At 42.3% G+C, this 72,089-nt stretch overlaps 1 protein-coding gene and 1 long non-coding RNA gene across 2 annotated transcripts in view; both read right to left on the bottom strand.

The window, feature by feature from the left end:
- npr3 (natriuretic peptide receptor 3) overlaps positions 1-21,004 on the bottom strand; it is a 211,077-nt gene extending 190,073 nt beyond the window's left edge. Inside the window, exon 1 of the mRNA XM_034169735.1 lies at positions 19,988-21,004. Within this exon, the coding sequence (XP_034025626.1) occupies positions 19,988-20,630 (643 nt within the window). The 5' untranslated portion in view covers positions 20,631-21,004. The remainder of the gene's footprint in view (positions 1-19,987) is intronic.
- Positions 21,005-28,508: 7,504 nt separating this feature from the next.
- Positions 28,509-53,258, bottom strand: LOC117510125. The gene is made up of 3 exons (XR_004560625.1): positions 53,247-53,258; positions 39,500-39,503; positions 28,509-28,617 (listed from the first exon to the last, which is right to left on the bottom strand). It is a non-coding gene; the product is annotated as an uncharacterized LOC117510125 (long non-coding RNA).
- Positions 53,259-72,089: the final 18,831 nt, after the last annotated feature.

Genomic DNA, 72,089 nt, shown 5'->3' on the forward strand with positions numbered 1-72,089 from the left:
CATTCCAATTTCCATTGGAAAATGTTCCAATACTTTTGAGGCCAATTGAGAAACACTCATGGGGCATGTGTATTGTGTCAAAATTAACCAAAATTAAGATGTTATTTAAAAAAAAGTCCTTCATAGAGCAAAATTAAGAGGTTATTAAAAAGTCCTTCCAGTCCTTATTGGACTTAATCAACTAAACATATTCTTCTAGATCGTATTTCTTTAAATAACTAAGCTAACTGTCTTTACTTATCAGTATAAGACTCAACTTCTAGATGTGTTGTGCTGTTGAACAAAACCAATGTGAAACAATCATTAAAAAAGGTGTTATTAATGTAATTCACCAGCTTTCAGTCATCGCTCTCATAACACAACAGAACCATGGTGAAGCACAGAGCTTATATACAGAACAGATGAGACATAAAGTAGCTGTAGTTCATTCAGCCCGAGCATCTTACATCTCATATAAGCCAACAGAGCATGAACCGGCTGATGTCTGCTAGTTTTATTCATCTAAAATCACCAGAGAAACATGTATATACAGTATAAGGCAACCTGAATTAAAGGAGAAATGCCACTTTTAACAACCTGGACCTCATTTCTGGCATAAAATATGGCCGATTACTCACAGATATAACTTGTTCACGTTCAAATCTGGCTCAAAGATTTTTCTTCTTCTACTAAGGTGGATTGGAACTTTTTGTGGTACACAGCACCAACTACTGTACAGGAGGGATGTAGCAGTCAATATGTGTCACCGAATTTCAAAATGCAGCTGGCTCTTTTTAACCAGACACACGGTGCTGTGACATATCAATCTGGGATGGCACCTGGGGTGTCCAGTCAGATTTCAGGGGAGTCAAGTGCCACCCTGGCCTCCCCTCTAGCTCCACACATGCCAGGAAGTATTAAACATTTGAAATTTATTGTTACACTGTGGACTCAAAATTTGCCACTTCCTATTACAGTCTCAACTTGCCACTGAATTCCCGTGAGATCCCACGAGATCTCATCTATTGTCAATCCAGGAAGTGTCGATCCAGGAAGTGTTCAACATTTGACATTTCCTGTTTCACTGTGGACTCAAAATTTGGCACTTCCTATTTCTGACACAGTTCCATGAGCGAGCTTCACGTTGCTTTGCTCCTATAAATATGATCAATCTCTTATGGGTCTTCCACACAGCATATTTTAACACCTCGCCTTATGTAGGATGCGTTGGAGGCTTACAACGCATTGGATGCAGCGGGGGGGATTGCCACGTCACTATCTGGCTTTTCTAAAGCCCAACAAAGCAGGCCAATCCCGAGCTTTCATTCACATCTGCCAGAACCACAATATGAAGAGAAAAAAAAAGCAGAACAAGTCACCCATCACCCTGCTGGGAGAAGCATTTTTTTTTTTTCAGCGACTGGCGACAGCGTCCAGGCCACATTCCTGGGCAGAGCAAGACACAAGCAACCAGGGTGATGGAGCAGACCCACTCAATCTGAAATTCCTCACTTTTGGATATATACAAACACCCAGTTTGAACAACATGCTTCTGCAAATTTGTCTGAGGTGAGAATAATTAAAAATAAAATGTGACATTACTGCACTGCTGAAGGGGTTTACGATTGGTTAACATTAGCCTTTAACTGCACTTAGTTGAGCTAAATGAACATTCTATGTTGTGTGGGCCGCTGAAGAGTAGGTACTGCTGGCCCACCACCACAACATGGCACCCTGCTTGAAGTGCGGGCTTCAAGCACGAGAGGGCGTCGGAGCAACCAGGAGTGACAGCTGTCACTCATCATCTGTACCAGCTGTCACTCATCCATTACTCAACACCATCACCATAAAGGCCGGACTCCAACTCCACCTCCCCGCCGAGAAATCAGCTACCCTAAAGGTAATTTCTCTGCTGTCTCTATAATAAACAAGAGTCTGATCTCATTTACAGCCGTTTTCCTGCAACGTGTCCTTATCTGCTGCATTGGCGTTTGGTGTGGACTGCAACGGTTTCGCCTCACACCCCAACCAGATAAGTGGTTTTCCAGGAGCTGTACGAGTGTGTTATTGGAGGTGGAGGTTCTCCCTCCTTACAGGACACAGACTGAAGAATTACTGAGTGTGCGAACTCACACTCACCTGCATTGTTTCTGTTCTCTCTGCCAGCAGTACCAGGTCTGACAGCTGGAGATGGTGGCCACCTGGGAACCCAGGACTTGGCGGCTCCGGTGTTCTTCAGATCCGTTGGTGGTGGAAGCCGTGTGGGATCCGGCTCGTTTCTGGACGGACGTCTCCTATCCTCGAGCCTGCCCACACGTCACTCAACGTATAATTGACTGTTTTTCCAAACCTGTTTTGTCAGTATTCCGTTGTGCACGTCATAACATTAAATTGTTACTGTTTTGGCTTATCCATTGCCCGTTCATTTACGCCCCCTGTTGTGGGTCCGTGTTCCTACACTTTCACAACAGGATTTCTCGGCCAGCGTCATGGATCCCGAGGGGCGTCAACCATCGTTTGAACAGCCAATGGAAGAGCGAGGTGAACAGGCGTCAGCAGGAGGCGTGTTAGGTGAGCTGCAGCAAATCTTAACCGCCTTTACTGCTCGGTTGGACTTAGTTACCGAGCAGAATGTTATTCTCAATCGGTGGATGGAGGCTCTCACTGCCCAGGTGGAAGCGCATGCTCAGGGCGCTGCTGCAGCACCTCCTCCTGCTGACCGAGTGCCAGAAACAGACATTCTGCTGGTCGTTCAACGAACCCCCCCCCACCGTCCCCTGAAGCATACATAAGCCCTCCGGAGCCGTACGGAGGCTGTGTAAAGACGTGCGCGGACTTCTTGATGCAGTGCTCGCTCGTCTTTTCACAGCGTCCCGTCATGTACGCGTCAGGCTCCTAACGACATATACTGGGTTTGTGAGGGAGTTCAAACAGGTTTTTGATCACCCCAATAGAGGCAAGACTGCTTCGAACGTGCTGCTGTCAATGAGACAGGGGCGTCGGAGTGCAGCGGAGTATGCAGTCGACTTCCGCATCGCGGCTGTGAGGTCCGGCTGGAATAACGTTGCGCTCCGTGCCGCCTTCGTAAACGGACTGTCTCCGGTCCTGAAGGAGCACCTGCTGGCTAAGGACGAACCGCGGGACTTGGATGGGCTTGTTGATCTGGTTATATGATTAGATAACCGATTAGAGGAACATCGTCGGGAGCAGGGCGGGGGGCGTGGCCAGGCACGAGCCGTCCCTCTCTCTTCCGGGTCCGAAAGGGTGCCGCCGTCCCCACGCTCCACAGCCAGAGACTCCCGTGTGGCAACAGCTCCTCATGCTGACGAAGCTATGGACACGAACAGGGCCAAAGTCAAATCAAATAACAGACAACGGAGGTTGGCCCGCGGGGAGTGTTTTTTCTGTGGCTCGAGTGAGCATCTACAGAGGAACTGCCCCAAGTGGTTAAATGACAATGCCCGCCCTTAGAAACTGGGCTAAGGTGGGCCATAACACGCACGCGGGGAAACCCCATAAATCAGCACGCATCCCAGTTACGATCCTGAGTGGGGATCTGACCCTTCACGCCCCAGCACTGGTAGACACTGGGTCGGAAGAGAATCTGCTGGACAGCAGATGGGCAAGGGAGGTCAGGCTCCCTCTAGTGGCTCTACCTTCACCTTTGAAGGTGCGGGCATTAGATGGCACCCTTCTTCCACTAATCACACACCAGACACAGCCCGTGACGTTGGTTGTGTCTGGTAATCACAGGGAGGAAATTGTGTTTTTTGTAACACCGTCCACCTCCCGTGTGATTTTGGGTTATCCTTGGATGATAAAGCACAATCCCCAGATTGATTGGCCGTCTGGGGTTGTGGCTCAGTGGAGCGAAAACTGCCACCGGGAATGTTTAGGATCCTCGGTTCCGCCTGGTGTGACAGCTAATGAGGAGGTCAAAGTCCCACCCCCCAATCTGACGGCGGTGCCAGAGGAGTACCATGATCTTGCTGACGTCTTCAGCAAAGATCTGGCACTCACTCTTCCCCCGCACCGACGGTACGATTGCGCCATTGACTTGATCCCGGGCGTTGAGTACCCGTCCAGTAGGCTGTACAACCTCTCATGTCCGGAACGCGAATCAATGGAGACCTACATCCAGGACTCGTTAGCCACCGGGTTGATCCAGAACTCCACCTCCTCGATGGGTGCAGGTGTCTTTTTTGTGGGTAAGAATGATGGCGGACTCCGTCCATGCATCGATTACAGAGGGCTGAACGGCATAACGGTTCGCAATCGATACCCGTTGCCCCTGTTGGATTCGGTGTTCACGCCCCTGCATGGAGCCCAAATATTCACCAAACTCGATCTTAGGAATGCATACCACCTGGTTCGGATCCGGAAGGGAGACGAATGGAAGACGGCATTTAACACCCCGTTAGATCACTTTGAGTACCTGGTCATGCCGTTCGGCCTCACCAATGCGCCCGCGACATTCCAGGCCTTGGTTAATGACGTCTTGTGGGACTTCCTGCATCGTTTTATCTTCGTAGATCTAGACGATATACTCATCTTCTCCCCGGATCCTGAGACCCATGTCCAGCATGTACGTCAGGTCCTGCAGTGGTTGTTGGAGAACCGGCTGTTTGTGAAGGGCGAGAAGTGCGAGTTCCACCGCACTTCTTTGTCCTTCTTGGGGTTCATAATCTCCTCCAACTCCGTCGCCCCTGATGCGGCCAAGGTTGTGGCGGTGAGAGACTGGCCCCAACCAACAAACCAAAGGAAACTGCAACAGTTCCTTGGTTTTGCAAATTTTTACCGGAGGTTCATCAAGGGCTACAGTCAGGTAGTTAGCCCCCTGACAGCCCTGACCTCCACTAAAGTCCCCTTCACCTGGTCGGATCGGTGCGAAGCCGCATTTAGGGAGTTGAAATGCCGGTTCTCGACTGCACCAGTTCTGATGCAGCCCGATCCAAAACGCCAGTTTATAGTCGAAGTGGATGCCTCTGACTCAGGCATAGGAGGTGTGCTATCCCAGAGGGGGGAGTCCGACAAGGTTTTCCACCCATGTGCCTACTTTTCCCGCAGGTTGACCCCGGCTGAAAGGAACTATGACTTCGGCAATCGGGAACTTCTTGCGGTGAAGGAGGCTTTGGAGGAGTGGAGACACCTATTGGAGGGAGCTTCGGTACCATTTACGGTTTTCACGGACCATCGGAACCTGGAGTACATTCGGACCGCCAAGCGTCTGAACCCCAGGCAAGCCAGCTGGTCACTGTTCTTCAGGCGTTTTGACTTTCAGATCACATATCACCCCGGGACGAAGAACCAACGATCTGACACCCTGTCCCGTGTGCACGAGGAGGAAGTCAGGACCGAGCTGTCAGACCCGACGGAAACCATCATCCCCGAGTCCACTGTCGTGGCCACCCTCACCTGGGACGTGGAGAAGACCGTCCGGGAGGCCCTGACATGGAACCCAGACCCGGGAACCGGTCCGAAGAACAAGTTGTACATCCCACCAGAGGCCAGGGCTGCAGTGCTAGACTTCTGTCACGGTTCCAAGCTCTCCTGCCATCCAGGGGTGCGAAGAACCGTGCCAGTGGTCCGGCAGCGCTTCTGGTGGGCGTCTCTGGAAGCCGACATTCGGGAATACGTCCAGGCCTGCACCACCTGCGCCAGGGGCAAAGCTGACCATCATAAGGCCCCAGGCCTCCTCCAGCCTTTGCCCGTGCCTCATCGCCCCTGGTCTCACATCGGCCTGGACTTCGTCACGGGCCTCCCGCCGTCCCAGGGCATGACCACCATCTTCACGATAGTGGACCGGTTCTCCAAGGCGGCCCACTTCGTGGCCCTCCCGAAGCTCCCGACGGCCCAGGACACTGCAGACCTCCTTGTGCACCACGTCGTGCGTCTGCATGGGATTCCATCGGACATTGTCTCGGATCGTGGTCCTCAGTTCTCCTCTCAAGTCTGGAGGAGTTTCTGCAGGGAAGTGGGGGCCACCATGAGTCTCTCGTCCGGGTACCATCCTCAGACGAACGGACAGGCAGAGCGGGCGAACCAGGATTTGGAGCAGGCCGTCCGCTGCGTGACCTCCGCGCACCCGACGGCCTGGAGCAACCATCTGGCCTGGATCGAGTATGCTCACAATAGTCAAGTATCATCTGCTACCGGCCTCTCCCCGTTTGAGGTGTGTTTGGGGTACCAGCCCCCATTGTTCCCGTTGGTGGAGGGAGAGGTCGGGGTGCCCTCGGTCCAGGCCCATCTGAGGAGGTGCCGTCGGGTGTGGCGTACCGCCTGCTCTGCCCTGCTCAAAGCCCGGATGAGGGCCAAGGCCCATGCAGACCGCCGGCATTCCCAGGTCCCTGCATACCAGCCCGGGCAGGAGGTTTGGATATCCACAAAGGACATGCCCCTACAGGTGGAATCCCAGAAGCTAAAGGACAGGTTCATAGGACCTTTTACCATACTCAAAGTCCTCAGTCCGGCCGCAGTGAAGCTGAAGCTGCCAGCTTCACTGCGGATACACCACATTTTTCATGTGTCAAGACTCAAGCCCTGCCATACCTCACCACTGTGTGCCCCTGGACCCGCGCCGCCTCCTGCCCGGATCATCAACGAGGAGCCCGCGTGGACAGTACGCCGGCTCCTGGACGTCCGTCGAAAGGGCCGGGGGTTCCAGTATCTGGTGGACTGGGAGGGTTATGGACCCGAAGAGTGCTCCTGGGTGAAGAGGAGCTTCATCCTGGACCCGGCCCTCCTGGCCGACTTCTACACCCGTCACCCGGACAAGCCTGGTCGGGCGCCAGGAGGCGCCCGTTGAGGGGGGGGGGTCCTGTTGTGTGGGCCGCTGAAGAGGAGGTACTGCTGGCCCACCACCACAAGATGGCGCCCTGCTTGAAGTGCGGGCTTCAAGCACGAGAGGGCGTCGGAGCGACCGGGAGTGACAGCTGTCACTCATCATCTGTATCAGCTGTCACTCATCCATTACTCAACACCATCACCATAAAGGCCGGACTCCAACTCCACCTCCCCGCCGAGACATCAGCTACCCTAAAGGTAATTTCTCTGCTGTCTCTATAATAAACAAGAGTCTGATCTCATTTACAGCCGTTTTCCTGCGACGTGTCCTTATCTGCTGCATTGGTGTTTGGTGTGGACTGCGACGGTTTCGCCTCACACCCCAACCAGATAAGTGGTTTTCCAGGAGCTGTACGAGTGTGTTATTGGAGGTGGAGGTTCTCCCTCCTTACAGGACACAGACTGAAGAATTACTGAGTGTGCGAACTCACACTCACCTGCATTGTTTCTGTTCTCTCTGCCAGCAGTACCAGGTCTGACAGCTGGCCACCTGGGGACCCAGGACTTGGTGGTTCTTCAGATCCATTGGTGGTGGAAGCCGTGTGGGATCCGGCTCCTTTCTGGACGGACGTCTCCTATCCTCGAGCCTGCCCACACGTCACTCAACGTATAATTGACTGTTTTTCCAAACCTGTTTTGTCTGTATTCCGTTGTGCACGTCATAACATTAAATTGTTACTGTTTTGGCTTATCCATTGCCCGTTCATTTACGCCCCCTGTTGTGGGTCCGTGTTCCTACACTTTCACAACAATTCTAATTTGTAAATGCTTCAACGTATTTTTATTTCTACCAAATAAAGCTACCGTTTTTTAAATTGCTGCTTCTGTTGTAAAAAGACTCACCTTTAAATAACTTAGATTTTTATAGTTTATTTTATTTCTTTATTTTTTTCTTATATTTTATATGAAATATATTTCTTTACGGTACTTGTACATCAAGTACTTTACGGTACATCATGAACATTTCAACATTTGCTGTGCAGAGAATCTAAATGCAGACGCACTTCAAAACGTTCAGTTTCAACAGTGAAAGTTGGATTGGGTTAAATTTTGGCCGCAGCAGCCTGACGATGTGCGGCAATGTGTTCCCAGCGGAGCATTGCACCAGCTTGGTGTTTGGCGTGCGGCGATACAACCTCTGACACATTCGACATTGGATGTGTGATATCATGCTCATGCTGACACATCACAGAGATGCGCTGATGCAGCCATCTGGATGGGGTCTAACAGCCATGATAACATGATAATACAGATACATCCTCTGACACATGAGGTGGACAGACAATGGATGTGTGATATTAAGCTCATTCTGGATGTTACACCATGATCACAGGCGTGACCCTACCGTGAAAACGTGCCACCATCTTCTCTGTGAACATAGATAGATCTCTACAGGGAGAATAACTTTAGGACTTCACATTAGGCCACGGAGAAAGTGATTTGACACCCTGTTGGGCTTACAACTAATGCAGGCATGGAAACCATTAGCATAGTAGGAAAATTAGCAGAGAAAACCCATTAAGATGATAGTGCAGTTTATGTTGCAGGGTACATTGGATGACCTTAAAGTTGGGGATGCCGCACCGGCTGTTCCTGCAACGTCAAATATTTTGTGTCTGCTACCTACAACCCGCGTGGAATGTGTTAAACCTAAATCTGATTTTAGGCATCTTGTATCCTACTCTGGAACCACCCCCAAATCCCAACAGTCTAATTATCAACCCCATTGAGGTCCTCAGGTTGGGTCTCATTAACATAAAGTCACTGTCCTCAAAATCACTGTTGATAAATGATCTAATTATGGATCACCACATAGATATGATTGGTTTATGTGAAGCCTGGCTTAAACCTACTGCTGTCCTCTCCTTAAATGAAGCCTGCCCACCGGTGTACATATTTCAAGACTCAAGATTCAAGATTCTTTTATTTGTCCCCAAGGGGAAATTTGTCTTGGACACACAGGCAGCCACAAAAATACACTAACCAAGTACAGGCATGACAAGACAGACCCAGAAAATACAATACAATCACAATGACTCATTAATGACCTGCTCCTTGGTTTGAGATCAGGAGGTTCACTGATATAAGGAGAAATGAGTTTTTATACCTGTTTAGGTATCTCTTTTTGTTTTTAGATGGAACTCGATAGTGCCGTCCAGATGGAAGCAGCTCATATTGAGAGTAAAGAACATGGGAGGCGTCAGAGGTTATTTTCCTCGCCTGTTTAATAACAGCCTCCTCGAATATCTGCTGTAATGATGGATACTCTCATCACTTTATGTGCTGTGCGCACCAGCCGCATCAGTTCTGATTTAGTTTTGACTGACAGATTACCAAACCACGCAGACATTCCATACCTAATAACATTTTCAACAACAGCCTGATAAAAAATAAGCATAATTTTCTGTTCAACACCAAACACTCTCAGTCTGCGCAGAAAGTACAATCTTTGTTGAACCCGGCTGCAGACTGAGGTCACATGGACGTCCCACAGGAGGCTGGAGTTAATGTAAACACCCACGTATTTCTAAGAAGGAACCTGGGCGACCTCAGCGCTGTCAATACAGAGTGGGGTGTGATCTCCCACATGTCCTGGGTCAAAAACAAGCTCCTCAGTCTTCTTGACATTGACAATGAGATGATGGACTTTACACAACTGCACAAAGTTCTCCACCTCCAATGTGTACACTGATGTGTCCGTGTTTGTGTCCACAAGTCCTAAGATGGCTGTGTCGTCAGAGAATTTGATGATGGAAGTGTTGGTGTGTCTGCTGGTGCAGTCGTTGGTATAAAGGGTGAACAAAACTGGCGAGCTGAGGCAGCCCTGCGGTGCTCCAGTATTGATGGATTTTAAATCTGATAGTGTATGGTTCACTCTGACCTGCTGAGTCCTGTTGGTTAGAAAAGAGATGGGATGGGTATCCATAAGATTTTATCGATATCGATACCATTATCGATTCCCTTATCGATACCTCTTGTGAATTTTTTGTGTACTAAAAGGTGACTTTACAGGTTTTCTATGTCAGCGGCTCAAAGAGCTTTTTCTTATCATGCACCTGCTCTGTGGAATGGTCTTCCTGCGACCATGAGGCAGTCAGAGTCTGTGGACATTTTTAAGTCAAGACTTAAAACCTATTTTATTCTCTTTCTTAAACCTCTGGGGTCCGAGGGCATTTTTTGGACAGTTCACTCGCCTGGCATAAATGTTTTATTATTGCTGTTAACAGCTCTCCCTGCATCCCACAATCAAGTTTTATGTCTCTTTTTTCAGGACAACCTGTGCTTTCAGAATATATGTGTTTTTGTTGTGTTTTATAAGTGTAATAAAGGTTTACAATCAAAAATAGGCAAGGAAAAAATAAAGCGAAAAATAATTTTCCACACACATTCATTCAAAACACACAGCAAACTATAATAAACAACTGTTTTGACACTTTATAAAGGTAATTTGAGGTCTTGTGTAAACGACTGTACAACAAAAAGGTTCAAACAATAAACACAAATGCACATTTTGAACAATATATCCAAAATGGTCTATGTGTTTTGTTGTCCATTGATATGGTAAACAGTGCTTTACGCAGAGAAAGCAACAGAGTTATCCAGTAACATTCACATGCAAACTAGTGGAGCAATTCTGATAGTTACACACTCTTTGTTTGAGCATGTGAGATTGTCATCAGAGGCTCTCTGTGTGCTCCTGCTTTCACTGACCACTGTGCCTAATGGTGGAGGGCGCACTGAGTATGTACTAATAGTATGTACTCATTGGATCACCCAGGGGGCTATTCAAACCGGCCAACTAGTAACATATCACTCCTGAAAATGATCTTTGGCTTTTCATGTGAGGTAAATCTGCCCTACGATGGATTCTGGAAAACCATGTGATGGTGAACCAATTCCGATTGGACACTCACATTGCGCACGTCATCACATAGCTTCTATGAGGAGTACAAAGATGGCCGATGGCTGGTTCGAAAGTCCGCGGAATTAACTTTTCGGCAAAAAAAAAATAATAATAATAAGTTTCTGTCTCATATCATTAAAAAGTTATTTATAATTTAGTAAGCTTGGTCTTAGCCGTCGTATACGACGGCATCGGCCCCAGAGAGGGTTAAGAAATTTTATCTTTTATTCTTTTACTTCTGTTTTTAATTATGTATTTGAATTTTTTTATTATTATTTATTTATTAAATTTTTTATGTTGAACTGTTCTATGTGAGGCACCTTGGGGTGGTTTTTGTTGTGATTTGGTGCTTTATTAACTGATTAAATTAATCATTAAATTAACTGTTTTATTAGACGGTATTGCTTAAATTTTCATTGTTACGCAGATGATACCCAGCTTTATCTATCCATGAAGCCAGAGGACACACACCAATTAGCTAAACTGCAGGATTGTCTTACAGACATAAAGACATGGATGACCTCTAATTTCCTGCTTTTAAACTCAGATAAAACTGAAGTTATTGTACTTGGCCCCACAAATCTTAGAAACATGGTGTCTAACCAGATCCTTACTCTGGATGGCATTACCCTGACCTCTAGTAATACTGTGAGAAATCTTGGAGTCATTTTTGATCAGGATATGTCATTCAAAGCGCATATTAAACAAATATGTAGGACTGCTTTTTTGCATTTACGCAATATCTCTAAAATCAGAAAGGTCTTGTCTCAGAGTGATGCTGAAAAACTAATTCATGCATTTATTTCCTATAGGCTGGACTATTGTAATTCATTATTATCAGGTTGTCCTAAAAGTTCCCTAAAAAGCCTTCAGTTAATTCAAAATGCTGCAGCTAGAGTACTGACGGGGACTAGAAGGAGAGAGCATATCTCACCCATATTGGCCTCTCTTCATTGGCTTCCTGTTAATTCTAGAATAGAATTTAAAATTATTCTTCTTACTTATAAGGTTTTGAATAATCAGGTCCCATCTTATCTTAGGGACCTCGTAGTACCATATCACCCCAATAGAGCACTTCGCTCTCAGACTGCAGGCTTACTTGTAGTTCCTAGGGTTTGTAAGAGTAGAATGGGAGGCAGAGCCTTCAGCTTTCAGGCTCCTCTCCTGTGGAACCAGCTCCCAATTCAGATCAGGGAGACAGACACCCTCTCTACTTTTAAGATTAGGCTTAAAACTTTCCTTTTTGCTAAAGCTTATAGTTAGGGCTGGATCAGGTGACCCTGAACCATCCCTTAGTTATGCTGCTATAGACGTAGACTGCTGGGGGGTTCCCATGATGCACTGTTTCTTTCTCTTTTTGCTCTGTATGCACCACTCTGCATTTAATCATTAGTGATCGATCTCTGCTCCCCTCCACAGCATGTCTTTTTCCTGGTTCTCTCCCTCAGCCCCAACCAGTCCCAGCAGAAGACTGCCCCTCCCTGAGCCTGGTTCTGCTGGAGGTTTCTTCCTGTTAAAAGGGAGTTTTTCCTTCCCACTGTAGCCAAGTGCTTGCTCACAGGGGGTCGTTTTGACCGTTGGGGTTTTACATAATTATTGTATGGCCTTGCCTTACAATATAAAGCGCCTTGGGGCAACTGTTTGTTGTGATTTGGCGCTATATAAAAAAATTGATTGATTGATTGATTGATTGATTAAACTGAAATTGAATTGAAATTGAACAACATTTTGTTGAGTCTTAAAGTAAATAAATAGGAAATTGGTCACTGGATCCTTAAACTCTGGACATAATAAACTCTACATGATGGATCCTTGATCTTTGGACATAAATAGAAATAAAATATGTAGTTTTTGTCAAAAGCTTTTCCTTTCAGACATTTTTGGCATGAATGTCTTTCCATACATCAGAGCTGAGCTCAGCTGGCTGTGCTGCATGTCAGGATGAAATTCATAAAGAATGCAGCACATCTCATTTTGGGAGGAAAAAACATTTTAGTCGATTGTAGTTTATTGTCTGTATTACAGCATTTGTAAAGAGGTGTAATTTTATTTTTGGCAATTCATTTTGAAGTTATTAATTCCGAGCGGACTCTGTCTCAGCAGCGTTTTGGAGCTGTGCCAACAGAAGGGAGGACGATTCTCGTTTCTTGACTGCAATAAGACATGAGTCCCAGTTAGTGACTTTAATCCACACAAAAGTGACTCACGATATTTTAATGGCTTTGAGAGGGGTTATGAAAGTGCCGCTTCTGAATCAAAGAACCAACAAGCTAGTAAATCGAAGCATTGCTTCAATGGTTCACGCTTCAAAGTGGAGTCGCGCTGCCGAAACGGTTGATTACATACCGCTGCAGGGTCTGTAATCAGTGTAGAGGAATGATCATTTTCCCAACAAACACCCTCAAAAACAACAGCTGCTCTGAAGGACCAGAAAGGGAATTGTTAAGCATAAAGGCTATTGGTATCGGTGGATCGAATCATTTCTTAACGATACTCGAAAAGAACCGGTTCTCGATACCCATCCCTAGAAAAGAGTGTATCAAAAGAGAGCATTTAGTCACGCAAGGTGGGGGTGTTGCTCTAATTTATAAATCTGGGTTTAGTTTACTAGCTGTTGGGGGTCACAAATATAATTCGTTTGAACATCTGACTCTCCTCTATGCCCAGGATCCTATGTATAGCCAAAGGTCAGAAGGATCAGAAAAAAAATCGACCGTACTATTTTGTCACTGTATACAGGCTCCCGGGCCCATACGCTACATTCTTAGATGAATTTGGTGAGATTCTCTCTAACTTGGCAACCTGTGCGGATAACGTTCTGACTGTTAGTGACTTCAACATTCATAGAAATAAGCCTTCTGACCCCCTCTGCAAATCAGTTATGGGCATTGTGGATGTATTTGGATTCCAGCAATGCATCCAGGGTTCGACACACATTAGTGGAAATACCCTGGATTTAGTCCTCATGCGCTGTATCGCTGTCACAAATACTGACACCATGCCTCTTGCGTCAGTGGTCTCTGATCACACACTTATTATGTTTACTGTCTTGTTGCTGTGTTTACTGGAACAAGAACCTTACTTATCATTATGGGGACACATCAACTCTTCAATTACAACTGAACTTGGAGGCAGGCTCCCTGATATCTTAGCGTCACTTTTGAAAAATGACCGACAACCTTGTGGACAGTTTAAACTCAGCTCTCAAAGGGGGATTGTTTAGGGGGGACTGTTCGGTCTGTGACACAGAGTCAGAGACGTCCTGACGTGAGTTCGTCAAACTGTGCAGCGATGGTTCCTGAACTTTGGCTGTTTTCATACTTTGCATTGCGGTTCTTCTGAGGTTCTCATCAGATCCTTCAGCAGTTTTGCTTTTATTGTTTCACATGTTTGTTTTATTTGTTGTGTGCATTTTTTTTTTTTTTTTTTTTTGGTCTTTTATTCCTGATATATTGCTGCCATCACAGACCATTAAAGGCTGTATTGGTGGAACCTGTCAGAGTTGGGGTTAGCGGGTACAGGAACCCGCGAGCCTCCTGCTCTCACAGTGAGACCGTTCATGGTAGATGGAGGTTTTTGGGGAGGTGATGGTCCAGTGGTTAAGTGTTTGGCTTGAGACCAGAGGATCCTCGGTTCAAATCCCATCCTGACCGGAAAATCACTAAAGGCCCTTGGGCAAGGTCCTTAATCCCCTAGTTGCTCCTGGTGTGTAGTGAGCACCTTGTATGGCAGCAGCCTGACATCGAGGTGAATGTGAGGCATTATTGTAAAGCACTTTGAGCATCTGATACAGATGGAAAAGCGCTATATAAATGCAGTCCATTTACCATTTTACGATTCACACTCAACATGATTGCGCCACCTATATTAAAATCTTAGACTTCAACATTTTTTAGAAGAAGAACTCAGCTCTTATTTCCTGTTAATTATGTAATTTTTTTAATGTTAATTTACTGTGTTAATGTATTTATACATTGTTTAGGTTCTTATTAACATATACACCTATTATTATTATTATTATTATTATTATTTTATTTCTACTTCCATTTTGTCAATAATGAGCCACGTAGCATGCTTTTTTTAATGTACGAGTCCAGTTATTCAACAAACATGGGAGAATAGAGGCTATTAGAAGCAGAATATGTGGCTAACGAGACTCATCTCTGAGTGTGGTGCTAATTTTAAGAAGTTAAAAATTTAGCAAAAACAGCGTGGGGAAGTTTGTGTACAGGGTACTACGAGGACAAACGAGGATGTTAGAGGCATGTTTGTGATGAGTACGAGGGTGTTAGAAGTGTTGTGTGGGCCGCTGAAGAGGAGGTACTGCTGGCCCACCACCAGAGGGCGCCCTGCCTGAAGTGCGGACTTCAGGCACGAGAGGGCACCGGAGCAACCGGGAGTGACAGCTGTCACTCATCAACAGCACCAGCTGTCACTCATCATCACCATATCACCATAAAAGCCGGGCAGCAACTCCACCTCGCTGCCGAGATATCATCTACCGCTTAGGTAATATTCTCTGCTGTGTCTGAACTGTGACTTACGTTTGATCTGTTTGCAGCCGTTTTCCTGTGGTGCACTTTCAGCTGGGTTGGCTATCAGTGAGAGAATCGACGTCCTCGCCTCTCACTCCAACCAGATAAGTGGTTAACAGGAGCTGCTATTGTGTTCCTACTTCGGAGGTGGAGGTGCTCCCTCCCGGAGGAACTGGATCTGTGTGTGAGGATTTACTGGGTGTGTATCCACACACCCACCATTAACTGTCTCTGCTTCCTGCCAGCAGTACCAGGTCTGACAGCTGGAGACGGTGGCCACCTGGGGACTCAGGACTTGGCGGCTCCGGTGTTCTTCAGATCCGTTGGCAGTGGAAGCCGTGTGGGACCCGGCTCTTCTCTGGACAGACGTCTTCTATCCTCGAGCCTGCCCACACGTCACTTTTCGTATAATTGACTGTCATTCTCAAACTGCATTTGTCTGTATTCCGTTGTGCACAATTCGCAACATTAAATTGTTATATTTTGGCTTATCCGTTGTCCGTTCATTTACGCCCCCTGTCGTGGGTCCGTGTCACTACACTTTCCCAACAAGAAGCCCATTATCTGAGTATGTGGTGGCTACGAGGACAGGACAGGCTATTTTGGACATGCTATTTTGGCTCCGCCATCTTGTGCACTTCACCGTGACAATCCCACCCACTTTGTGTGCTGGACGCTGTATATAAAATAATTATTTTTTAACAGATTAATCATTTTCTGTCAGAGTTTGGCTGTTGAAAACACCTCACAGAAGACCGTTTTTTCCTCTCTCTCTCTCTCTCTCTCTCACACATGCACTGCATGAGGTGGAGAACGTATTTCAACAGTCTAAAAATGTAATTATTTGTAATGTTTATACTGCAATGGCTTAGTAAAACAGTTGCATGTTCATTCCTTCTTATGAGCAGCTGTAAAAGTATGTTTATGATAGATTTAACATCTTGTTATAATTGATCAGATGAGGTGTGCTGCGTGTGCTGTTGCGCTGTAGCAATCACTCGCACGCACTTACAGTGTTTTTTAATTGTTTGCACAATGTTCATATATGTGGCTCATTATTCGAATAATCACTGAAATTTCTGACAGATCCATACTTGGCTCATAATTCATGGCTTTATTATTCAGTGGGACCGGGGCTTTAAACTAACATAAACCATAATAACAACATTTAAAACCTCAAATCCCAGAACTCCCACAGTGCATTGCAGTACAGTGTCCATTGTTTACTGGTTAGCTAAAGCTGCTAATTTCTCCAAAAATATTTGTCCTATCAACTTTCTGTTTTTGCAGCATTCATCCTTGACCTAAAATATGTAAGCATACCAAACAGCAAATGTCAGCTCTCCCCAGTTTTTGCATGATCGAAGCCAAACACACGCACACAACCTGGTCTCACGGCAAGTCATGATTCATCAGCACGAAATATACATTAATCTATTGGTTCGTGATATTGTGACGAAAAGCGCCTTATTTTCATCACAGCAGCACAAATTCATTCTAATTCATTCCGTGATGGCTGCATGAAATTAAAAGTGAAGCGGGGGGGTTGGGGTGATTATGGTTAGGGTGGGGGAAAAGAGTAAGATTAGGCTATGGTTAAGGTTCAGGTCGGGGGTAGGAGTAGGGTAGTTTAAAAAATGCTGTCACGAAAATTTGACTCATTTCGTCACGGGAGCATGAAAGTATGTGAGACTGGGCTGCACGCACACAGAGGCCATTTGGCTATTATAATATAGATATATGGGGACAGGATTACCAGTACATGCACTGAATGTCTTATACCAGTGCTTCAACAGTGAACCGGTATACAGCCCTGTGCTATTCTATTCTATTCAACACTGAACTAGATCCTTGTCATTTGATTGGTGGTTTCTATGTCACGTGATATTGATCATTTGTCCCATTTGCAATTTTGTTCCATTTACAGGGTGTGAATATGTTTGTCTGTCTATACTGTATGTGGTCCTGCCATAGACTACCATTCTGTTCAGAGAGTACCCTGCCTCAAGTCCTACAACTGGTGGGATAGGCTCCAGGCCCCCTGTGATCCTTAACTGAAGTAAGCAGGTATAGAAAATGAATGAATGAAAAATATGGGGGGCTTTATAATCATGCACTTGACATGTCATACTGTCACAACTGTTGGTGGCGCTAAATTCTCACCAAAGTCTTGTACCTGTCTTAATAACAGGTGAATGTCAGGCTGTCAGGTACAAGTTACACTTGTGGTTCCGAATGGCGCTTCTCTGCACTTTAACACCACAGTCACTTATCTATACAACTTTATCAAAATCACCACAAAAACCAATGTGTAGCATTCACAAAACAAATTCACACAATACACAACATTCACACAGTAAATCACAATTATTTACAGTTGTCCGAAGAGCCCTTGTGCCCTCATGAGTCACCGCTGGCTCATACTGTCAAGGATTCATACAATTATAGTGTTGTATCAGTGATTTGCTGCTGCTTTTTTAATGGATTCAGGAGATAACACACAGAAGAACCATGACACAAACTGTGAGGGTGACAAATAATTACAAAACCAGTGTCTGTTATGGCAACAAGGATGCCAAAGAACACTGTAAGAGGAAAAAATGTGATTACAGGAAGTGCTAATTATGGTAACAGCAATCATTAGAGGTGTCTTGACATCTGACACAAGTTAAGTGTAAATGACATTATGTGTGTTGGGCAGCTGTCCAGGCTGCAACAGATGTAATGAGATTGTGTGATCAATGAATTACTGTGATGAATTACATGTGTGCCAATGAACCACAGAAGCCTATAACTACTTGAGACTTTTCTGGGTATCTTGGTGGCTTTCCTCACTTGTCTCCTCCCTGCACTCAGTTTTTGAGAACGGCAGACTTGACACACATTTACTGTACAGCAGTGGTCCCCAACCCCCGGGCCGCGGACCAGTACCGGTCCGTGGATCAATTGGTACTGGGACCGCCCAAGAAATTATTAACTATTTCCGTTGTATTTATTATCTGAGTCTGAATAATCTTTTATTTTGAAAAATCTTTTATTTTAAAAACTGACCGGATTCTCTCGGTTACATCTGCATCACTTGAGGGCCAAAAATTTAACCCACAAGTTAGCAAAATGAGTAAAAAACAGACGTCTTTGGAAAGTTTCTTTTTGAATGGGAAAAGGCCCAGTGAAGAAATTAACATTCATGGAGTTTTTATTTTTCCACGTGTATTTTTTAATAATTTATTTAGGGGACAGAGACGATGTTAACAGAGACTTTGATGTTAAACACATGTTATGTTGCATACGAGTGCACAGTGGATTCACGCTTATTATTATATTCGCAATATAAACAATCTTCGTACCCTCCCGGTCCGTGGTGAAATTGTCAAGCACTGACCGGTCCGCGGTGATAAAAAGGTTGGGGACCACTGCTGTACAGTACCATCCTTTTTTTTTGTAATTCTTAATGATGTAAATGAAATCTTAGACATATTCAGTGACTTGGAAATGTCTATGTATCCATCCCCCAATGTGTCTCAAAACAACTGGCTGTAAAAGTAATGACTTAATCCTTACAGTGATGTGAAAAAGTTTGTGCACTCTTGAGCTTTTACATGTTGAAATTTTATTGAAACATCAAAAAACAAACTAAATTAGAGCACTGCGCTCATACAGTGCAACCAAACAGGCAAACAGGGGAGAAAACATAACCTTCAGTGCCAGATATCTAAAATGATGCCCTTGAACTCGGTGAAAAGTAATCAATCAATCAATCAATTTTTTTTATATAGCGCCAAATCACAACAAACAGTTGCCCCAAGGCGCTTTATATTGTAAGGCAAGGCCATACAATAATTACGTAAAAACCCCAACGGTCAAAACGACCCCCTGTGAGCAAGCACTTGGCTACAGTGGGAAGGAAAAACTCCCTTTTAACAGGAAGAAACCTCCAGCAGAACCAGGCTCAGGGAGGGGCAGTCTTCTGCTGGGACTGGTTGGGGCTGAGGGAGAGAACCAGGAAAAAGACATGCTGTGGAGGGGAGCAGAGATCGATCACTAATGATTAAATGCAGAGTGGTGCATACAGAGCAAAAAGAGAAAGAAACAGTGCATCATGGGAACCAGATGTAATCTGTACATCATGAATTAAAAGAAATAAAAATATGAAAGACAAAATGGTGGTGTGCATAATTAAGTGCACCCTTTATTACAACACATAAACCATCACTTTTACATCCAGTTTTCTTCCGAAATGTCAGGGGATGGATACATGAACATCTCCAAGACAGTGATTACGTCTTGGACTTTTTACATTGTTTTTTTTTTTTTAGAAACACAAACCGTGTGATGCTCTATGGTAAATCTGTCTGGCGGCACAAGAAAGTGACTAGTGAGGAAAGCCACCAAGACCACAAGACAACTCTGAAGATGCTGTGCCTGCAATTGGAGAAGCTCTGCACAGTGCAAGTTTTACATTTATCCAACTTCACAGTGGAGTTGAGAAGGATGTTCATGCAACAAAACAGATCATAACTGGGCCTTCATCTCTCACGTGCCTTCTGGCAAAATGTAGCTGAACTTCCAATTCTGGTGGTGCAAAATGCAAAACTTGCACACTTGCAGTTGGCATTAAAAGCTTTATTCCTCATGGGGTTTTTTATTATTATTGCGTTAAATCTGACTTGATGAATCTGACTTCTGGTGTCGTTTGACTGACAGGTGGTTGATTGACAGCTCTCACCTTCCGTGTCCCGGATGTGGGGCAGGATGTCCTCGGGGTGGAGGCGCTCCTCGCTGGAGAACACGGCGTATGTCTTCATGCTGTAGTCCTCCATCAGCTGGTAGACGCCCTCCAGGCTGAAGTAGCAGTTGCGCTCCTGCTTGTCGTCGTCGAACAGCAGCAGCGCGCTTTTCCAGCCGAAGCGGCGGAACATCGCGCCGAACGTCTCCGCCATCTTCACGTAGGACGGGCCGATCCGGGTCAGGTGGGAGTACTCCGCGCTCTTGTCGCTGAAGCCTGCGGCCAGAGCACCTGCTGAGATGATCGGGATGTTCCAGTGTGACGCCACCCGGACCACCGCCGCCGCCGCGTACTCGCACACCGGACCCAGGACCAGATCCGGTTTCTGCTGGCACGAGCCGTCCACCAGCGCAAACAGCGCCTCGTTGCCGCAGCCGGAGTCCTCAAACTGGATGCTGAAGTTGAGTCCATCCTTCTGCAGCCTTTGCTGAGCGTAACGGATCGCCGGTGCGACCCGCGGGTAGGAAAAAAGGTAGGAGTTGTTTTTTGGCAGCAGCACTAGAACCTGGATTTGTTCCGAGATCGGATCCGTGCCGACCGCGTTAAAGAACACCAGAACGTGCGCGCACAGTGACAGCAGCATGGTGCCACTTCCAAACTTCCAGCCCGCTTCTACAGATGTTCCCCAGAAGTTTCTTTCTGCGCCTTGGCTCCACTTTCTGCGCACATGAAGGCGCGAACACGATCCGCGCGCTCCGTATTTGTCTTATAAAAGCACTAATTACTGACAGACCTCAGAACATTGTGCTGCTGCTGCTGCTGCTGCTGCTGGTGGTGGACCCGGTTCTGAGGAGCAGATGAGCGCGCACAGCGGGGACTTTTAAAGCCTCTTTTCACGAGGATCCGTGCGTCATGTCAGCGCAGCGCGCCTCCTTCTTAAAGCCACACAGTGCAGCTCTGTGCGCGCTCACACGCAGTCCAAACGGCACCGTTTACACCTAGTGGTCATAAAAATAGGCACACCTGCTCAGCAGAAGATCAAAACGTAAAAACCTCCAGAATCCAGCAGTTACAAATATTCAGTGTTTCACAGAAAAGATCAGAACGCAAAAATTCCCCAAATACATATGGACACTAATGCATTAGTGAGATTAAACTGACTTGGGTGGAGTGAAAACCTATTTACAAGATTGCATCTTTGTTAATAAATATACTTAATCTGATGAATGTGAATTGAACTAATATTGACTTTAAAGATATCATTGGTGCTTTAAGTTGCCCTAAAAAAAAGATGAGGTCACTAAAAAAAACATGTCAAGTGGTTCAACTCAACTGTGTTAATTAACTCCTAAGATGCACTGTTAAACCAAACACTCCATTTTAATACAATAATTAAGTTAATGTAACTCAAACTTTGAAAAAAGTTCTAGTCACTCATTTCCATTAATTAAACTAACTCAAAAATGAATTGTTGTCGTAACAACTCAGTTCCTTTAAGTGCATTTAAAGTTTTGGGGCATTTAAGTGTTGGTGATGTATTTCCAGTACATTCCATTCACTCATTTTAACTGAGTTTATGGAACAGAGGCCAGCAGGTGTCGCTGGGCATATTTGCCCTATGGAGATAACCCATAATCCCTTGCGCACCAGAGAGTTGCTGCAGTCAAAACAACACAGAGAATCCACATGACAACAATTGTAAATGAATATTATACTACAAAATGTAATTTTTTATGCTTTTCATCACATTAATAAGAAACTGCATGACAGCATGACCGATATGGATTTTTTGAGGCCGATGCCGATAACGATATTTGGATAAAAAAAATGTCGATAATCGATAAATTGGCTGATTTGCCGATAGTCGGTACATCAGTCGATATTATTATTATATTTTTTTAAATGAATCAAATGTTCTTTTTTGGACCCTTAACAAAAAAGGTATGAGCTAAAAGCTGATGCTTTGTCCTCATATTGATTAACCTTATAACAGAGAAGAATTTTCAAGTTCAAAAAATGCAATCAAGAATTAAACCTTTGTGAAATTAGCAAATACATATCCTTAAAAAGAGTTGTGAAATACATCTGATCTTGTACCTCTTGTTGCTGCAACTTAGATATAGGTTCAGGATAAGCATATAGATCCTTATAACCTTACTTGTATGCTTTTGTCAGCTGATCAGTGCAGTGTGACGGCGAACTACGGGAGCTGGTGATGAACACATTTAAGCAAGGGTGTAAGCAGCTCTCAGATGAATGGAGGCAGAGCTCCATCTACTGGACAAATGGACAACATTTTACATTGCCGACACAAACATTATTTCAGTAATTGTTCTGTTTATGAGAAATTATCAGCATTCTATCGGCAAAATTTCAGCCGATAGTGAATACTTTGAAAAGGGCTTATATCGGCTGATAATATCGGCCGGCCGATATATCGGTCGGGCTTTAAACTGCATGCATGATACCCTGAAAACTTGCTAAAACAATTATAACAAATAATCTGTGTTTGCTACGTTTAATTTGCGTGGAATTTAATAAACGCAAACCGAATTTCAGACATCTTATATATATTAGTCTGGAACAAAGAGGACAAACAGTGTTGTAAAGAACAATAATCAAGACGTTAAAGAGCAAACTTCACTTTCCCCCAGAACGACATGATCAGGAATCGATTGCAGCTCACAGCAGCTCCTACTGAAAATAACAGAGAGACAGCCTGTGATTTTCACATTTACATAAAACAAACACAATAACAACATCTATAAACCCAGAGAATATATTCATGAGCGTTTTAGGCACAATATAAAAATAGTTTTATGTTGCAATGTTAATGGTGTTGTTCGTGTGCAGTGGTTAAAGTGCAGCGTGATCAGAGTGTCTCAATGCAGTTCTCAATGTTACTGAGATCTCGCAACGCGGCGAACTCTTCGAAGTTTTGCGGGATTTGAAACTTAATAGGGCGAATGTACGAGGTCTGTCCATAAAGTAATGGTCCTTTTTATTTTTTTCAAAAACTATATCGATTTGATTCATATGTTTTTACGTCAGCCAAGCTTGAACCTTCGTGCACATCCGTGAGTTTTTCCACGCCTGTTGGTTGCGTCATTCGCCTGTGAGCAGGCTTTGTGTGAGGAGTGGTCCAGCTCCCTCGTCGGTTTTTCATTGTCAGGAAATGGCGGAATGATTTGGACTTTTGTTCCATCAAAATTTTTTCAGAAACTGTTAGAGACATGCAGCTGGAAACCATTCGAAAAATTTATCTGGCTTTCGGTGAAAATTTTATGGGCTTCACAGAGAATAAGGAGTGTTACTACAGCTTTAAGGACGGCCCACAATGGCGCTCGGCACGCCGCGCTCCGAGCTGCGATGACGAGGCAGAAACCACCAGATCATTTCTAAACGGATGGCTCTGTGGAGCCGGGACCGTCGTGTGCAGTTTCTCTGGTTATCACAAGAGCTGGACATCAGCCATTTTCCGGCAGATTTCACTTTTAACAAGAGATTTGGTGATGGAAAGCTGCGCGGAGGCTTCGCGCGTCACGACCGATTCGCTGATGGAGCGAGACAAAGGAACACCTCCGTTTCGGAGTGTTAGAGGACAAGTTGGGACATGCCTATCTCGGCTTTCAATGCTTACCAGTCGAGTGAGTATAAGAGAAATTGTGGAAAGCTGGACATGTCCCATGTTCTCATCCAGGATGTCTCTGAACATTGCTGCACTCATCGTTCCCTCAATCCTGACTCGTCTTCCAGTTCCTGCTGCTGAAAAACATCCCCACAGCATGGTGCTGCCACCACCATGCTTCACTGTAGGGATGGTGCCTGGTTTCCTCCAAACATGACACCTGGCATCCACACCAAAGAGTTCAATCTCTGTCTCATCAGACCAGAGAATTTTGTTTATCATGGTCTGAGAGTCCTTCGGGTGCCTTTTGGCAAACTGCCGGCAGGCTGCCATGTGCCTTTTACTAAGGAGTGGTTTCTGTCTGGCCACTCCATACATACATACTACCATACAGGCCTGATTGGTGGATTGCTGCAGAGATGGTTGTCCTTCTGGAAGGTTCTCCTCTCTCCACAGAGGAATGCTGGAGCTCTGACAGAGTGATCATCAGGGGCGTGGTCAGACCAGACAGAGGTGAGACAGGAGTAGAGTGACATGTGGGCGTGACTAACAGAAGCAGACTCAACCATGTGACCCCAAACCACCTGTGATAAACATGAAATGCCTAAAGCAAAGAAGAAGCAAATGTCAAAGACAAAATAAAATACCAAAATGAAAAGAACACGAACCCCCCCCCCTCGTTTTTTTTTTTCGCACGGTCGTGCCCCCCCCCCCTGCGATGCCGCCCCGGGCGGCTGCCCGGTCGGCTGCCCGGTCGGCACACCTCCAGGACTGCCCCTGATTACATGGAAATCCAGACAAAAACACTGGGACTGTTGACTGGTAAGTGTGAGTATTATACGATGACAGTTTAGGCGAGTTTTACTACTCTGGCTTTTACCACGTCGGTTTGTTTGAGTATATTACCGAGATGTCATCAGACTGATGACCACATTCTGAACCCATCCAGCTGCAGTGGTGGGCAAATTTCTGCTAATCTGCTAACCGCTAATTATCAAAGCTAACTTTTTTGTTAGCAGATTAGCTTTTCAGCTAACTTCAAAAACCATCAGTGGACCATTTAGCTTCTGATAAATTTAGTTCCGATAACTTTTAGATTGCTAATGTTTTTTATATAGTTAGTAACGGTGAAAAACATTTACAAACCCTTCTGGCGCCTGTCTGCTATGTATTTTCCAGCAATGATGCAGCTGAGAGGAGCTGAGCTCAACTTTACATGAGCAGAAAGAGCTTGGCCACCAGGCTGCCACAAAAACATAAAACAAAAGTCATTACTCTTGACAGCATACAGCGGTCCAGCCGTGAGGCAGACGTCTTGAAAAGGAAAAACGGAAAGTTTTACTTATGATTTTGATTTGTAAATCAAATTAATCTGGATAGAATAACTACATTAATGTCAACTCTTAAAATGTAGAAAGTGAAAATATATTACATATCTGTTAATTTTAAAATAACACACTAATTCTCAAGATTTGAACAGTAACACACAGATGCCCAAAGGGATTATGGATAAACTCAGAATGACTAATTCATTCTCTGTAAAAACCAACAAAAGTTAATGTAATGTGTGTGTGTGTGTGTGTGTGTGTGTGTGTGTGTGTGTGTGTGTGTGTGTGTGTGTGTGTGTGTGTGTGTGTGTGTTAACAAATAAAGGGATTTTGTAAAATATGTCATTTTTTTCGTTTGAAAAAAAAGCATTTGCAAAACTGAAAAGTCTGTTAAGTTCTGATTTAGGTCGACAACTGTGTGATATAACTGGGGTCAAAATGCATTGAACACTGCCATCTACTGGCGCCCGGTTATATCACACGGTTGTCGAATCACAATTTACCCATAATCCATTTAGCCATCTGTGTGTGTTGACATCTTCAGAATTAGTGCATTATTTTAAAATTAACAGATGTTATATTTTCACTTTGTACATTTGAAGAGTTGCATTAATGTAGTTATTCTATCCAGATTAATTTGATTTAAAACTCAAAACCAAAAGTCAAACCTGCTTTCCTTTTCAAGATGTCTGTCTCATGGCTGAACCTCTGTATGCTGTCAAGGTAAATGATACCAGAGAGAACATAGAGAGAGCCGACTCCCACAAAATGATGTAATCTGGACGTCACTTTGATTGTGTTTAACTTGGGCAGCTTGGCTGCTGCAGTGGAGTGACGTTTTATAAACAAAACTTCTCTTGAGTGTACTACAAGCTATTGTAATGCACTATTTGACTTTAGAACACAAGGAACTACTATTACAAATGTTTATTTAAACAGCTGTTATGATTGTGGAGTGTAAAATAAGGCGCTGTAAGTATACAGGGTTTTCAGTCGTGTGACCGATTTGCTGCAGGACAGGTGCCGTCTCCATTCTAGATTACGATGGAGGGTGGCGCGTGATAGAAAAATGGAGAGAATGTATAGTTATTACGATGCTTTAAATCCTCGAGATAAAGCTATTTATCGTGATAGATGTGTAGCACTTGGTTCAGTGGATCCGTATCTTATGCCAGATGGTGAATTTAGTGGTGATGTAACGAACTGGCCGACAGTGTCACACTGCGATATTGTGAACTAGGAAGCTGCCGACCAGGTCAACCTCACCGGCCTCCTGCAGAGCATCACAGCGGAGCTCCGAAAGCGGAGGTCGTCTTGAAGTCCTGAGCGATTTCTCTCACCAGGGGCTAGAAGGGCAGCTTGCGGATCAGCAGCTCGGTGCTCGAGGACCACAATGTAAATAAGCATCCGTATTGGAAGCGTTCTTGTGTTATCCTCTGCAGTATTTTTATGTATTCTTATAGAATTTTATTGCCGAATAAAATAACATAAAATTCTGGGAGCAGAGGATTTCTGGTAGCGACGGATATCTCTCACTGCCACGGTGCCGTGAGGCTTCTTCACACCGACGCTGAAGCTTCTGCAATTGTTCGCCAAATGCACGTAGCGTATCACAGCGGCCACAGCGGCCACCGCGTCATAATCCAGAATGGCTGCGGGACACAAAATGACGTGACCGATACGTCACATGAAAACCCTCTATACTATAACCGACGCAGCCTGATCTTTTATATTTTTAGTTTTATATTTTATATTTAGTTTTATGTTTTCTGTTGTGTTTTTAATCAGGTTCTTTTTGTCTCTTTCTCTAAAATTGTATTGTAGCATTACTAGTTATTATTACTATTATTGTTATTGCTATTATTATTATTAATATATAAACAAAAATAAAAAAATATTACAATTTGTAATACATTTGACTCTTACGACAACAAATGCTGAGCCATTATTATACAGAAAACAAATGCACACAAACGTGCTGACAGCTGCAACAGCTTAATGCTAACTTTAACATTGAAAATACCATACACATGCTAATGTGTTAGCATCGGTCCCGTTTTTAAGTTATAACATACAGCTATCAACTGTTTCAGAAGACCATAAAAGGTCAGTTTAACATAAAAAAAGGGTGAATATTACTCACAGACATATGCTCTTTAGGGTTTTAGCGGGGGAAATTAAGATAAAGCGAAATAAAGCAATGAATCAACGAAGCATTAGATGCTTCGTTCTGCGAATCACTACTTCTATTGGATCAAGGTTTAAAGCAAAGGCGCGGCAGAAAAGTTTATCACAGACCCGCTGCAGGGTCTGTAAACAGTGTAGAGAAATGATCATTTTCCTGACCAACACCCCCAAAAACAACGGCCACTCTGAAGGAACGATAAGGGAATCGTTAAGCAAAAAGGTTATTGATGCCGGTGGATCGAATCATTTCTTAACGATACCCTTTGGAAAGGAGGAGAATGCCACTTCCTTGTATGTTTTAGTGTACTTGTTTTAATTGATAGCCGAACACTCAGTTCCTTTAGATCTTGATGTTTTTCTGATGTTGCTGGTATGATAGTTATGATCCATGGTCGTGAAAAATGCACATAAACAGAAACTTGTCTCTAATATGACTCTAGAGTGACACAAAGACTGCCATTGTGCATCTATAGCAACACCCAGCTGTTACACACATTCAAAATGGCGGCCGGCGCTCAGCTAGTTACAGTGCAACATATAGGAAGTCGGCCCTCTCTATGTTCTCTCTGCCGCACGTCTAGCTTCTGCTCTAAATGATAAAACTGGTGAAGTTCTCCAGGGAAACATTGTAGGGATCCACAGTGAGCCTTTGTATTTTCTCCAAATACCTCTTCTGATGCTCATGATTGAGCACTTTCGCTATATGGCACCAATTAGCTTGGCCGTCCACTGACGATCCAGCATTGGCCGTGCTGTGTGTACACGGAGCTTGCCGTCCAGTATGGCTGCATAAACAAAACCGCGTGTTGCATGTGATGTCACTGCACACCATTTATTGATTGTCTACTGAAATCAGCTGGTTTTGTTTTGTTTTTAACTTGCTTCTAACAGCCAGCTGATAGCTCTCAATGTCTGGAACGGTGAGATTTATACACCAAGCTGACCTGAAATGAACCATTGTACATTAAACTGACTTTGAAAAGTGACCAAATTACATGTATTTGACTGTTAGGCAATGTGTTTACCAAAAATGGCCACTAGAGGGCGCTGGGGTAATGCCCACCCTTGAGAATGGAATTATAAAATCCCAAAGGATGTGCTGAGCTTTCTAGATTAGTAAGTTATAATGATTATTTTTGCTTTTATCTGTTACATATCCAAATACACCCAGACAAATATTTGATCACATCTATGGTAAAGTACCACCGCTTTCAACTGACCTAATGAGTGAGGATATTTTGAATCATGTAACAGAAGCCAAGTCACCAGACCAGGCACAGATTTGTTGAGGAGCCTTGCATTGCTCTGAGGGGATCACTTTTTTTAGGCCAGAAGTGTATAGTCCTATTCAATCAGGGGTTTCTCCCTGTGATATTTAAAAATTTGAACTGCTGAATATGCAATTATAACATAATTTGAGAAGGAAAGAGCAATCTTCTCATGTCTGATTCACATGAACAAAGCGCAGGGCTGTAGCGCAAAGCAGCCTAAACACATGTGAGCGTAGTTTAAATGCATCTCTAATACTGAATAGAACAGAAGGAATCACGATGACGTCACTCACCGGGGTGCTCCGGCCACACTGTTAGATAGAAAACTCTTGTTCAGCCACTGAATGTGCGTAACATTTGAGCATGTCACCATTCAAAGTGTGCACTTAGTGATCCATCAGATCAGACAGATCAGATCAGTGCCATAAAACCCATAAACACATCACATCCAGATGGATGACAATCCGTTTTAAAGATTTTCACTTTGCAAGCATTTAGTCTTGAGGATTGGATGTGGTTTAGCTCAGAATTGTGTCCAGTACAGGTGGGAGATGGGATCACATGAGCTCACACTGTGTTTGAACTTATCACATTAAAAACAAACCTCCCCTTCTGTATTTTTTTTGTCCTTTGTTTTCTCTGTGCAGCTCCACATTTAGGCGATAAGGTGTGACTGAAGTTATTATGAGAGCTGCAAACTAACGATAATCTGTTTTTTGGTTCATTCTTTTGAAATCAAATATAGTTTTGCAGACAAACGGATGAACACAAAGTGAAAAGTTGGACTCACTGGTGTCAAAATGACTGTAAGCCGCAGAAAAAATAAAACCAGCAAGAAGAAATGCAGCAACTGTCATGGTTTGACCCCCTCTGGGCTCCTGTTATGCTTTTGCTATCTGTCTGTGACCCTGCCCAGTGATTTTCAGTTTGGTTGTTTTCTTTTGCCTCATAGTTAGTGCTATTTTTGTTTTGTCTCTGCCCTTTATTTGCTTTATTGATTCTACTTTTCTGTTTCTTTTCAGTCACTGGATGTACTGTCTGTTTATATATTGTTGCCACATGTAGTTCTGTTCTAGTTTAGTCTCGATCTTTTTCCTTGTTGTACTATTTTGGTCTCATTTTATTTTCTAGTTTCTGTGACTGATTTCTTTGTTTCTGTTCACTTAGTTTCACTTTCCTGCACTCTCTTGCCCCAGCTTTCACTCTGCTTCTATTTAGTAAAGTTTCACTTTCCTGCACTCTCTTGCACCTGCTGGACTCATCTTTGTCATGTCCTCATCTTCTCCACACCTGACTCATTTAAGCCCTGTCTTTCATCTTCTTCACTGCTAGTTCGTTGTGCTCCATGCCTTGTGCGCCTGCCCTCATCCCAGCCCCCTTTTTTTTTTTTTGCTCTTTTTCACACCATAGTTTTGACTTAGATCTGGTTGCCTTTACTGTGTATGACCTTGCTTGTTTTTTGGACTCTGCTCTCGTCTCTGCCTGCCTACTCTGCCTCACTGTGTTTTTGAACATTGCTTGGTTTTGACTACGCCCCAGCCCAATGTCTGCCTGTTACCTTTGTATCGCTGCCTGCCCACCCGTGTACCGAACCACTGCTTTGCCTCCAGATAAAGCCTTTTGATAATTCCCTCATTTCTCTCTGTGGGTCTGCATTTGTGTCCTCCACCTTTTGTGCCCCTCATTCAAGAATCCTGACAGAGATGACTGTCCAGGAACTCGTGGTTCAGTTCTAGCTGATCTGGTGGCTTTCAGGTTGTTAAAATGTATGCACAAATACACACACAAATATATGTGTGTGTGTGTGTGTATACGAGGGTAGGCTGAAAAGTTCTAAGGCTCCCCATGGAGTAATGCATTAACTGCATTATAGTGAGCCTTAGAACTTTTCAGCCTACCCTCGTGTATATATACACACACACACACGTGTATGTATGTGTGTGTATGTATATATATATATATATATAAAATGGCTGAGTGGATCCTTGTCATTTGATTGTTGCTTTGTTTGTCACGTGACATGGATTATTTGCCCATTTTGAGCGCAGTTTGGTACCATTGCACTCTGCACCAGTGGTGGGCACAGATAACCAAAAAATTTACAGTACTTCGATAACAGATAATCAGATAACTGAAAGTTATCTTTTATAAAGCTAAACCACCCAAAAATGTATCGGAAACCAAGGGCGCAGGTTTGGTCTCAGCTTTGGTAGGGACAATACCACCCCCCTGCCCACCATCACCCCCTAACCCACTCATACCATTAGACGCACAAGTACAGCATAATACATAACATATGACGACATAATGCTGAATAATTTAACACTTTATTTACATTATTAAGTGTGTAGGCAGACAAAGAAATAGCTTAAATAGCAAACCCAAAATCACGAATCTATTCTATAGGCCCTACACCTGAGAGAACAAGACAACAAAAAAAATAGTTGTGGAGCTAACAAAAAAAAAACGTTTTTGCAACCAAGATGTATAATCTATTCTCTTCATCAATAATGCAGTTGTAGGTATCTGGCAACCTAATTTGCCAACAAAAAAAGGGGCTTTACAATGATATATAGGGTGTATTACGGTAAATGTAAGCCTGTGATGTCATAACGCAGAGGAAAAACACGGAAGTTTCACACTAGTGCGCCGCTGATTCTCATTACCGTAAGTTCTCATGTAAGCCCTCACTCTGAAAAATTTCAACACTGACAGCAAGTCAAGAACCCGTGCTTTCCAACAGTGTGCTATATGTTGCATATATTACGGTAAAGTGCGTTCGGTGACTTTTGAAACGAGGGAAAAGTATGAAAAAGAGAGCAAAAGTGACAGAAAAGTACAGACAGCAAACATAAATGTAGTAATTTTTGAGGAAAAGGCAGGGTGTTAGTGTCATTTGTGAAGATGTGTTTGTGTGGGTGTGCAGTTTATTTTAAGTGTGGCGCACAGCATTGTTCGCAAACCCCGCCCTTCTTGTTTTTCTGCACCGGAGCGGTGTCGCCAGATATGAAATATGAAACTATCGTACCAAAACCTCAAAAGTATCGTATTTTGGGAGAAATTATCGTACACAAACAAAACGCATACAACGTAGCTATTTTAGCTTTTTTTTTGTTTTATTTACAAAGAATTTTATGTCACATTTTTAAACAGTAATTATAGTAATGGGGAAACTATGGCACAAAAAGAACACAAATGCACTACCAGACTAGAAAGATTTTTTTTTTTTCTGTGAAGGGACACAAACGTGTTAATTACCAGACTAGAAAGAGTCGAATTCAACCTCGAGGTCGCTGTCGTCATCCGATGCTACTTGTGCAGATTTTGTTGAACACAGAAAAAAATGTTGACACTTCCATAAGGAACTTGAACTTTTTTTATTTTTCTTGTATATCTCTTTGCTCTTGTGTTTTGTTCGTTTGTTATTGCATTTGTTGAAATAAAGTTTCGAAAAAAAAAAAGATGTTGTTTGGGGAATCTTCCTGTCACGGTACAGATTGGATGGAACTCATTACTTTGTATGGAGAGGGGGCGGGCTTTCAAATGACTGTCCCGGTCGCCCAAAGCCAGCATTTGATGCCGCCTGAGTGCAACACCTGCAAAATGATTCTTGGGTGTCAGAGAGAGATGCGTGTTTGGGCAACCAACTGAAATTATCGTACATATTGGATTTTTTCCCATTATTGATCGTACATTTATTGATCGTACATTTATTGATCGTACATCGTACAGAGGGCAAAACTATCGTACAAATACGATAATTATCGTACATCTGGCAACACTGCACCGGAGCCACCCATCCTCTGCGCTCCGGGACCTCCCACTTTACAAATGAAGCACTGCCTGCCACGAGATGCGCTTTGTTTACGTCCACGTGAGAAGAACGTGAGCTAATGAAATTGCAACATGGGTAACCCTGTCACTCTGGCACGTCGAAAACACAAAACGTGACGACTAAAATTATAGTATCGAGTTCGCAAAAAAATAGTGAATGATTTTGTTATATAAAAAAATTTCTAAATATTGGTAGGGACTATTTTGCCATCCCAAAATATTGGTTGTGACTTGTCCCTATGGTCCATATGCAAACCTACGCCCCTGTCGGAAACTACAGATAACCCATAAATTCCAGTATTGTCTCTGGTACAGTTGCAGCTGATTTTAAGTTTTAAAGCCACGATCGCTTTTTGAAAAATCAAAGGCGACCACAGACCCAAACAAGTCAGCACTTTGTGCGCTCTGCCCCCTGCTGGAAACTCCTGTTTACTACACTGCTTCCAACACAAAAGCCGTTAATAGGAGCAGCGAAGCTCAAATCTTTACTCAATAGCAGGGTTGCCGTCAGGCGGACGTCTTGGAAAATAAAGCAATGCTGACTTATGGTTTGGTTTATAAATAAAATTAATACTGATAGAATAACTCCATTAATGTCAATTCTGTCATTTGTACAAAGTTAAAATCTAACATATATCTTTTAATGTTGAATAATGCACTAATTTTGAAATGATTTTTTTTTTTTTTTTTTTTAACAAACACAGACAGATGGCAAAGGATTCTGGGTAAAATGTGCCTCCGCTAACACTGATTGAATTTCAATTTCAATTTATTTTCATTTATATAGCGCCAAATCACAACAGAGTTGCCTCAAAGCGCTTCACACAGGTAAGGTCTAGCCTTACCAACCCCCAGAGCAACAGTGGTAAGGAAAAACTCCCTCTGAAGAAGAAACCTCAAGCAGACCAGACTCAAAGGGGTGACCCTCTGCTTGGGCCATGCTACAAACATAAATTACAGAACAATTCACAGACAAATATACAAGATTGGATGACTCATTTATTCTACGTAAACAACACCTTAATGTGAGGTGTTTCGTATGTTGGTGTTTACAGATAAATGTGCTTTTGTAAAATATGCCAGTTTTATTTGTAAAAAAAAAGAAGGCATTTTCGAGAACAAAAAAAAAAAAAAAGCAAAATTGTAATTAGATAACTATCTGATATAACTGGGGTCATAATAAATAGAACACTACCAACTACTGGTGCCAGGCATTCAGTACTTAAGCTGGGTTTACACTGTGCGAGTTTTGGCCCTTTTTCAGCTGATTTTTCATTCGTGTGAGAATTTTTTTGGATTGCACCGTGTTTCAGGTTAATTGTGCATCCTGCATCATTTAGTATACATGGAGTAACAAGCTGCATTTAACATCTCACGACCACCTCTTGATTGCCAATCGTATGGTCAGATGAAAATCAAACCTGTTTGATATTCTCATCGCCGTCGTGAGGGTATCCCGCTGCTGAAGTGCTACAAGTGTCCAACCTCTCTCACTGAGCCTGTGCAAACACCGCAGAGAGCATAAACAGTGATCATCTCTTTAGGAGAGCAGCTTCAGTTTTCTTTTTTACCCTTATTCTTCAACTCATGTAAAGTCTTGTAATGTGTTTTTTTTTTTTTTTTTTTCACTTTGATGTCTCCCATTGAGAGTTTTTGTAAAAAATAAGAAATGTAAATTAAGTTTAGAAAAAAAGAAGCTTCTGTTTACATTTTGCTTCTGGAAACATGAGTCCGACGTGGTTTTTGAATGTGCAAAGTGTGTGTGAGAACATAAATCATGCGCTCAGAAGTTTTACACCGTGCGGTTTTGTCCTACAGTTTGAGCCTGAACCGAGTACAGTAATTAAAAATATCAGCCCAGCTTCAGGGCGAATACTGCCATGAACACTACTGGCCAGTAGATGGCAGTAGAAACTGTGAAACCTTGCCAAAACAAAATTCCAGATAATCCGTGTCTGCTACATTTAAGATGCATGGAATTTAATAAATGCAAACACAATAACAATGTCTATCAATCAATCAATCAATTTTTTTTATATAGCGCCAAATCACAACAAACAGTTGCCCCAAGGCGCTTTATATTGTAAGGCAAGGCCATACAATAATTATGTAAAACCCCAACGGTCAAAACGACCCCCTGTGAGCAAGCACTTGGCTACAGTGGGAAGGAAAAACTCCCTTTTAACAGGAAGAAACCTCCAGCAGAACCAGGCTCAGGGAGGGGCAGTCTTCTGCTGGGACTGGTTGGGGCTGAGGGAGAGAACCAGGAAAAAGACATGCTGTGGAGGGGAGCAGAGATCGATCACTAATGATTAAATGCAGAGTGGTGCATACAGAGCAAAAAGAGAAAGAAACAGTGCATCATGGGAACCCCCCAGCAGTCTACGTCTATAGCAGCATAACTAAGGGATGGTTCAGGGTCACCTGATCCAGCCCTAACTATAAGCTTTAGCAAAAAGGAAAGTTTTAAGCCTAATCTTAAAAGTAGAGAGGGTGTCTGTCTCCCTGATCTGAATTGGGAGCTGGTTCCACAGGAGAGGAGCCTGAAAGCTGAAGGCTCTGCCTCCCATTCTACTCTTACAAACCCTAGGAACTACAAGTAAGCCTGCAGTCTGAGAGCGAAGCGCTCTATTGGGGTGATATGGTACTACGAGGTCCCTAAGATAAGATGGGACCTGATTATTCAAAACCTTATAAGTAAGAAGAAGAATTTTAAATTCTATTCTAGAATTCACAGGAAGCCAATGAAGAGAGGCCAATATGGGTGAGATATGCTCTCTCCTTCTAGTCCCCGTCAGTACTCTAGCTGCAGCATTTTGAATTAACTGAAGGCTTTTTAGGGAACTTTTAGGACAACCTGATAATAATGAATTACAATAGTCCAGCCTAGAGGAAATAAATGCATGAATTAGTTTTTCAGCATCACTCTGAGACAAGACCTTTCTGATTTTAGAGATATTGCGTAAATGCAAAAAAGCAGTCCTACATATTTGTTTAATATGCGCTTTGAATGACATATCCTGATCAAAAATGACTCCAAGATTTCTCACAGTATTACTAGAGGTCAGGGTAATGCCATCCACAGTAAGGATCTGGTTAGACACCATGTTTCTAAGATTTGTGGGGCCAAGTACAATAACTTCAGTTTTATCTGAGTTTAAAAGCAGGAAATTAGAGGTCATCCATGTCTTTATGTCTGTAAGACAATCCTGCAGTTTAGCTAATTGGTGTGTGTTGTCTGGCTTCATGGATAGATAAAGCTGGGTATCATCTGCGTAACAATGAAAATTTAAGCAATACCGTCTAATAATACTGCCTAAGGGAAGCATATATAAAGTGAATAAAATTGGTCCTAGCACAGAACCTTGTGGAACTCCATAATTAACTTTAGTCTGTGAAGAAGATTCCCCATTTACATGAACAAATTGTAATCTATTAGACAAATATGATTCAAACCACCGCAGCGCAGTGCCTTTAATACCTATGGCATGCTCTAATCTCTGTAATAAAATTTTATGGTCAACAGTATCAAAAGCAGCACTGAGGTCTAACAGAACAAGCACAGAGATGAGTCCACTGTCCGAGGCCATAAGAAGATCATTTGTAACCTTCACTAATGCTGTTTCTGTACTATGATGAATTCTAAAACCTGACTGAAACTCTTCAAATAGACCATTCCTCTGCAGATGATCAGTTAGCTGTTTTACAACTACCCTTTCAAGAATTTTTGAGAGAAAAGGAAGGTTGGAGATTGGCCTATAATTAGCTAAGATAACTGGGTCAAGTGATGGCTTTTTAAGTAATGGTTTAATTACTGCCACCTTAAAAGCCTGTGGTACATAGCCAACTAACAAAGATAGATTGATCATATTTAAGATCGAAGCATTAAATAATGGTAGGGCTTCCTTGAGCAGCCTGGTAGGAATGGGGTCTAATAAACATGTTGATGGTTTGGATGAAGTAACTAATGAAAATAACTCAGACTATAAACCCAGAGAATATATTCACGAGAGTTTTAGGCACAAGAGTTTAATGCTGTTGTCCATGTGGAGCCTGATCAGTGTCTCAAATGCATTTCTCCTGTCGTGAACATACTCGGATTACCCTATCCTACCCATAATGCACTGGGCACAGCATCTCCACACTAAAACCTTAAAAATTAGCGCATTACTTTAAAACTAAAACATATATCTGATATGTTCACTTTATAAAACTTCAGACATGTTGTTAATTTAAATAACTTGTCCAAAATTAGTTTGGTTAAAATTTGAACCATAAGTTAAAAATGTATGCCTCTGGATGACTTGGGTGATATTGCCAGCGTATCAGTATGGCTTTAAAAGAAATGAGGATTTTTTTTTTTCTGTTTTTTTTTTTTTTGGTGACCAGTTCTCCCTTACCTGCAGAAGATAGAGTGGTTTCTTCTGGAAGCAGCTCTTCTCTGTCTGTAGAGGGTAGAACTATACACATCGGCTACAAAACATTTAACAGGTAGGTGCTCAACTGATTTAAAATTTTGTAAGTGTTTGTAGCTGTTCAGCTTTGTTTAGCACATTAATGGTCTAAAACGTACACTATGTAAAAAATTTTTATTTTTGTTTTGTTCCTGGGTACACAGTGTGTTTTCCTAACCTGTTATGCCTTAAATAAATAGAAAATAGCTGTTATTCCACAGAAACTTTGCTTCTGTGATCAGGACAATGATATTTTGAAATTTGTCTGTTTTCAAGAATATTCTCGATTCACCTTCACTACAACTGAGTAGTCTTCTAGAATATTCTTTAACTGCTTGAACTGTCCAGAATTTTCTAGAAGTTTCCAGAATTATCTAGAAATTTCAAGAAACTTTTAGAACTTTCTAGAATGTTAAAAAAATAAAATCAAAGTTTGTGCTGAATGTAGTCATTTTTCCATAGACTTTAGACATAAGCAGTTGAAATATAACACTTAGAAGCCAGGAACAAAAATTGTGTTACATAGTGTTATCAGCACAACAACAACACAAGTGAGACGACAATTTGAATGAGCTAACTGACAGTGCTAAATCTTGTAACGCACACAAAATCCACTCCACTGTAAGCCGTCTGGATGCATGAAGAGCTGTTCAGATGAAAAGCTGATGTGATTTTTGGCTGGACTGAAGAACTACACAAGGTCTTTTTTAAATGGAAATCAGAAGTCAATGCACAGAGTCACTGGACTATGTCACACTTTTGACTTTAGCAGCAGTGGAACACCAAAATGTAAGTCCCTTTTCTGTTGTTTAGAAATGAATAAAATATCAAATGACAAGGATCTATTTTAGCCATTATATAAAACAAATAATTAATGTTTTTACATTCTTTCAATGGAATGAGCTTTCACCTCATGAAATATTCATACCATTGAACTCATAAATATTCATTATTTGTTCATTCATTTATTCATCTTCAACCGCTTTTCCGGGTTCGGGCCGCGGGGGCAACAGCTCCAGCAGAAGACCCCAGACTTCCCTTTCCCATACCACATTGATCATCCCCGGAATGGGGGATCTCGAGGCGTTCCCAGGCCAGCATGGAGATATAATCTCTCCACCTCGTCCTGGGTCTTCCCCGGGGTCTCCTCCCAGATGGACGTGCCTGGAACACCTCCCTTGGGAGACGCACAGGAGGCATCCTTACCAGATGCCCGAACCACCTCAGCTGTGTCCTTTCAACATGATGGAGCAGTGACTCTACTCCGAGCTCCCCATGAATGACTGACTGACTGAACTTCTCACCTTATCTCTAAGGGAGACACCAGCCACCCTCCTGAGGAAGCCCATTTCGGCTGTTTGTACACGCGATCTAGTTCTTTCGGTCATGACCCAACACTCATGACCATAGGTGAGAGTAGGAACGAAGATTGACCAGTAGATCGAGAGCTTCGCCTTTTGGGTCAGCTCCCTTTTCATCACAACAGTACGGTAGAGCTAATGCAATACCGCCCCTTCTGCACCGATTCTTCGGCCAATCTTAGGCTCCATCATCCCCTCACTCGTGAAAAAGACCCCGAGGTACTTGAACTCCTTCACTTGGGGCAAGGCAGTATTCCCTACCCGGAGTAGGCAATCCATCGGTTTCCTGCTGAGAACCATAACCTCAGATTTAGAGGTGCTGATCTTCATCCCAGCCGCTTCACACTCGACTGCGAATCGATCTAGTGAGTGTTGGAGGTCACCGGCCGATGAAGCCAACAGGACCAATGTCAATTTTATTTATATAGCACATTTACAACAACAACAGCTGCCCAAAGTGCTTCACAGTAAAAACAATATCAAAAACCATACCACAAAAACAGAGCATTACAATTCCAAAATATACGAAAACACGTAAAACCAGACACACAGCTTAAATTGTATTAAAAGCCAAAGCATAAAATGAGTCTTAAGAACAGATTTAAAAGACTGTAGAGATGGAGCAGCTCTGATGTGCAAAGGCAAACTGTTCCAACGTTTAGGTGCAGCCACCGATAAAGCCTGATCACCTCGAGTTTTTATCGAGATCTGGGCACATTTAATAAAAGCTGGCTTTCTGACCTCACTGATCTGACCGGAACATAAGGAGTCAAAAGCTCAGAGAGGTATTCGGGAGCCAAACCATTTAAACACTTGAACACAAGCAGCAGGATCTTAAAATCAATCCTAAATGTGACTGGGAGCCAGTGGAGCAAGGCTAACACAGGGGTGATGTGCTCTCGCTTCCTCATCCCTGTGAGCAGTCGTGCAGCAGCGTTCTGAACCTGCTGCAGACGCTTTAGAGATGACTGGTCCAGTCCACAGTAGATTGAGTTACAATAATCTAGACAAGATGTTATAAACAAATAAATAACTCACTCAAAATCACACGCTGGGAGGTAAGCCTTCACTTTTCTCAAGATTCTGAATTGGAAGAAACTGGCCTTTACCACAGAATTAATTTGCTTGTCCATTTTGAAGGAGCTGTCAAAAATGACCCCCAAATTTCTTACAGAATCACACAGGAAGACAAAAGACCAAGCACATCATATGAACCAGATGACCATGCAGGGCCAAAACCAACTATTTCAGTTTTATTGTCATTGACCACATCATCTGCAAAAAGCAGGGATGAGACCCTGAGCCCACCAAACTGGAAACCCTCCTCCCCCGACTACGCCTTGATATCCTGGCCATGAATATCACAAAGAAGATTGATGACAAGGCGAAGCCCTTGCGGGGGCCAACCTTCACCGCAAATGAGTCCAACTTTCTGCCGAGCACCCAAACACAGCTCTTGCTTTGTGAGTACAGAGATTGGATGGCCCTGAGAAGGGACCCCCTCACTCCATACTCCCACAGCACCTCCCACAGTATATCCCGGGGTACCCGATCATACTCCTTCTCCAAGTCCACAAAACACATGTAGACTGGATGCGCATACTCCCTGGCACCCTCCAGGATCCTTGCGAGAGTAAAGAGCTGGTCAGTTGTTCCATGACCAGGACGGAACCCGCATTGTTCCTCTTCAATCAGAGGTTCAACTATCAGCTGAACCCTCCTTTCCAGCACCCTGGAGTACCAGGGAGGCTTTACCGGGGAAGCTGAGTAGTGTGATGCCCCTGTAGTTGGCACACACTCTCTGGTCCCCCTTTTTAAATATGGGGACCACCACCCCAGTTTGCCACTCCTTAGGCACGGTCCCAGACCTCAAAGCAATGTTGAAGAGACATCTCATCCAAGACAATCCAGCCACACCCAGAGCCTTCAGCATTTCTGGATGGATCTCATCAACCCCTGGGGCCTTGCCACTGCGGAGTTGTTTGACTACCTCAGTGACTTCCACCAGGGAAATTGATGAAAATCCTCCATCAGCTTCCAGCTCTGCCCCTACTATAGAGGGCTCTCCGATCTGATGCAGGAGTTCCTCAAACTGTTTCTTGCAGTGACGGATTACATCCTCAGTTGAGGTCAAGAGTCCCATCCTTACTGTAGACAGCTTGGATGGTTCCCCATTTTCCCCTCCTGAGGTCCTTCACGGTCCACCAGAAGCACCTTGGTGCCAACTGAAAGTCCTCCTCTGTGGTTGCTACAAACTCCTCCCACACCCGCTGCTTTGCCTCCCCCACAGCAAAGGCTGCTTTCCTTCGGGCCTGTTGGTACCATGCACTGCCTCTGGAGTCCTCTGAGATAACATATCCCGAAAGGACTCCTTCCTCAGTTGGACGGCTTCTCTGACCACCGGTGTCCACCATGGTGTTCGAGGGTTGCCGCCCCTTGAAGCACCTAAGACCTTCAGGCCACAGCTCCTGCTGCAACTTCAGCAATGGAAGCTTTGAACATTGCCCATTCTGGTTTAATGCCCACAACCTCCACAGGAATGCTAGAGAAGCTCTGCTGGAGGTGTGAGTTGAAGATCTGTCGGACAGTGGGCTCTTCCAGATGTTCGCAGTTCACCCGCACCATCCGTTTGGGCTTACTAGGTCTGTCCAAAGTCCTCCCCCACCCTCTGATCCAACTCACCACCAGTTGGTGATCAGCTGACAGCTCTGCCCCTCTCTTCACCGGAGTGTCCAGAACATGCGGCCTCAAATCAGATGATACAATCACAAAATTGATCATTGATGTTCAGCCTAGGGTGCTCTGGTACCATGTACACTTATAAGCATCCTTATGTTCAAACATGGTGTTCATTATAGACAGTCCGTGACTAGCAAAGAAGTCCAATAACAAATGACCATTCAGTTTAGATCAGGGAGGCCGTTCTTCCCAATCACACCTCTCTAGGTGTCTATGTCATTGCCAACGTGTGCGTTGAAGTCCCCCAGCAGAACAATGGAGTCCCCCACCGGAGCCCCATACAGGACTCCATTCAGGGACTCCAATAAGGCCGAATACACTAAAATGCTGTTCGGTGCATACGCACAAACAACAGTCAGTTTTCCCCCTGCCACCCGAAGACCCGACCCTCTCGTCTACTGGAGTAAACTCCAATGTAGCGGCGCTTAGCTGGAGACTCGTGAGTACAGATCAGCAGATTTTCTCAGCGTAATGGGATGGAAAAATCACCTTAAAAAGCCTGGGGTTCAGGGATGCTTGGGCGTGTGTCCCCGCTGAGGCTTTTGCATTATGAGCTTATAAAGGGTCTTCTTTGTTAGTCTAAATAAATATACCAAAATTTGAAGTCCAGAGTTAAGAAGAGAGCATCTCTGCAGTTCAAAATGTGAGGAAAGTCTTTCCAAAAATGCCACCAATTTAAGGTTGAAGCTGCAGAGGAGACCTTCATCTGGTTATAAATGTGCTGAGAGCTCAGCTCACCGGTGACCTCTGCAAACTCACACCTGCTGCTACGTTTATAAATAAAACAAAGGCTCTTTAAACAGTAATTATTTTATTATTTGAAAAAAATAAATGTCCAAGGGTCATTATCATGTTAATCAAGAAATCATCTCACCTGAAACAACAACAACAGATGTGTTACGTGAGACAGATTTCTAAAGAATTTGTTTGTTTTGTTTTGTTTTTTGGAAACTATTTTAATTACAAGTTATTTAATGTACTCAACAAAAATATAAATGCAACACTTTTGGTTTTGCTCCCATTTTGTATGAGATGAACTCAAAGATCTAAAACTTTTTCCACATACACAATATCACCATTTCCCTCAAATATTGTTCACAAACCAGTCTAAATCTGTGATAGTGAGCACTTCTCCTTTGAAGTGCTCACTATCCACAATAGTCTAATATGCCTTAGACTGTCCACAATAAAAGGCCACTCTGAAAGGTGCAGTTTTGTTTTATTGGGGGGGATACCAGTCAGTATCTGGTGTGACCACCATTTGCCTCATGCAGTGCAACACATCTCCTTCGCATAGAGTTGATCAGGTTGTCAATTGTGGCCTGTGGAATGTTGGTCCACTCCTCTTCAATGGCTGTGCGAAGTTGCTGGATATTGGCAGGAACTGGTACACGCTGTCGTATACGCCGGTCCAGAGCATCCCAAACATGCTCAATGGGTGACATGTCCGGTGAGTATGCCGGCCATGCAAGAACTGGGACATTTTCAGCTTCCAAGAATTGTGTACAGATCCTTGCAACATGGCACAACAATGGGCCTCAAGATCTCATCATGGTATCTCTGTGCATTCAAAATGCCATCAATAAAATGCACCTGTGTTCTTCATCCATAACAGACGCCTGCCCATACCATAACCCCACCGCCACCATGGGCCACTCGATCCACAACATTGACATCAGAGAACCGCTCACCCACACGACGCCACACACGCTGTCTGCCATCTGCCCTGAACAGTGTGAACCGGGATTCATCCATGAAGAGAACACCTCTCCAACGTGCCAAATGCCAGCGAATGTGAGCATTTGCCCACTCAAGTCGGCTACAACGACGAACTGGAGTCAGGTCGAGACCCCGATGAGGACGTTGAGCATGCAGATGAGCTTCCCTGAGATGGTTTCTGACAATTTGTGCAGAAATTCTTTGGTTATGCAAACCGATTGTTTCAGCAGCTGTCCGAGTGGCTGGTCTCAGATGATCTTGGAGGTGAACATGCTGGATGTGGAGGTCCTGGGCTGGTGTGGTTACACGTGGTCTGCGGTTGTGAGGCTGGTTGGATGTACTGCCAAATTCTCTGAAACGCCTTTGGAGACGGCTTATGGTAGAGAAATGAACATTCAATACACGAGCAACAGCTCTGGTTGACATTCCTGCTGTCAGCATGCCAATTGTACGCTCCCTCAAATCTTGCGACATCTGTGGCATTGTGCTGTGTGATAAAACTGCACCTTTCAGAGTGGCCTTTTATTGTGGGCAGTCTAAGGCACACCTGTGCACTAATCATGGTGTCTAATCAGCATCTTGATATGGCACACCTGTGAGGTGGGATGGATTATCTCAGCAAAGGAGAAGTGCTCACTATCACAGATTTAGACTGGTTTGTGAACAATATTTGAGGGAAATGGTGATTTTGTGTATGTGGAAAAAGTTTTAGATCTTTGAGTTCATCTCATACAAAATGGGAGCAAAACCAAAAGTGCTGCGTTTATATTTTTGTTGAGTGTATATATATATATATATATATATATATATATATATATATATATATATATATATATATATATATATATATACTGTAAAATTGTTATGGATGGGTTGATATTGTGTTTGTGGATCTTGTGTTTTGTTTTTTTTTTTGTGGGGGAAGTCATGTGATCCACACAGGTTTATATAATCAATGTACGGCTGTATAGAATTAAAGCAGCAGGTTTTTTTTTTTGGGTCAAAGAGTAACCTTTGGCTTGTTGTTTTTCCTCCATCATTTTTTTCAACCTTGCACGCACACACAGAACTGCTGCATTTAATGTCTCTGTAACACAAGTGACCTGCAGCCTGACGCGCGGCCAGTATTGTGCCGGATTCGGCACCCCTGCCGTGAAATGCACCCCTTTCACGGGAACGCGCATTTGAACCTCGTCACCTTTAAACTCACATTTAACAGCACAAATACGAGGTCTGTTAGAAAAGTATCTGAACTTTTTATTTTTTCAAAAACCTGATGGATTTGAATCATGAGCCAACCTTGAACCTTTGTGTGCATGCGTGAGTTTTTTCACGCCTGTCGATTGCGTCATTTGCATGTAAGCAGTCTTTGTGTGCGGATGGGTGTTGTCTCTCGTCATTTTTTAGTTGCAAGGAAATGGCGGAACGACTGGAGCAGCGCGACTGCATCAAATTTTGCCAGAAACTGGGCGACAGCCAGGTGGAAACCATTCGGATGACTAAGATGGCTTTTGGTGATGATCCTATGGGCATCCCACAGATTAAGGAGCGGTGCAACCCGTTTAAAGACGTCCGCACAACGGTGGAGAGCGAGCCGCGCTCCGGTCGGCCATCAACATGCTGAAATGACCAGATCATTTCCAAGGTGAACGCTGTGGTGATGCGGAACCGTCGTGTGACTATCCGAGAAATTGTGGAAGAGGTGGACATCAGAACCTTTTCGGCACATTCCACTGTGACAGAAGATTTGGCCATGAAAAGAGTTGCAGCAAAATTCTTCGGCACGAAGCTGATGGCGGAAAAAAAGTGCCTCAGTGTTGAAGCCTCACAGGACATGTTGTGACATGTCCAGTTCCTCCACCATTTGAAAGATTCAGACGGCTTTCAGTGGCTTTTCAGTCGTGTGACTATCTGAGAAATTGTGGACGAGGTGAGCATGTCACAACATGTCCTGTGAGGCTTCAACACGGTGGTGCTTTTGCTGCGCCATCAGCTTCGTGCCGAAGCCATCAGCATGAATTTCGCTGCCACACCTTTTCATGACCAAATCTTCTGTCACAGTGGAATGTGCCGAAAAAGTGCTGATGTCCACCTCTTCCGCAATTTCTCGGATAGTCACACGACGGTCCTGCATCACCACAGCGTTCACTTTGGAATGATCCGGTCATTTCAGCGCGTTGATGGCCCATTTCTCTCAAATATTGTTCACAAATCTGTTAGTGAGCACTTCTCCTTTGTCAAGATCATCCATCCAACCTCACAGGTGTGGCAGATCAAAATGCTGATTAGACAGCATGATTATTACACATTTGGGAATCAATCCCACAGCCTTCTGGCTGTGAGGTAACAGCCGTAACCACAAAGCCACATGCTGCCCATAAATGAATACTCCTATAGTAAACTGTTTTATTTTCTATATGTATTGCAGTTTTATTATATATAATTATGGGTCCAAGCCAAAAGTGCTGGAGCTCTCTTGAAATTTGCGGTATTATTATTATTATTATTATTATTATTATTATTATTATTATTATTATTATTATTATTATTATTATTATTATTATTATTATCTATTACCTATTAGTATCTGCATTGTGAATATACTCCCAAAATACCCCCCAAATTTTTCGCCATTTCCCACTCAGTGTAATTTGAATGATATTTTCCCTAGTGAAACAAATTTGCTACAATTAGTTATAATTATTTTGCCAAATACAAAGAAAAACTCACTAACTGTACTATATAAGGAATGTAAACACTTTGAGTTAAAACACTACAACACTATGATATTAAAAGACAATACTAAAATAAATATTTTAGCAATATAATTTAAGCAAATAAACTTAATTGTGATTTAAACACTATGCATACCCAGAACATAAAGAACACAACAACAGCATTAAAATAAATTCCAGCAATTTAATGAAATTAAGGTAATAAAGTATTTATTGTATTAAAAACGGCATTCTAAACATGATCATATTCATTCACGTTCTACGAGGTCTGTCAATAAAGTATAGGTCCTTTTTATTTTTTTCAAAAACTATATGGATTTCATTCATATGTTTTTACGTCAGACATGCTTGAACCCTCGTGCGCATGCGTGAGTTTTTCCACGCCTGTCGGTGACGTCATTCGCCTGTGAGCACTCCTTGTGGGAGGAGTCATCCAGCCCCTCGTCGGAATTCCTTTGTCTGAGAAGTTGCTGAGAGACTGGCGCTTTGTTTGATCAAAATGTTTTCTAAACCTGTGAGACACATCGAAGTGGACACGGTTCGAAAAATTAAGCTGGTTTTCAATGAAAATTTTAACGGCTGATGAGAGATTTTGAGGCGATACTGTCACTTTAAGGACTTCCCACGGAGCGAGACGTTGCGCAGCGCTCTCAGGTGCCGTCGTCAGCCTGTTTCAAGCTGAAAACCTCCACATTTCAGGCTCTATTGATCCAGGATGTCGTGAGAGAACAGAGAAGTTTCAGAAGAAGTCGGTTTCAGCATTTTATCCGGATATTCCACTGTTAAAGGAGATTTTTTTTAATGAAAGACGTACGGACGGGTCCGCGCGTCGGCTCGCAGCCGCCGCGACGCTCCGCCACAGGAAAAACACCTCTGTTGGAAGCCTTAAGGACAAGTTGAAACATGTCCAGCTGTTAAACAATTTCTCATATACTCACTCCACTGAAAGCCATCAAAAGCCGCCTGGATTTTACAAATGGTTATCAACACGGAGGTGTTTTTCCTGTGCCGCCGCGCCGCGTCGGCTGCATCCCGACACGCGGACCCGTCCGCACGTCTTTCATTAAAAAAATCTCCTTTAACAGTGGAATATCCAGATAAAATGCTGAAACCGACTTCTTCTGAAACTTCTCTGTTCTCTCACGACATCCTGGATCAATAGAGCCTGAAATGTGGAGGTTTTCAGCTTGAAACAGGCTGATGACGGCACCTGGGAGTGCTGCACGACGTCTTGCACCGTGGGAAGTCCTTAAAGCGACAGTATCACCTCAAAATCTCTCATCAGCCGTTAAAATTTTCACTGAAAACCAGCTTCATTTTTTGAACCGTGTCCACTTCGATGTGTCTCACAGGTTTAGAAAAAATTTAGATCAAACAAAGTGCCAGTCTCTCAGCAACTTCTCAGACAAAGGAATTCCGACGAGGGGCTGGACGACTCCTCCCACAAGGAGTGCTCACAGGCGAATGACGTCACCGACAGGCGTGGAAAAACTCACGCATGCGCACGAGGGTTCAAGCATGTCTGACGTAAAAACATATGAATGAAATCCATATAGTTTTTGAAAAAATAAAAAGGACCTATACTTTATTGACAGCCCTCGTATAGCCACTTAGTCCACTCAAGGGTCACAGGGGGGCTGAAGCTTATCCCAGCAGTCATGGAGCAAGTGATAGGCCTCACCCTACAGTACAGTGTACCATAGGGTACACACACACACACACACACACACACACACACACACACACACACACACACACACACACACACACACACACACACACACACACACACACACACACACACACACACACTCAATGTCAACTGCAATATTAAAATGTTTGAACAATTACCTAAGAAACCTAAATGTATAAACTGTTTATTTTATTTGAAACACCACTTGTCTTGTAATTATAACACCACTTTAAACATGATAAGAAATACAATATTAAAATAAATATTTAAGCAGAAACATTAAAAAGTTAACAAATAAACTGTCTTGTAATTATAACACCACTATAAATATGATTAGAAATACAATATTAAAATAAATATTTAAGCAACAACATAAAAAGTTAACAAATAAACTGTCTTGTAATTATAACACCACTGTAAATATGATTAGAAATACAGTATTAAAATAAATAAATATTTAAGCAATAATAAAAAACTTAAACTGTTTTGTAATTATAACACCACTGTAAATATGATCAGAAATACAATATTAAAATAAATATTTAAGCAACAACATAAAAATCTAACAAATAAACTGTCTTGTAATTATAACAACATTGTACAAATGATTAGAAATACAATATTAAAATAAATATTTAAGGAATAATAAAAAACTTAAACTGTTTTGTAATTATAACACCACTTTAAACGTGATTAGAAATACAAGATTAAAATAAATATTTAAGCAATAACATAAAAAAGTTAAATAAACTGTCTTGTTATAATACCACTGCACATAAGAAACACAATATTAAAATAAGTATTTAAGCCATTATATGAAAACCTAAAAAATATTGCAGTTGCAATAAACCCACTATAAAGAATATTAAAATCTATATATGTTATCAATAAAAAAAACTAACAATCACTAACAATTGATTAAATGTTGCAGTCACGTGACCACTCCCCATCACCAAGTTAGCATTAAGCTGTTTGCATCAGCACGTAAGTTACGTGCTGATGCAAACAGCTTAATGCTAACTTTAACACTGAAAAAGCCATAGACATGCTAACGCGTTAGCATCGGTCCTGTTTTTAAGTTATAAAATACATCTATTAACTGTTTCAGAAGACCATAACAGGTCAGTTTAACATAAAAATATTAAATATTACTCACAGACATATGCTCTTCAGGGTTTTAGCGAGGACAAATTAGGTTAAAGCGAAATAAAACAATCAATCCACGAATTGTAGTTCGAAGCACTGCTTCGATCTTCAAATCACTGCTTCGATTGGTTCACGGTTCAAAAGCAAAGACGCGCTGCAGAAAAGTTGATTACAGACCCACTGCAGGTCTGTAATCAATGAGAAATGATCATTTTTCCTGACAAACACCCCCCAAGTGCGCAACTGCAAAAAAGCCTACCGGTCATGCCTCATGACAAATCGGCCTGACTTTGTTGCAGTCACTAGTAATCAGTGGTGTCTCTGGGTGAAAACATGACTTTTTTCGTGTGTGTGTTTTGTGTTTTGTAACGAGTAATGGCATGGCGAATAGAAAATGTATCGGAGCAGAAGTATGCAATTAAGGTCGGAAATGTAGTGAAGTAAAAGTGAAAGTAAGCTGAATTAAAAAAAAAAAACAAGTACGTACTTACGTACAGTAGTGAAGTATTTTTACTTTGTTGCTATACAACACTGGTTTTTGGGGGGGTTGGGCTTGAAGGGGGTCTCGCCCGGGGAGTAATTCATTGTAGAACCACCACTGCTCTCCCCTTCCCCGCCAATAAATCTGTTTCTGTGTAACTAGTTAGACAGAAAATATATTTCACACACTTCCAAAAATACATGTTCTTTTCACTTTTGTGTTGTATTTGGAAATTAAGTAACATGGAATGAAAACCATTGTTTTGTGTACATTTTTGTGACAATAATAATAATAATAATTCTGATGATGATTAGGATACTCTGAATAAACTAATATATTATATACAGACATAATACATATACAGACAACTGGGAATTGACACTAATTTCAACAGGGTCCTCAAACGATTCATGCTGCATCTTCATTCATAATGTCAGTGAATAAAATTAAAATCATTTTAACAAACACTAAAACAAACACCGTCATGTGTGATGAAACGTCATAGAATAAATATAATACAGACGCTTCGTTCCGACTAAACAAAAGCAGCCAATTAGAGCTCGTAAATATGAACATATTCTCTTCACTCCCACATATCTGGAGACAACGTGACATAGAATAAGAATCATACTGATTTGTGTACGTTTTTTTCGGCGCAACTTGTGTATCTGTGTGGTTAAATGTGAGTTTAGGTTCAAATGCGCGTGCCCGCGAAGGGGGTGCATTTCAAGGCAGGGGTGTTGAATCCGGCACAACACCTGTTCAGCATCTGTCTGCAGAACTGAGCAGCAGGGATGAGTGTGTGTGTGAACTCTGCCCTCTAGAGGCGGAATATGTGTACTACCTGTTCACTGAGGAAAGAACTAAATAAATACTGGAACTGAGTTGGTGGTTCCATTCCGAGTTATAATGAGTAGTCCACCCAGAACCAGAACGCAATAAGTAATTAAGATGAGAATGATGTAATTATTGTGTAAAAACTGCAAAAATGATGACAAAGATCAATTTCACAAGTCTCAAAAATTACATGTTTCAATTCTGGATAAAAAAAAATGGTCTAAATTATTGTTTGGTCAAATTGGATTAAAAAAAGGTGGAATATAATGAATGTTTGGTCTGCAAAGGTCAATCCAGTGTTCAACGTCCGCTGGATTCTACAACAGAAGACGTATAATTTCACCAAATAACACGAAATGAAGCAGAATAGATGGTGGAAAATATATGAACATGCTTGGAGCATCTTTAAATTTTGACCTCTGTGTGATCCTTCATTGATCCCAACCTGACTGTAGACGTCCTTCACTTTTTTTGTTTGTGTTAAGACATAAAAATGACATGAAGATGACACCAAATTTTCAGCTGGACAAAGAACTCTGACGTCTGATTGGTGTTTTGGTTTCTAATCTGTTTTTGTTTGTTTCAATTTTTCCATTTGTATCTGGTGTTTTTATTGTTGTGAACACGTAATTCTTGAACCTCACAGTTCTACGTGAATAAAACATGGCTAAATGATGTTAATGGTGATCTTGTAGACTTGGATGGTTACGATCTGTTCTCGGTTAATAGGCAGACGAGAAGGGGCGGAGGTGTTGCGCTGTATGTAAGGTCAAACTACAATTGCAAACTTGTTAAGAATATGTCATTTGCAGTTGACAACATTATGGAGTGTGTTACCGTCGAAATTACATCTACAAATTCCAACAATATGGTTGTTAGCTGTATTTACAGAGCTCCTGGAGCAAATATCGACACTTTCGAGGATATAGTGATGGGAACACATAATAAAATTAATAGCAACAAGCATTTATTTATCTGTGGAGACTATCCTCATAATCATCCACAAACCACCTCATTTATAAACTCTTTATATTGTTTGGGGCTGTATCCATCTATTATTCATCCAAGTAGAATAACTGTGAATTCAACAACTCTCATTGATAACATTTTAACTAACATTACATTAGGTAATCTTAGTGGGGGACTACTATTAAGTGATATTAGTGATCACTTGCCAGTTTTCGCTGTTTATGGATCGCTGCGTATGGGTAACCCCCGCTGTGATACTAGAACCTTGACTAGAAAATTAACACCTGTAGTTATTGATAATTTAAGAGTGGAACTAACACTTCAGAACTGGAATGAAGTCTATAGTGACAATATTGACAAATCATATGATACTTTTGTCTCCATTGTTTCAAGGTTATATGATAAACATTGTCCTCTTGTTGAAAAAATTCATAGAAATCAGTACAGTAACAAACCATGGATAACTAAGGGTCTTCAGAATGCATGTAAAAAGAAAAATTTATTGTATAAACAATTTATAAAATTAAGAACTAAGGAAGCTGAAAGCAAATATAAAACATATAAGAATAAATTAATAAACAGTATGAGACTTAGTAAGAATAGGTATTACAGTGAGTTACTTGAAAAAAAATAGAACCAATATTAAAAAATACTTGGAATATCATAAATGAGATGATAAAAAAGTATAAAATTGCTAGGGATTATCCTCCATTTTTTATTCAGATAATAACACCGTGGTTGATGCAAATAAATCTAATGCTGATCATTTTAATGAATACTTTGTTAATGTGGGGAATAATCTTGCAAGTAGTATTGATTCTTCGAGTAATAATTCTTGGATTAACAATAATACATTCAATAAACCTTTGTCAATGTTTATTGGTGGAACCGACGAAAAAGAAATAATTGATTTGGTTCATAATTCTAAAAGAAAGAAATCGACTGACTATAATAATCTGGATATGGCTTTATTGAAAATAACTATTGATTGTATAGTAAAACCTTTCAACCGCATTTGCAATATGTCATTAAGTACTGGTAAATTTCCCTCTCAAATGAAAATAGCTAAAGTAATACCCTTGTTTAAAACCAGTGACAAACATGTTTTTTGTAATTATAGACCTATTTCACTCCTACCACAATTTTCCAAAATTCTAGAAAAATATTTGCTAAGAGATTGCATGACTATTTATCAAAGCATGAGATACTTTGTGATGAGCAATATGGATTCAGAAAATCTCAGACTACATCACTGGCATTGGTGGATTTTGTTGAAAATACAGTGACGGCAATTGATAGAAAACAATATACAGTTGGCATTTTCTTTGATCTACAGAAAGCGCTTGACACGGTGAATCATGCAATATTACTAACTAAATTACAAAAATATGGGATCAGAGGTCTTGCATATGACTGGAAAAAAAGTTATTTACAGGGAAGATTTGAATATGTTCAGTTCAATAACACTGACTCTGTACTTCGGGAAGTTATTTGTGGAGTGCTGCAGGGCTCTGTGCTTGGTCCCTTGTTGTTTATTTTATATATTAATGATATAGGTTGGGTGTCGCAATCACTAAAGTGTATTTTATTTGCAGATGATACAACTGTTTTCTGTAGTGGTGATAATCTAGAACAGCTTCTGGACATGCTGGAGAATGAGTTGAAAAAGTTTAAGGCTTGGTTTGATGCTAAAAAATTGTCACTCCACCTTGGGAAAACTAAATGTATTATATTTGAAAATAAACAAGTACCTAAATGTAGAAACCTTACTATAAACAATATGGAAATAGAATTAGTAGCAGAGAACAAATTCCTAGGTGTTATAATTGATAACAAACTCAGCTGGAAATCACATATAAATTATATCAAATTGAAAATGTCAAAATCCATTACCATTTTGTATAAAACTAAAGACATACTTTCACAAAAAGGGTTACTTACTTTATATCACTCCTTGATAACTCCATACATGACATATTGTGTAGAGATGTGGGGAAACACTTACAAATCAAATACTAATCAAATATTTCTTTAACAAAAATGAGCTATAAGAATTATCTGCAATAAACATTACCGTGAACCAACGCATTCTCTATTTGTGTCTACAAATTTATTAAAATTCAGAGATTTGGTGGATTACATCACAATTTAACCTTTGTTTAAAGCAAAAAGCCAAGCCTTACCGAGACATGTCCAGAATCTGTTCAGATTGAGGGAATCCGGTTACAGTTTATGAGGTTGTGCAATTTTTAAGAAACCACCAGTAAGAACAAATGCCAAGGGTTTTTGTGCGTCTGTGATTGGGGTGAAGAAGTGGAATGAATGCCCAACAGAGATTAGAATGTGTGGCACTTTAGTATTTTTCAAGAGATTATTTAAAAAGAATACTATAACAAAGTATTACAGTGAAGAAAATATGATTTGAATTATAGGTATTGCTTAATTATGGACAAATATATGCATACATGTGTGGACATGTATGTATCATCACTCATTCAGGTGTATGTAGGTATGTGTATATATGTAGATATGGTGTTCACTTGATATGTTTCTGATGATGGGATGTGAGTTTGTGTTGTGTTAAATGTGTTTGGAGCATGGCCCAAGCAGAGGGTCACCCCTTAGTCTGGTCTGCTTGAGGTTTCTTCCTCAATACACGGAGGGAGTTTTTCCTTACCACTGTCGCCTGTATGTTTGTATGTATATAAGGGGTGGGTGTTTATAAGCTTTGCTTCTGCTCACCCCCTTTTGGTCACACGTCACTGTGGAATTGTCTTGTGTATCAGTTTTTTGTTATTGTTGAGTCTGTGTGCCAAATAAATTCATTCATTTATTCATTCAATAAAATAATAATTATTCATGTTGTTTCAGGATCACTGATGGATTTCTATTTTATTTTCAGATGGTCTCTGAAGCCGTCGCTGCCTTCGAGGAGATGCTGACAGGAAATCAGCACACAGCTCCTCCTCCTGCACCTCCTCTCCCTGCAGTTTGTTCTCTCCTGCATGGAGGTCAAAGGTCACTATGAGCTGCATATTGAGTTGGTGCCCAACAACAAAAAGAGGAAGAAACAGTCAGATCACACATGTATGTTCAAATCCCTCTCATGAGACCTTTCTTTCTTGTCTTTTTTCTCTTTCTTTTCTTGTATTTTTTCCAGGCAGGAGGAGAAGAGGGAGGACAAAGAGGAGGTCTATGGATGTGGTGAGGGAGGACATGCAGGTGTTTGGTGTGACAGAGGAAGATGCAGAGGACAGGGTGAGATGGAGACTGATGATCTGGTGTGGTGACCCCGAACAGGAGCAGCCGAAAGAAGAAGACATCAAACTGATCACATGCTGCTGTAGGCGGGGTTTAATGGGCTTGTAGCCCCCAAATAACTTCAGTCACCTGACCGTAACCCCACCAAAAAAAGCTCACCAGACAGAGTTCTTTGATGAAAGGTTGTTTGTGACCATCATGCTTCTCTGCACACAGCTGCAGTGCATGAGAGGACGTTGTTTTTAGTCCTGAGTGAGAACAAATGAACTCAGAGTTTTGATCCCATTTAGACCCAAACTCTGTGTCATGATTGACGGCCAGCAAAGAACAAAGTGGTTTGATTTGGAGGACAATTGGTTAAAAGTCGAGGTCACAGGCCAAGTTGAAATGTTGGATATTAATTGCAGCACAAAAACATGTTCTGGTCAGTTTTCTGATCTATGATGCGTTCACAGCTGCTGGGGAATTTGTCCATCATTCTGCATTATGTGTCTTCGCTGTTGATGACTAAAGGTCGAATCCCATCATCCAACATAATGCTCAAGGTTTGAATAAAAACCTCATTCTGACAGTGTTTTCAGTAACGTTTAATTTAAAGTTCTTCAAGGTGAAAATATTTTCCTTTCAGATGTTCTTCCCTCTAGACAAATCAGCATTGTCCCTGAACTAAACACAATTTATCATCTGCAGTCAAACTTTAGTACCTGGAGCTGCTTCTCTCTGTCAACAGAATGTTTTATTCACAGCAAACAGTTACACTTTTCATTGTCACTTCAATTTTTCCTCAATAAACTGGATTCATACAGTGATTGTACAAATTACTGTGATGTTCACAAGTACAACACAGTTTTTGTTTTTTTAATCTTGGTTCATTGTTGGCTTTCTCCAAGATCCTTGTGAAAACCTGTTTTTGGCCTTGTTTGGTTGGTTTGTTCTGTTTTCTTGTTTTGTGGGTCTTTGATGGTCGCTCTTGTGGTTCCGTGTATGCAGCCTTCAGGCCTCTGAGATCTGGACCTGCCCTTACAGACGGGCTGAGTTGTTGTCCAGCAGCAAGTCCAGTGTGGAATTGTGATGCCGACAGAACAAGAAGGAAATCCTGCAGGAAATCCAAGAGACAATAAGCATGTTGGTGTCAAATATCAAGGCAAAAATATAGAAATAAATCAGGTTTTTCCCCCAATTCATCAGGTCCAGTGTGATCTGTCCATTTTCTGCACCTGCTTTTTTTTCCAATAGTGGAGCAGCTTAACTAAAATTACCATAACAATTGCGCATTCTGTGATAAAAGCATCAAATTTGGCACACATTTTCTAAATTAACTAATTTTCAGATATGGAGCCATCCTAGAGTTGACCTCTAATGAGCTACAACACAGGGGTCAAAATTTCAAATTGCTCCAATCATGTTGAAACTATACCACATTATTTGTCTGATCATAAAGATTACAAAAAGGTATAGTTTGGACTATCTATGACTGAATGTTCTGGAGTTATGGGGTAAAAACAGCAAAAATGGTGACAAAGGTCAGTTTCATTTTGTACAGGGGTCAAAAGTTAAAGTTTGATGCAAATTATAGGTTGAAATAAAAGGATTAAAAAAATGTAATAGTTTTGACGGTGTTGAATGCTTGGTCTCCAAAGTAAAGGTCAAACAGGTTTGATGTCCATTGGATTCTATGACATGTGACACGTTACCCCATAACATGATAACTAAGCATGACAGATGGTGAAAACTATTCCTTCTTAAAATGCTATTAAATTTTTTTGCTATGCCGCTCCACTACAAACTATTTCAGGATTTTAAAAGGATAATGAAGATGTTTATCTTCAGTGAAAAAAGTCTGTGCTGCCTTTCCACCATGAAGAGCAGTTTGAAGTATCAAACACATATTTACATTCCTGTCATCAAGCTCAGGAGTTTCCTTGAAAAGAAAACCACCTTCTCTGCAACCAGCTTGAGAAACACAACAGAGCGTTCAACACACAACTGAGACAATGAATGAGACCTCATGACGTCGTCATTTCTTGTCATAAATTAGAAGACATTTAATGTCCCAGCAGACAGTGAGTTCAGACCAAAAGCAGCACAGAAACATCACTTTTAAAAAGAGTAAAAACTGGTTTATTTTAAAGAAGCCAAGAAGGAGAGATGGACACAGGGAGGAGGACAATCAACAGCAAGTGGACAGACGGAGCTGAGGACGAGTGGACTGTGACATGACGTAGCGATGAGAGGGGACACGGTGATGGTGAGACAGATGGACGAGGTGGACGGTGTGTTTTGTGGAGCTGCAGACTGACTGGACGGACGCTTGAATGACCCTGAAGACTGAGGACAACACAGGGACAAAGGAAGACAACACAAGGAAAAAAGACGTGAAGTTTGTATGAACACGTTTATGGTCAAATAAGCAAAAAATCCTTGTCTACACAGCTGTTGTAATTACAAGCAGATCCAAATTCCCAAGCAGATCTTCCGGTCCCAGCTGAGCGAAGGAAAATGGTCCAGAGGAGGGCTGTCGGTCGTCTACAAATACATGCAGTCATTTTCAAAGGATGTCACAATGAGTCATGACCTTTTGGGGAGGTGATGGTCTAGTGGTTAAGGCGTTGGGCTTGACACCAGAAAATCACTAAGGGCCCTTGGGCAAGGTCTTTAATCCCCTATTGCTCCCAGTGTGTAGTGAGCGCCTTGTATGGCAGCAGCCTGACATCCGGGTGAATGTGAGGCATTATTTGTGAAGCGCTTTGAGCGTCTGATGCAGATGAAAAAGCGCTATATAAATGCAGTCCATTTACCATTTAACTCAGCAATCTATTGAGTAAACATGATTAAAATTCAGCAAAACGTGAATGTCACATGTGTTCCTCTTGTCAGTGACTTCCTGGTTGTGAGAGAGGTCATCACCAGCTCTTACTACAGTGCCACGATCTATATTGTGGTCAAACAGTGGAATTTCAGTTCCAACTGATGAATAGTATACAAATAATTAATGTTTATGAGTTCAATTATACCAATATTTCATGAGGTAAAAGCTGCAACACTCCAGCTTTCACCAAATTAAATATTCATTCCAATGAAAGAATATAAAAACATTCATTATTTGTTTTATATAACACCAAAAATAGATACTTCTCATTTGATATTATATTAATTTATAAACAAGAGAAAAGGGATTTACATTTTGGTGTTCGTCACTGGTGCTTTGACGTCAACAGTCCAACATGAACTTTAAATAGGAGTCCAAAATTGTTCTGTCATTCTGATGATGTAGTTCATGATGCCATGTACTGACTTTGTGTACTTCTAAAAAAAAGACTGTGTACTTCCTCAGTCTAGCAAAAGATCACAGAAGAAATTTATTGTTTTCATTCCAACTTCATCCTCTTCATCCTAACAGCTCTTCGTGCCTCCAGACGGCTTTCAGCATTGTGGATGTTGGTTTTTTTGTGTTTGTGTTAGAAGAATTAACACCGTCAATTAGCTCCTTCAAATCATCGTCCGACAGCAAAACAAAGTCTGCCATGTTTAGCTAAACGCAGCCCCCACTAGTGTGTGTGAGCGGGCAGGGTTTGAAGCGTGTAATGGTACAAAATGTATGGAACCAAATTTGCACACAAATGGGATGAAAAAACCATGTCGTGTGACATAAAAGCACCAATCAAATGACAAGGATCCACTCAGCCATTATATAAAAGCATCTAACTGCCCTCAGTTGAAAAGAACAGGGGCAAAAAGTGAGACCCTGGGTTCCTCCTTTGCACATGTCCAAACCATCTCAATCTCCCCTCTCTGACTTTGTCTCCAAACTGTCCCACCTGAGCTGCCCCTCTGATATGTTCATACTTAATCCTGTACATTCTTGTCACTTCCAAAAAGAATCACATCTTCAGCTCTGCCGCTTGTCTTTTTGTTAGCGCCACCGTCTCTAAGGCATACAACATAGCTGGTCTCACGACTGTCTTGTAAACTTCCTTCACTCTTGCTGGTATTCTTCTGTCACAAATCACTCCTGCCACCTTTCTCCGCTCTGCCTGCACTTTCTTCTTCACATCTCTCCAACACTCTCCATAACTTTGGACAGATGACCCCAAGAATTTAATCTCATCAACTTTCACCACTTCTCCTCCTTCCACTATTCCACCAGGTTCCCTTTCATCCACACATGTACTCAGCTTTGCTCCTACTAGTGCAGCAGTTAACTGAAACAATCCTTCACTTGGTGATACAAGCACCAGATTTGGCTTGAATGTTCTTCATAAATCAGTGTTTGTGAAACAAAAGTGCAGGCCACTTGAAAATCCGATATGGCGGCCAGGTAGGGGTCAATGAAGAATTACACAGGGGTCAAAATTAAAAAATGCTCCAATCATATTGAAAGCTACACCACATTATGTGTCTCATCACAAAGACTCCAAAAAGGTATAGTTTAAAAGTTAAAGTTACTCCAAATTTTTGGAAAATGTGATGCAAATTATTGGTTGAGTTAATAGGATTTTAAAAAGGAATAGTTTGCACAATGCGTCATGCTTAGTTGCCATGTTACAGGGTAACATATGTCACATGCCACAGAATCCAATGTACATCGACATCGACTGACATTTACTTTGCAAACCAAGCATTCAAGTTGCTCCAATTTTGAAAACACGTAGCACAACTGGTTGAACTAATACGATTAATAAATGGAATAGTTTTTACTGTGTTGAACGCCCTGGTGTTGAGCCACCTGAAGGACATCACAGGACCTCCGCTGGACTCCCTGCAATTTGCTGACCGGACAAACAAGTCAGTTGAGGATGCAGTCAACATGGGACTGTATTACATCCTGTAGCACCTGGACTCTGCAAGGTATGTGAGTATGCTGTTTATGGACTTTAGCTTGGTGTTCAACACCATTATCTCTGACATTCTCCACCAAAAACTCTCCCAAGTTTCTGTGCCAGCTCCCACCTGTCAGTGGATCTCCAACTTCCTGACTGACAGGAAACAGCAGGTGAGGCTGGGGAGCATCACATCCATCACACAGACAATCAGCACTGGCGGACCTCTGGGATGTGTGCTCTCCCCAGTGCTCTTCTCCCTCTACACCAGGGGTGCCCAACCTTTTCTGAACAGAGATCTACTTTTAAAGTTGACACTGTATCGAGATCTACTAAGCCATATTGAAAGCCATAGCGTAGCCGCAATTTATTGTGCACCAATATAATAACAATTTTCTGGCACAATAATAATGCATTATTGAAGTGCGTGGTGCAAAGAATAAGCACAGTCCTAGACCTACTAGGACTGGCCCATAACAACAAACAACTCAAATTACACAACGCCTAATTAAAGATGGAAAAGTTGTTCCCTATAGAGGGTTTTTAATCACGTGACCGATTTGCTGCAGGACAGGTGCCGTCTCCATTCTGGATTACAAGGAGGCTGGCGCGTGATAGAAAAATGGAGAGAATGTATGGTTATTACGATGCTTTAAATCCTCGAGATAAAGCTATTTATCGTGATAGATGTATAGCAGTTGGTTCAGTGGATCCGTAGCTTATACCAAATAGTGAATTTAGGATTCAAGGATTGAAAGGAATTTTACTGTCATATGCACAGAAGAACATGTTCCCTGCACAATGAAATGTGACTACTGCATTTAACCCATCCTAATTGCCAGTAGGAGGTAACGAACTGGCCGACAGTGTCACACTGCGATATTGTGAACTAGGAAGCTGCCGACCAGGTCAGCCTCGCCGGCCTCCTGCAGAGCATCACAGCAGAGCTCTGAAAGCGGAGGTCGTCTTGAAGTCCTGAGCGATTTCTTTCACCAGGCACTAGAAGGGCAGCTTGCGGATCAGCAGCTCGGTGCTTGAGGACCACAATGTAGATAAGCATCTGTATTAGAAGCGTTCTTGTGTTATCCTCAGCAGTATTTTTATGTATTCTTATATAATTTTATTGCCGAATAAAATAAAATAAAATAAGATTCTGGTAGGAGTGGATTTCTGTTAGCGGCGGATTTCTCTCAGCGCCACGGTGCCGTGAGGGTTTTTCACACAGACGCTGAAGCTTCTGCAATTGTTCGCCAAATGCACGTAGCGTATCACAGCAGCCACCACGTCGTAATCCAGAATGGGTACGGGACACAAAATGACGTGACCGATACGTCACATGAAAACCCTCTATACCTAAGTGGGAGTTTGGGCACTGAGAGGAGGCAGGAAGTAAGAAAGGCTAAATCCAAAAGCTGGGCATATTCAGCATGGTTTGAACATTTCAGAACTTCTTTAATTTCGGGCAACAATTCAGAAAACCAGATCCAGAAATTTACCTTAGCTGAGCCAGCTCACATCTGTGTGCAGCAGATCTGTGTGATTGGCACCCGTCTCCTCCAGCTGCACACGGAGTAATGGCCTCTGTGTGAAAGTTCAAAGGTCAAGTCATACAAAATGTGCATTCCCAGGATCACAAACAGAAAGCGAATGCACAAAAAAAAAACAAAAAAAAAAAACACAAACACAGTCATCATCTTTATCAAAAGTAATAAATCACAGTATTAGAAGTCACAGTTTATTTCTATATTATATTTCTAAACCATTAATGGAGCTAACAGTTCACCTCACTCAAAGACAAAACAAAACTCACAGAAAATAAACACACACAAAACAAAATCCCAAACACAGTCATCATCTTTATCAAAAGCAGTAAATCACAGTATAAATAGTCACAATTGATCTCTGCAATATATTTATAAACTGTTAGGAATGCCTCATCTGTGTTGCATTCGTAAACATTACACAAAATAAATGTACAAAATAGTAATAAAATAAAATCCTAAACACGGTCATCATCTTTAACAAAAGCAGTAAATCACAGAATTAATCGTCACAGTTTATCGCTGCTAATGGCTCACCTGTATTTGTGTTTGTTGGGTATTTTCTCCTCCAAACATTTTTAAACCTTTAACAAGACAAACAGAGTCAAGAAACACCAGTGAGACAGAAAGTCAAATATTACGCGCGGAGTGCGGCCAGGCTGTACACCAAGGCTACACTAAAGTCTGGCCTGCTTTTCCGCTCTTTTTATTAAGAGACGCCCTCATCACATAAACAAGAAACTTGTCCTAAGGGTGGGGGTAATGACGCAAGACAACTGCATAAATCCCTCAATATCGACATGTGGCGATGGTATCATGTCGACTGCTGCTTTGATATCATCAGCATTCCATGTCCGATAAACGAGCATGGTTGGTAGCTGTCCTGCTGTTCCTGCACGAGGATTTGGTACTTCTATCATAGGATAGGCACCTCCCTGATCACTATGTTCCACCATGGGAGGGGCTGTAGGCACTTTCGCTTGACTGCGTGTTTGTGGTTTTTCTGGTTTTTCTCTTTTTACCTTAGGTTTTACCGCCAAATCATACTGTGGTGGCGGTACATCGTCATCCTCTGGTAGAGGAGATAAAGGTCTCTTTGTCACCGACGATCCAGCCGGCGGTGATTGTTGAGGCTGTTCTGGCTCTCTGTGCTGAATTATCACATCTTCTTCTGCCTTACCTACAGCTTTCTTTTTCCTTGCTTTCTCTAATCGTCGCTTCTCTGCTCCTTTCTGTCTGTTCTCTGCTTCTTCCTCCCAAAATGCCACTAAATCTGCCCCTACTTTCTGCATCTTTTCTCATCACCTTTATGTTCCCGTTCTAACTCCTTCTTCAGCTTTTGTATGCTGATCAGGTTCAGTCGTCCGTCAAAGTCATGTTTATTTATCCAGGTCTCCAATTTCTTTGTTGCTTTTGGATTTTTTGCCTCCATAACTTTCCAGTCGTCAGTTGATAAATTTTCCTTATTTTTAGACGTCTTACCCCCCATTTTTATTATCCCTTGTTATAATTTGGACTTCAGACGGGGGCACACCTAGGGTGTTCTAAATCTGAAGTTTTCACACTTTCTTTGGACGTGACAATTAATTTGCCGTCGTGTGGTTGATTCCTTTCACCTCCCCGTAGGAAGCGGAATCACTTGCCTCTGCTTCCACACGCACGGTTGTCACTAACGTTGTCCAAAGTATTACACTTTCACACAGTTATTTACACTTGCGCAAAACACTATTTACACATAGAAACACTCCTAATAATCGTACGCGTATTCTTATGTCAGGGGAGCTCGCCCTCCCGTGAAATTTAACTAATGTCCTGCCTTAGGGGACTCCGCCGTCCCTGCCAAATTTAACTACTTTTTTACAGTGCACGTATTTCTACCCGGGATTTCCTTTACGTATTAAAACAGAGGAGTCCGTATCCTCCTTCCGGAATTTAACTACTTGCGTCCCTCGCAACCGTAGAGGAGTCCGTCCTCCTTACAGAGTTTAACTGTGTTTCATTAACAGACGATTCTGTATCATCGCTTACGGAGTTTAACTGTTTTATGTGATCACTTTTATCCCCTACCGGTACGTGTATTAAAACAGAGGAGTCCGCGCCCTCCTTACAGAGTTTAACTGCTTTGCATTAACAGGCGATTCTGTATCATCGCTTGCGGAATTTAACTGTTTTATGTGATCTGATCACCACTCACTCAGTACTGTTTACAAAGAAATTTTACTCACTGACTCGACTTCCTGTCTGTCTTCTTCGGGAAAATCTCGTCAACCAGACGATGCCAACGGTGGTCGACAATTGCAGACACGATCAATCGATCGATCAGACCTTGGCCAAGGATTTACGTCTGGACTTGACGACCTCCGCCGGACACCTCCGGTGTTGTTGAGATCCCGGACGAGCCCCCAGTCAATGTTGGGTATTTTCTCCTCCAAACATTTTTAAAACCTTTAACAAGACAAACAGAGTCAAGAAACACCAGTGAGACAGAAAATCAAATATTACGCGCGGAGTGCGGCCAGGCTGTACACCAAGGCTACACTAAAGTCTGGCCTGCTTTTCCGCTCTTTTATTAAGAGACGCCCTCATCACATAAACAAGAAACTTGTCCTAAGGGTGGGGGTAATGACGCAAGACAAGTTTCTTCCCATAACATAAACGCATACGTCAAGTGCAGCTGTAAGGAAGAACACTTCAGGTCAGCACATCTCGTTCGTCTGTTGCAGGTATCAGCTGTTCTGCATCTGCCTGAAGTGTCCTGTCTTCCACACTCCTTCACACTAAACACCACATCACAATAGTCAAAACGTTCTCTTGCTCCCAGTCGTTAGAGGCTGCGAAAACAAAGTTATGTTATAACAATAAGTACATCCAGTCCTTCATTCCCAGCTCAGATTGACCCCAGAGTGCTAAAACAAAATTGAATTCTCAGGATTGCATTAAGACAGGTGCAAAACAGCACATCTCCGTTCTCATGAGAAAGAAGACAAAGCTAAAACAAGGTTGAATAACACGTACGTTCTCAGGGTGAAGTGCAAAACAGCACAACACCGTTCTCATGAGAAAGAAGACAAAGCTAAACAAGGTTGAATAACACATACATTCTCAGGGTGAAGTGCAAAACAGCACAACACCGTTCTCATGAGAAAGAAGACAAATGTACAAACGTTTAACAGTGATAACATATATACAAAATCTTTAACATTCCCCTCCTGTTTATCGCCTGTTAAACATACAGTAGGCATCACTCAGCTTAGCACTTCTTTTTGAGATTTTCACTAAGAGGTTCATCATGGCATGTTTTCTCTATAGGCTTACACCCCAGAGGTGATGTCATCATTGTCACCATCATCGGTGTCTGGGTCATCATACTTCCATTGGTCTGGGTACAGGTCAGGAGAGCCATCGTCCTCCTTGTCGTCATCTGTCCCCAGAAGTGGATATGATGCTGGACCCCCTCCTGGTCCTGGACTTATTGCTGTGGTTATCATTCTATTTACAAGGCCTCGGAGACATGGAATACAACAACATCCACACAATGTTAGAATTGCAGCAAATACTGCTATAGACACTAATAGTGAAGAAATCAAAGACCTCCATTTTCCCATCCCTTCCAGCCACCAATCCCAGCCTTCGGTGTTTACTCCACTGTGCTCTTTCATCTTCCTGTTCAACGTTCTCAGCCCGTCAATGGCTTGAGTGAGACTGCCGTCTGCAGCTGTGTTGTTGGGAATGAATGTGCAGCATTGTTCTCCGAACATGGCACAAACACCTCCTTTCTCTGCCAACAACATATCCAGAGCAATGCGATTCTGGAAGGCCATAAGGGACGTGGCTTCTAACTGTGAATGGACAGCCTTAAATCCTTCCTCAGTCCAATTTCCTAATTTCTGTACATTGTAGTGGATGTAGTTTATTCTGTCCACGTTTTATTAATTGAGCACCACCAACAGATGGAAGATTCGAATCCAGCTGCTATTTGATTAACCAGTTTATACTCGTCAGGCACTCCCCTGGGGACTCCTATTGCGTCAATATATGTTGGATTTCCCACTCCTTTCCAATCTCTTTTCACTCTATGTCTGGCTACGTCTTTCTGCCAATCTTCAGGAATAAGAGAGGCTGCATATGTCGTAACGTCTTCAGGGGTCATGGGTATGGCTTCAACTGGTAACAATAATGATATTAATGCACAATAACCTGACACATTTCGTGGCAGTCTGTCAAAGATTCTGTTATCCCCACACCACCACCATACGTCACTCCTCCCGACAGGTTTGAATGTGGGAGTACTATGGACCACATTCTTACACCAGGCGGTGTGGTTTAAGCTACCCAAAGTCTTACTTGTCCCTGTCAAGTGTACACATGTATGGTTAGCATGCCCAACTTTGCTTGAGAATAAAGGCTTAATCTTAGTCAATTTGGTCACTGGATAGATCTTGTCCCACTTAGAACATTTGTTGTTTGCCGCAATGTATGTCTGTGTCATAGCAGTCAGTAGACAGTCTTTGGGTAATGCTGCCGGTATTACCTGTAATATAGGTCTGGGTCCCATACACACAACACAGTCCTTCTTTGCTGCTAGTCCTGCTTGTTCTGCCATTAAAAGCCAATTGTTATTTTGTCCACTAATTCCTGTAGTTACTAGGAACCAGTCATCTGCCTTCATGTCTTTTGTGCCTTGTACAGACACCCCCTTTGCTTGTATGGGCACCCCCTTTGCTTGTATGGACACCCCCTTTGACGTACTTAAGTCGGTCAATATTGGTTGCTGTACTCTATCTGTTTCACAGAGGAAGAAATGGAAATACGGATCTTTTCCTTGTTTGTATACCCAAAGGAGGAACAACCAACAGTCTCCCTCTATATCAGGTGGGAATATGGTTCCTTTTTCTGTGGTATTCACCACTATAGACAGCTTATCATCTGTTTGATACATTTTGAGACTTTGACTCTGGTACTTAGCCCACTCGGTTTGTGCCCATCTTGGTGTCCATCTACTCCATTCATCGGCTACCAACGTTTCCCATCTCCTATCTTGTTGATCGTTGGTCATATACCATGAGAAACTATTTCCGTAATTAGTCCCTCTGTCACCATCCGGCATTCCATGGATAAGAGCACTATATGGTACAGAGATGATCACAGAAGTATTTCTAGGAATGCAGGCCTGTACACCAAATCGGTATGCATTATTCCCATCACAGCTATGTACTGTGGCATTGATTATCGGACTGGGGTCTTTGTTACTTCTTTTTGGTCTCTGCAATCTGCGGATGTGATCCTTATTATCATGTCCCGTGCTCATGGCTTTTAATAATAATACCAATTCAAAAAAGAAAAGTAGCATAACAAGGACTGTCCGTGGGGTCCAGAAACCCCCTTTCTTTTTATCTTTTTCTTTCGCCATTTCTGCACACTACAGCACACCTATGTTCAGAACAGTGGCTTCTTAATGTCTTCTGCTAGCTTTCGTGTCTAACCTGGATCTTAACACCAAGCTCACACACTATTACTAGTCTTGTCCTACTGTTCTTACTGTTTGTCTGTGTCTGCAGAAATGACTTTCTTACAGTGAGTTAAATGAATCCATGTACTTCTTTCCCCAATTTTCAAAGCTGTGGGTGTTGTGAGTAGTACTTGATAGGGCCCTTCCCATTTAGGTGAATGCCAGTGTTTTCTCTTGATGCTTCTTATCAACACCCAGTCTCCAGGTACCACTTTAGGGTCCTCCTGTGGAGAAATGGGATCATCAGAGTTTGGAACTCTCCCTCGTTGTCCTTCTAACATTTTTCTCATGTAATCCGCCAAATTGGCTTCCTCAGGTACATCCCAAATTTGTCCATAATATGGCAATCGATATTTTCTGCCAAACAATGTTTCATACGGTGTCAACCCCATGGTACTAGTTATGTTTATATACATTTTTACCAAATCTACACAATGTGTCCATGGTCTGCCTGTTTCCTCCATTGTCTTTCTAAGTCTGTTTTTTACTGTTCCATTCATCCTTTCCACTAATCCGGCGCTTTGTGGATGATAAGCACAATGATTTTTGAGATTAACCTGTAGTGCTTCTCCTACGTATTGCACTATTGCATTAACAAAATGCGCTCCGTTATCTGAATAGACTGTTTCTGGTATTCCAAATCGTGGGATGATGTCTTTGCATAATGCTTTAGCCACTGTAAGTGAATCTGCATGTTTTGTAGGGAACAATTCTACCCATTTTGAGAAGGCATCAATTATGACTAAACAAAATTCCTTCCCTTCATGTTTACTCAGCTGTATATAATCCATATGAATCACTTGAAAGGGATATTGTGGTGTTGGAAATTTACCTCTTTGGGGTCTCAAATTGCCTTGTGAGTTGTGTTTTGCACATATCATGCATGCTCTACAATGCTGTTTTGCATATGCATCGAACCCATAAAGACAAAAAATAGATTGCAATTGCGATATCATACCCCCTGATGAGACATGCGTCACGCCATGGCTCATAATAGCTGCCCATTTAAACATATTTTTTGGCAATATGGGTTTCTTTTGTGGTCATACGTACAAGTCATTTGCATACGTAGCGCCTTTAGCTATCCACATTTGTTTTTCTCTGTCTGTTGCCTGCTGTTGCATATCAGCAAGCAGTGTACGACCTATATACAAATCTGGAGTTGTTTCCTGTATAACAAAAATAGAAGAAGCTGCTGCTGCCTCTTTTGCTACTCTGTCAGCAAAATCATTTCCTTTTGAAACACTGTCAGAGCCTTTAGTGTGAGCCGCACATTTGCATATAGCAATTTGTTGAGGCAACTTCACAGCTTGCAGTAGGGCAGTTAGGAGAGTGGCATGAGTCACTGGCTTTCCAGATGATGTCACCATTCCACGCTCCTCCCACAGTTTTGCAAACACATGCACTGTGCTGAAAGCATACTGGCTGTCTGTATAAATTGATACGGCCGTACCTTGAAACAGATAGCAAGCTGCAGTTAAAGCAACTAATTCAGCTGCTTGTGCTGAAAATGACGATGGCAATGAAGCAGAATCTAATACTTCTGAATTTGTGACGACAGCATATCCAGATTGTGTTTGTCCATAAGCATTTTTAGTGGAAGAACCATCCACATACACGATTGTACTGTTTGGGATGGGTGTGTCCCGGAGGTCTGGGCGTGCTTTTGTACAAACTGTTGCTACATCAAGACAATTGTGCGGCTCACCATCCTCAGGTAAAGGTATCAATGTGGAGGGATTCAATGTTGTACAGCGCTCTATCGTAAGGTGTGGCTGTGATAATAGCAAGGACATGCACGAAAGATGTCTTGCTGGGGACAAAAGGCTCATGTTTGTCTGCAACAAAAGTGCAGAGACTGCATGTGGAACTTTCAATGTCAACTGATGGAATAGAACATTACTGCTACTTTGAACAGCCATAGAGGCCGCAACAACAGCCTGTACGCATGGTGGTAAAGCACTTGCTACTGCATCCAATTTAGATGAGTAGTAGGCAACTGGCCTCAATTTTGAGCCATACACTTGAACCAAAACACTAGTCATGAACTTATTCTTACAATCAACTGTTTGAGTAAATGGTTTACTATAATCTGGTAGTGCCAAAACTGTGGATGACACTAATGTTTGTTTTACTTTTACAAAGGCTTCCTCAGCATCTTTGTTCCATTCCAACACGGTTGACATTGAAATATCATCTTTGTACATCAAATCAGAAAGTGGACTAGTCAACTCTGCATAGCAAGGAATCCATGCCCTGCAGTAATTTGTCAATCCAAGAAATGACATCATCTGCTTTTTGGTTTGTGGTTTTGGAGCGTGCAAAATTGCTTCCTTCCTGTCAGACAGGATCGTGCGCCCTGTGGCTGATAACTCATGTCCTAAATATTTTACTTTATCCCTACACAACTGAACTTTGTTTCTACTCACTCTGTGGCCATTGTCAAATAAGAAACATAATAATGCTACTGTGTCAGTTATGCAGTTTTCTCGTGTGTCAGAGGCAATCAAAATGTCATCAACATACACTAATAGTTGGCTATCTGCCGGTGGAACGAAATTGGCTAAACATGCTGACATGACTTGAGAATAAATAGTTGGACTCTCTGCGTAACCCTGCGGTAATCTGGTGAATGTATATCGTTGTCCTTTAAAGGTAAAAGCAAACCAGAATTGACTATCTGGGTGTACTGGCACAGAGAAAAATGCATTACTTATGTCAATTACTGAGAAACTATTAGAATTTGGTCTCAGCGAATTTAACAAGGTGTGTGGATCTGGGACACATGGTGCTCTTTTAATCACAGCAGCATTTACTGCCTGCAGATCTTGAATCATTCTCCACCCCACTGAGGGCGGAGCCTTTTTCACAGGAAATATGGGTGTGTTACATGGTGAATCTGGACATGGCACTATTACTCCTGCTGTTAATAAATCCTCTATTACTGGCCTGATTCCTTCAATTGCATCAGGTTTCAATGGATACTGTCTTACACATGGTCTGTATTCTGTTTTTGGCCTTATAACTACAGGTTGTGCATTTTTAATCAGTCCTACGTCTGAAGGACCTGTTGTCCACAATCCTGACGGTACTGAAGAGAGAAGAGCATCCTCTTCAGGACTCAACTGAAACACTCAGGATTGTGAAGTGGACGCATCAATGTGTGTTCCAGCTGTCAGCACCAATGAGACATTAACTAGCACTTTATACAACTTGGTTGATGGACTGAACTCCGTTCGTGGGCCAACTCTACTCCAATCAGAGGCTGACAAAGCTGTTATGACTGTCAGTCCCAATTCTTGCCATTCTGTCAAATATGGCTTACAAAGTGACATATGTAATGGCATACCTGTGAATTTCAATTTTGATACATCTTCAGTGGCGCCTGTTACTGTTATGACGGCTATTGAGTTGCCATCATGAATCAAATCGGTCATTGTCAGTTTCACAGGTGAAACATTTTTCAATTTAGTTTCATAGTCACCATCCGGACCTGGAGGATCTTTATGCCACATTGTGACATGCAGGTCAGGTGGTGACATCTGTTGTTCAGGATTTTTTAGTAGGGCTGTCGCTTGCAAGACGACATCTTTACCCCATCCTGCAGCATCTTCTTCTGAGATGTCAAATGTATAGTAATAGTGGAATGTGGGGTCAGCGCTTTCTTCTCTTACCATGTTAACGCCTCCTGTGCGTTCAACAACTAATTTCCCTTGTTCCACAATTATGGACAAGCCCAATGCAGTCAATCCGTCTCGTCCTAGGAGGTTAACTGGACATTGTGGCATGCTTAACACTGACATAGTACACGTCAGGCCAAATGGATCTGTCAACGTTATGGGTTTGGTGATAGGGACGTCTGATGTTTGTCCATTTGCAGAGCGAACCCTAAAGAGTTCGTTGCTTAATTGATGGACAGGTATGTTGTCATTACATGTGGTTCTACATGCTCCTGTATCACAAAGGAATGTCACTGGTCGTCCATTTACCAACAAAGTCACTTCTGGTTTTGGTACCGGATTTCCCAGCAAGGCACACAGATCCATATCGCAATCAGACTGCCTATATGATGTGGAATCATGGATTATGGATTCTAGTCATTGTGGATACTGTGGCTGCGGAGGATTATTCCGTTGTGGAATTCATCCTGCTGCTCCCTCAGTAGGTGGATTCGGACAATTTCTATACATATGTCCCTCTCTTCCACAGTTCCAACAAATCAGGGGACCACGTGGTGGCCCTCCCTGTCTGGGCTGCTGTTGTGGTTGCCATGGTCCTTGACGTTGTGGCTGTCCACCTTGTCTATTTTGCCATGGCTTTTTGGGGCGTTTGCACTGCTTCTGCTGTCTTAAGTTACCCTGCTGGTAATATATTTCGTCATCTCCATGTGCTACATACACTCCTTTGTCGCTGTTTCTTGTCTTTTTCTGCTTTAAGACTTCTTCTGCATGACAGCAGTGTGTATGTGTGTCTTCCAATGTGCCTGTAGGCAATCCAATCCAATGTTTCTGTATCCAAGCTTTTATATCCTTATTGGAATGTTGGATCAGAGCGTTTTTCAATTGTTGTTCATACACAGGTGTTTCTGGCAATATGCCACTATGGACCCTAAACACATTCTCAAATCTGCACCTAAACTCTGTCCATGGCTCTCCTTCTTTCTGAGTTGTCCTGGTAATTTCAGTATAATTTATCTTTGGTCCTAACACTCCTTTTGCACGTGTAATCATAGCTTCCACTCTTGTTTTCAAGACTAGATCATCATGTGTCAGTGGTACGCCTTGTTGATCTGCAGGATTCCAGTCTCCGCGTACCTGACTCCATTTAGGGCCACATGCTTTCATCCACACCTGTTGGACTTCAGGTCCATTAAGGTGGTAAGATGTTCTAATGTTAACCTCCTAGGACGAGACGGATTGACTGCATTGGGCTTGTCCATAATTGTGGAACAAGGGAAATTAGTTGTTGAACGCACAGGAGGCGTTAACATGGTAAGAGAACATCTGGATATGTTGTTGTCACAAATTCAGAGGTATTGGATTCTGCTTCATTGCCATCCTCATTTTCAGCACAAGCAGCTGAATTAGTTGCTTTAACTGCAGCTTGCTATCTGTTTAAAGGTACGGCTGTATCAATTTATACAGACAGCCAGTACGCTTTCAGTACGCTGTGAAATTGCCTAACCAAATTGCTATATGCAAATGTGCGGCTCACACCAAAGGCTCTGACAGTGTTTCAAAAGGAAATGACGTTGCTGACAAAACCGCAAAGGCGGCAACAGCTCTTTCTATTTTTCTCCTATATGACACCCCTCCGGATATGACCACAAAAGAAACCCATATTGCCAAAAAATATGTTTAAATGGGCAGCTATTATGAGCCATGGCGTGACGCATGTCTCATCAGGGGGTATGATATCGCAATTGCAATCTATTTTTTGTCTTTATGGGTTCGATGCATATGCAAAACAGCATTGTAGAGCATGCATGACATGTGCAAAACACAACTCACAAGGCAATTTGAGACCCCAAAGAGGCAAATTTCCAACACCACAATATCCCTTTCAAGTGATTCATATGGATTATATACAGCTGAGTAAACATGAAGGGAAGGAATTTTGTTTAGTCATAATTGATGCCTTCTCAAAATGGGTAGAATTGTTCCCTACAAAACATGCAGGTGCACTTGCAGTGGCTAAGGCATTGTGCAAAGACATCATTCCATGATTTGGAATACCAGAAACAGTCTATTCAGATAATGGAGCGCATTTTGTTAATACAATAGTGCAATACGTAGGAGAAGCGCTACAGGTCAATCTCAAAACTCATTGCGCTTATCATCCACACAGTGCCGGATTAGTGGAAAGGACAAAGGGCACAATAAAAATAAGATTAAGGAAATGTATAGAAGAGACAAAACGAACCTGGATTGAATGTTGGACCTAGTAAAATTGTATATGAGAATAACACCAACACCATCAGGGTTAACACCATTTGAGATACTTTATGGACGACCATATCGTCTACCAATTTTGACATGGATACTAAAACAGCAGATGAGGAACAAACATTAGCAAATTTTATGAAAAAGACATTAACACAGAAAGAGATAACTTAAACACATTTACTGCCGAATAATTTTGATCTTCCACAGGACGGCCTTCCAGTAGTCTAGCCAGGAGACTGGGTGTTCATCAGAGTGATTAAGAGGAAGAACTGGTCCAGTCCTCGTTGGGAAGGTCTATACCGAGTGCTGTTAACAACACCAACTGCAGTAAAGATAGCGGAGAGATCAACGTGGATACATCACTGTAAGATACAGCGTGTGTTGGCGGCCTCCACAGTGTAAGGGGAAGTCTGGCTACAAAGGGAGTCTATTTAATTAGCAATAGATTGTCTCAATGCCAGTGAAGCAGGGAGATCCTTGCACTATTAGGTGAGGTGGTTAACAACACTGTATCCTAGCAATCATGACTGAACTACAGCAGACCCCGGAGCGGCGTGCTCAGCGCCGCCGCTGCCGGACTGTTGGTAGGGCAGCCGGTTGCGTTGTGATCTTAGTGTGTTTCGTGCTCCTCGGATTCCTGGCCT

Source organism: Thalassophryne amazonica, chromosome 5 (genome assembly GCF_902500255.1).
Source record: "Thalassophryne amazonica chromosome 5, fThaAma1.1, whole genome shotgun sequence".
In the NCBI taxonomy this organism is placed as follows: Eukaryota; Metazoa; Chordata; class Actinopteri; order Batrachoidiformes; family Batrachoididae; genus Thalassophryne; species Thalassophryne amazonica.